Genomic DNA, 72,089 nt, shown 5'->3' with positions numbered 1-72,089 from the left:
GAGGCTGCCCCTGCACTGCTGGGGGGTGGGGGTGATGGGAGACATGAGTGGGGGCCTGGTGGAGGCTGCCCCTGCACTGCTGGGGGGTGGGTGTAGTGGTAGACATGGGTGGGGGCCTGCTGGAGGCTGCCCCTGCACTGCTGGGGGGTGTGGGTGGTGGTAGACATGGGTGGGGGCCTGGTGGAGGCTGCCCCTGCACTGCTGGGGGGTGGGGGTGGTGGGAGACAATAGTGAGGGCCTGGTGGAGGCTGCCCCTGGTGGCTGGGGGGTGGGGGTGCAGGGAGACATGAGTTGGACATGAGTGGGGGCCTGGTGGAGGCTGCCCCTGCACTCCTGGAGGCTGGGGGTGATGGGAGACATGAGTGGGGGCCTGGTGGAGACTGCCCCTGCACTGCTGAGGGGTGGGGGTGGTGGTAGACATGGGTGGGGGCCTGGTGGAGGCTGCCCCTGCACTGCTGGGGGGTGGGGGTGGTTGAGACAGTAGTGGGGGCCTGGTGGAGGCTGCCCCTGGTGGCTGGGGGGTGGGGGTGCAGGGAGACATGAGTTGGACATGAGTGGGGGCCTGGTGGAGGCTGCCCCTGCACTGCTGGGGGGTGGGGGTGATGGGAGACATGAGTGGGGGCCTGGTGGAGGCTGCCCCTGCACTGCTGGGGGGTGGGGGTGGTAGTAGACATGGGTGGGGGCCTGGTGGAGGCTGCCCCTGCACTGCTGGGGGTTGGGGGTGGTGGTAGACATGAGTGGGGGCCTGGTGGAGGCTGCCCCGGCACTGCTGGGGAGTGGGGGTGATGGGAGACATGAGTTGGGGCCTGGTGGAGGCTGCCCCTGGTGGCTGGGGGGTGGGGGTGGTGGTAGACATGAGTGGGGGCCTGGTGGAGGCTGCCCCTGGTGGCTGGGGGGTGGGGGTGGTGGTAGACATGAGTGGGGGCCTGGTGGAGGCTGACCCTGGTGGCTGGGGGGTTGGGGTGATAGGGGACATGAGTGGGGGCCTGGTGGAGGCTGCCCCTGCACTGCTGGGGGGTGGGGGTGGTGGTAGACATGAGTGGGGGCCTGGTGGAGGCTGCCCCTGGTGGCTGGGGGGTGGGGGTGGTGGTAGACATGAGTGGGGGCCTGGTGGAGGCTGCCCCTGGTGGCTGGGGGGTGGGGGTGGTGGTAGACATGAGTGGGGCCTGGTGGAGGCTGCCACTGGTGGCTGGGGGGTGGGGGTGATAGGGGACTTGGGTGGGGGCCTGGTGGTGGCTGCCCCTGCACTGCTGGGGGGTGGGGGTGATGGGAGACATGAGTGGGGCCTGGTGGAGGCTGCCCCTGCACTGCTGGCGGTGGGGGTGGTGGTAGACATGGGTGGGGGCCTGGTGGAAGCTGCCCCTGCACTGCTGGGGGACGGTGGTGGTGGTAGATATGAGTGGGGGCCTGGTGGAGGCTGCCCCTGCACTGCTGGGGGGTGGGGGTGGTGGTAGACATGGGTGGGGGCCTGGTGGAGGCTGCCCCTGGTGGCTGGGGGGTGGGGGTGGTGGTAGACATGGGTGGGGGCCTGGTGGAGGCTGCCCCTGCACTGCTGGGGGGTGGGGGTGGTGGTAGACATGAGTGGGGGCCTGGTGGAGGCTGCCCCTGGTGGCTGGGGGGTGGGGGTGCAGGGAGACATGAGTTGGACATGAGTGGGGGCCTGATGGAGGCTGCCCCTGGTGGCTGGGGGTGCAGGGGGACATGCGTTGGTGGGCAGTAGTGCAAGGTGACATGTGGGTTGGCTGGGGGGCATGGCCATGGTGGATGGGGTGCCTGCAGGACATGTGCAGGGTAGGCCCCTTTGGTGTGGGCCACCTGCAGGGGCCGTGGAGGGTGTAGAGGGAACACCTGGGAGGACCCACACGTGCAATTCACGTGTGGTGCTCCCCGCGCACCCCTGTAATACACGTACCCTGATGGAATCGCATGTGATACTTCCCGCGCACCCCTGAAATACACGTACCCTGCTGATTTTGCATGTGATACTTCCCGCGCACCCCTGAAATACACGTACTCTGCTGCTTTTGCGTGTGATACTTCCTGTGCACCCCTGGAATACACGTACCCTGCTGTTTTTGCATGTGATACTTCCCGCGCACCCCTGGAATACACGTACCCTGATGGAATCGCGTGTGATACTTCCCGCGCACCCCTAAGATACACGTACCCTGCTGCTTTTGCGTGTGATACTTCCCGCGCACCCTGAAATACACGTACCCTGCTGTTTTTGCGTGTGATACTACCCGCGCACCCCTGGAATACACATACCCTGATGGAATCGCATGTGATACTTCCCACGCACCCCTGAGATACACGTACCCTGCTGCTTTCGTGTGTGATACTTCCCGTGCACCCCTGGAATACACGTACCCTGCTGTTTTTGCGTGTGATACTTCCCGCGCACCCCTGGAATACACGTACCCTGATGGAATCACGTGTGATACTTTCCGCGCACCCCTGGAATACACGTACCCTGATGGAATCGTGTGTGGAACTTCCCGCGCACCCCTGAGATACACGTACCCTGCTGCTTTTGCGTGTGACACTTCCCGCGCACCCCTGAAATACACGTACCCTGCTGCTTTTGCGTGTGAGACTTCCCGCGCACCCCTGAAATACACGTACCATGCTGCTTATGCGTGTGTTACTTCCTACGCACCCCTGATGCACATGTACACAGGACAATCGCGTGTGGAACTTCCCGCGAACCACTGAAAAACACGTTCCCTGCTTGGCGTTTGCTGTTTGCCAGCCCTGTGAACTGGTCCAGGGTTAGCAGAGCCCTTTGCGATTATTTGGGGATTTTGGAGGCTTTTCCTTGCGCGAGGGCGTTCTTGGGGGCGTATCTGGCGCTGCTGCAGGGTCGCTGTGCCACGCTGCGCCACGGCTGGTTTTGGATGCGAAAATCCATGAATACGCTGTGCGCGGAAATCGATTTTAGCGCACGCGGCTGGCGCAGCCGCGTGCGCCACTTTTGTGCAAATTTCTATGAATTACCCTCTTGGTCTGATAGAAATCTTTATCTATCCAAGTTCGAACAAATAATTCTTGTTCTGATAATTATTTAGACTAGATCGGGCAACAAGCAAACTTTAGCTTACTGGCCCTTTCTAAATCAAAGTATGGTTTAGTGGATTTAGTTTGTGCAACAAAACTGAGAATGACGTATATGTTTACATCATTCACAAATGTGCACAGTCACATTTTTCAAGATATTCGAATCATATCCACGGTAGCTCAACATAAGGTAGTATTTAGCCAAGGCATTTCGGATCCTTCTACAGGGCAAGAGCTATCAGTTTCTATTTTGGAAGTGTGCTTCATCAGGAGGGTCCTATGGGGTTATAAAAGATAACCATCCAGTATTGATAATTCTCAGGGAAATGCGTATAACCTAATATTTATGGTACTGACCTCCACATTCCTCAGAAGAGTCATATGCGGTAATAAAAAATGACCATTCAGTATTCGAAAGTTTTTTTAGGGAAATGTATGTAATCCAATTATTGTTAAAACAATACAGCACTAACCTGGTAAAGACTGCAAACATAGTTGCTAAACCTAAACGTTCACTGTATAATGAATGAATGGAGGTGGTATATTGAATAATCAGTATTTTTACAAAACATCATCATGAGGAGCCTGGGTGTTCACCAGATGGAGTATTTTGAAAATGCTGCATGTGTTTAATATCTCAGGACTGATAGAATTGCAGCAACCATTTCTTCCATGTCTGGCCCGCAAGAGTAAAATCCAAGTCTGGCCTGTTAGAGCCAAAACCAACTCTGCCCCGCAAGAGCCAAATCCAAGTCTGGCCCGCAAGAGTCAAATCCAAGTCTGGCCCGCAAGAGCCAAATCCAAGTCTGGCCCGCAAGAGCCAAATCCAAACCTGGCCCGAATGAGCCAAATCCAAACCTTGCCCGCAGGAGCCAAATCAATGTCTGCCCCGCAAGAGTCAAATCCAAGTCTGGCCAGCAAGAGTCAAATCCAAGCCTGGCCCACAAGAGTCAAATCCAAGTCTGGCCAGCAAGAGTCAAATCCAAGCCTGTCCCGCAAGAGCCAAATCCAAGTCTGGCCCGCAAGAGCCAAACCCACGTCTGGTCCGCAAGAGCCAATTCCAAGTCTGGCCCGCAAGTGCCAAATCCATGTCTGGCCCGCAAGAGCTAAACCCACGCCTGGCCTGTAAGAGCCAAATCCATGTCTGGCCTGCAAGAGCCAAATCCACGTTTGGCACGCAAGAGCCAAATCCACGTCTGGCCCGCAAAAGCCAAACCCACGTCTGGCCTGCAAGAGCCAAATCCACGTCTGGCCCGCAAGAGCCAAATCCAAGTCTGGCCCGCAAGAGCCAAATCCACGTCTGGTCCGCAAGAGCCAAATCCACTGAAGGCATTTAAATATAGTGAATCTAAGGTAGTTATCCTAAAAACGTGGTGCCGGGACTGTACTATGATGCACTCTGTAGCTTTTGAGATTGTGTTGTTGAATGTGTGACCTAGACATGTGCTGAGGAAACACACAATGCATAGGTTTGTTATTGAAGGAGCGCGTGAACTGTTTGTCCAGCTACCCCCTTCTGTGTTACCCAAAAAAGCCCCGCCTGACTCCCAGGGTGGGCGAATTCTAAAAGAGTGTTCTATTCGTGATTAGCTAATAATAATACATGAAGGGCAAACCATACCAGTTTTGTTGTTGAATAACACTAAGGACCTCAATTTATAGCTGGCAATTAACAGTAAAAACTGTGTATTTTAAAATGTGTCTGTTTGTATGGCACTGTATTTTAGGACAGGGGGTATTTACCTTGTGCAGCGTATTGGGGGTATACCACATAAGGTTTATACTGCATGATTACAAGCAAGGTGGTAAAATAGTGTTGCACAGCTACTGTTATTGATATGTGCTTTTAGAGGTTTGAAATGCTGTTCCCCGGGGTTTCAATGGGCCTCATTACGACCCTGGCGGAGTGGGATTACGCCAGCGGTAATCGTGGCGGACCCGTCCGCCTTACTACGAGTTCCCGTAGCGCCATGGAGCCTTTTTCCACCTGGTTTTTCCGGGCGGAGTAATCCATGGCGCTACGGGACCCTGATGTTAATTACGCCACCGTAATTTACGGTGGCGTAATTAACGCCTTCCCCACTCCCATTATACCCTATGGGGCAAAAATGGGAATGGGGAAGGGTAAAATGGGGATTGGGGATTTACCGCCCCGCCAAGGTCGGAATGGGGCGGTGAATCCGCCAACCCCCATGGCGGTATCGGCAGCTTTCCGCCATGCTCCATGGTGCATATTGCACCATGATCTCCGCCAGGGTCGTAATGAGGGCCAATGTCTTGTCTTGCTAAACATATGATTGGAATGTTGCAGTGCCCCAATACTTACTGTGTATTGACTATTTCCAATAGATTTCTTGTTAACTTGCTTGCGCTGAACCATTGAAAGTAACAACAAGCCATTGGTGTTGCCTCTTTTGTTGGAATGAGAACCGCATTTTCCAGATACTGGGCCTCATTACGAGTATGCGGTAGGGGTTAACGGCACCGGTAAGGATGCCGGTGCCATTAACCCCCTACTGCTGCATTCCTAACTCCCTTAGCGGGTCCCACTAGAGCCGGCTGGTTTTACCAGCCGCCCTTAGCGGGACTCGTCAAGGGACCAGAGAGCTAATAACCGGCCCGCTATTTGCGGGCCTGTTATTAGCTCTTTCCCCATTCCCATTGAGCCCTATGGGGGCTCGAATGGGAATGGGGAATGGTTTTAAGAATGGGGATTTACCGGGTGGGTCCTCCAAGGTTGGAATTACCCGGTAAGTCCCCATTCCGACTATCCGGACACGGGTTTGGAGGCAGCCATGGTGCTAATAGCACCATGGCTACCCCCAAACTCGTAATGAGGCCATAAGGGCACTACCGAGCCATAAAATAGTAAAAGCTGGCAAAGGGGGCTTATACCTTGGCATATTATGGCTGTGACTTGCAAATGTCCAATAGCAGCAAAGAAGTGGGCACCACTTTGTAATCTTTACTCGGATACTGATTTTTTAGAAAATTAGTTTCTTATGTGATTTCTTGTCCAAAAATTGTAAGAGGGAGCCAGCTGAGATAAATGAGGAGACACCCAAATCTAAACTCAACTTGGTTTTTTGCTTTTTTAGTTGCAAATGTCCAATGCCTAATGCTTGTGCAAGAGCCAAAACTGTTGGTTTTGTCAATGCGTGGTCCCCAGTGCAAGTTCCAGATTCAAGGACACACATACTGGGCCTCATTACAACTCAGGCGGTAAGGGGTTTACGGCGCCGTAAACAGCGCCGACCCTTACCGCCTGAGTACGAGGTCCCTTAGCGCCATGGCGGATTTAACACCTGCTTTTAGCAGGTGTTAAAATCCATGGCGCTAAGGGACCATGGAGTTAATTACGCCACCGTAATTTACGGTGGCGTAATTAACGCCTTCCCCACTCCCATTATGCCCTATGGGGCAAAAATGGGAATGGGGAAGGGTAAATGGGGATTGGGGACTTACCGCCCCGCCAAGGTCGGAATGGGGCGGTAAGTCCGCCAACCACCATGGCGTAAACGTAGTTTACGCCATGGTGGTAAAGTCACGGCCCAGGCGGTAACTTACCGCCTGGGTCGTAATGAGGCCCACTGTGTCTATTTTATTTTGCTGACAGCACTCTTTATTTGGCTGACGGCACTCTTTATTTGGCTGACGGAACTCTTTATTTGGTTGATATCACTCTTTATTTGTCAGAAGACACTCTTTCTTAGGCTGATGGCACTCTTAATTTGGCTGACGGCACTCTTTATTTGGCAGACAGCCCTCTTTATTTGTCTGACGGCACTCTTTATTTGGCTGACGGCACTCTTTATTTGGCTGACGGCACTCTTGCTTAAGGCAGCTTTATTACACCCGGAGCTGCTTCAACTGGTTTATATCTGCAATGAAGGCATTGCTTTTCAGAAGGCTGACCACAAAACACAGAGCTAGACTCAAAATGATCCCAGGGGGTTGTGTTCTGGGCGTCGGGAGACTAGTGGTTAGGAATGGGCCCTTCCCATGGGCCACCATTTGGTGGATAAATAATCCAAGAACGGTCAAAGAGTGTGTGGGCCTCATTACGACCCAGGCGCTAATGGGTTAACGGCGCCGTAAAAGGCTACGGCGTTGTTAACCTATTAGCGCCTAATTAAGAGGTCCCTTTGCGGGACCCGACCTTAATGGCTGGTGTAGACCAGCCGTTAAAGTAGGGACCCGCAAAGGGACCTTGGTGCTAATTACGGTGCCGCAATTTGCCGCACCGTACTTAGCGCCTTCCCCATTCCCATTGAGCCCTATGGGGCAAAAATGGGAATGGGGAAGGGCCATGGAGGAAGGGGGAATTACCGCCCTTCCAACCTTGTAATGGGGTTGTAATTCCCCCTTTCTCGTAATGAGGCCCTCACATCCCATCTTCACATCACATCTGTCACTTGCCAAGTCAATACTTTTGCCTTATCGGCAGCACGTTCTGTGCCACATAATTGCCAAAACTAAAAAAAAAAAATATACACTGAAACAGTTGCCAAACTTATTCTAGAGAAGAAAAAAATATATTATTTCAGGTGCCACACAATAATTATTCAAAGAATTCGATATCAGTCTTTTCTGTTATTTCAGCCTAAAATTATATCACACACCCATTGCCTTTCTAATCTAGTGTAAAACTGTGCATCCTCTTTGTGATTCAATCTCATTCCATACACTGAAGGATTTGGGATGGAACAAGAAGGAGCTGTCTTGGTGGAGTGCCACACAATGGAGGCAGCTTTGTGGTGGTGCACTGGTGGGGCTCCCTATGCCATCCATAAGTAGCCTGATCAGTGCATTGGTGCTCAGGTGGTTAGTCTGGAGGCACACTTCGAGAGTCTCAGAGTAAGCAAGGGGAACTGAGTGATGGCATTGGCACTGATGGCTTAGGCTATACAGGCATGTTTATTTTAGGGTGAGTGTTGTGACAAATGAAATGATTAGAGAGTCTTACTTGCATTACCTACTCAGAAGGGTTTCATAATTGAATCAATATCACAGACATATTTCGAATACATAATTCTGTGGCCATTCTATGTCCCAAATGCTCCTTGTTTTTCTGCAAATCACTACATTGATGCTATCCGTCCCCTCCCCTTTCTTATAGGGGAGTGGATGTGCCTATACATAATACACATTGGGCCTCATTACAACCCAGGCGTTAAGGGGTTAATGGCACCGTAAAAGGTGTCAGCGCCGTTAAACCCTTAACGCCTGATTATGAGGTCCCTTGCGGGTTGCACTTTAATGCCTTCTTTTATCAGGTGTTAAAAAACCAACCCGCAAAGGGACCTAGGAACTAATTACGGCACGGTAATTTATGGTGCCGTAATTAGCGCCTTCCCCATTCCCATTGAGCCCTATGGGCCAAAAATGGGAATGGGGAAGGGGCCATGGTGAATGGGGAATTACCGCCCCGCCAACCTTGGAATGGGGCGGTAATTCCGCCATTCACCATGGCGGACCCCGGCATGGACCATGGTGCTAACAGCACCATGGTTTAGCGCCGGGGTCTTAATGAGGCCCATTGTGTATGGGTGTGTTATAATACCCTATACATAACATAAAATAAATAAAAAGGTGGCGCATTTAAAGAATGAGGGTGCTTTATTCATTGTTTGAATTTTTATAAGCTAAGTGAAGGAGGTATTCAATGACCAACCCCAGAGATGTTCATTTAAAAATATGCAGACTGCATGCAAACAATACAATCTAAGACCATGCTGAGCGACCCTCATTGTGACTCCATGACTCAGTCCCTCCTGCAGGTGCCCCATGGCTGCACTTGGTTCGGATCCTTGAAGAGATTGGGTGATGCTTGACTTGGGCTATGGCTCTGTGCCCCAGGCTGCCCACATCTCTTCCACCACTCCCCTTTCCACTGTAAATGTTAATTTTCAGAATTGATACCACTGAGAACTTGTCTAGTAAAAAAATGATTTCCATTGACAATGTCTGATCACAAGGTGCTATCAGTAAACCTCTTGGCTGAGAGAGAGAGAGAGCGTGTGTGTGTGAGTAAAAGAATCCTTACCTTTAACTTAGCTGTAACCTAGCTCCTCTACTCTGGAATGCTCTTCCTCTCCCTCTCTGTACCTCTCCAACTCTACCACTATTTAAATCCAACCTCAAAGCCTCCTTTTTGAGCAAACTGTTTCTTATCAAACTATCATACTCCATCGACCATGCTTTCCTCTCTCCCTATCCACACTAGCCTACCTACAACACTTTCCGTCCCCGTTCATCCTCATAGAAGCACTTCTCCACCATTACATTATTTTTTTAGTTTTAGTCCTTCGTTTATGTTTCCACCTTCCCCTCCATCATCTGGTCTTCAAGTCACAAATATCTCTCTCCATTGTAAAGGACCAGTGTCATCTGTTATGTTAACACATGTTAAATCGTTGATAGCATTTTTGTATTGTTTTTTTCTATGATGCATTCATAAATAAATGAATAAACAATGTCTGTACATATTCCTTGCTAATTGCTAATATTACAAATGTCCATCTAGACATCATCGTGCTCAGTTCTTGCGACTTCGGTTGAACGCCCTTCCGACTAAAGCAATGCAAGCATGTCGTTACATGAGAGAAATGACCGACAACCTCTGTCGATTCTGCAAGCTTGAGATTGAAACTACAGAACATCTACTGTCGGGGTGTACGGCGTTGGTTGACCGGAGGATACAACATTTAAGTGGTTTTATCCCCGGGAACTCAAACAACCACCACTGGTGGCAATATGCAGCATCTGGACATAACGTCAAACTGACATATGGGGTAGTGAACTTTTTAGATTCTTTGAAACTACATGAAAACTAAAGGACTACCTCAAGTTTAGTCTTAACTACCAGGAAGAGTGACTGACTGGTATAGTGCCTTTCCTACTCCAACAGATGAAATGTAATAAAAGCACGGAGACCTGTCTGTTTACACACAGGTTTATCGAGCTGAAATTAAAAAAAAAAAAAAAAAAATATTACAAATTCATATTAGCATAGAAGATACGTCATAATCCTCCCACACGTTTGCGTTCCTAGAGAAAGAAAACAAAGGTTTAGTCTAGCACGAAAATACCAGGTTTTACTCCCTTTAAAATGCTATTCTAGGTGTCTGCCCATATTTGACTTCCTAACAAGAACACATGCTTAGCAATGCGAATCTCCCACAGCTTGCAGAGAGGCACACATACTTTCTCATGGTGGTTAGTAACACAGGGTCTAGCTCACAAATAGCTTACACAGAGTAACTCTGACTTACACCTCACTTACATCTGGAGAGGGCTATTCTATTCACAAAAGACTTTCTGAGTAATTATGACTTACTCCGAGTAAGTATGATGCAAGACAAAGTTACTCAATGCATTTTCCTTAATGAACAGCATAGCCCTCTCCAGTCTTAAGTCATGTGTTGTAACTCCATGCAACTTCTTTATGAATTCGGCCCATTGTAGAACTGCTTTCTAGCAGTACCCTAAAACCATAACATAACTAAACATAGTATATCTCCACCTGTTCTTCTTGTGCTCCAAACTGGGGTTACAAGTAAGTCATTTATCATGATATGACATTTATAAAGTGTTTAATACCAGTGGTTTCTAAGTGCTGATCCGAGGATCAAACCTGTGTTGCCCTGTGTCCTCTTGCTTCCAAGGAGAGCATTTTGCCACTGAGCTATCCTCCTGAGATATTCATTGATTATGTTTCAGGGCAGTGAGTGGTTCAAGATTTTAGCCATCAGCACTATCTCACTAAGCAAACCATTGACCTATAGACATGCACAAGTCTCTTGCATATACCCTTCTGGAACTCCGACTGATTTATTAACTATTCTGAGCTTTTCAAATTAAATGATCATGCTATTTGACAGTTTGGAGTTCTCATTGAATGTGTACTTTCCTCTGGTGAGTGTTTAACTCGTCTTTGCATGTCACTGAAGATTTTGCCAGGCCATCTTGAGGACAGAGAGGTTAGCCTCAAGTCACATTATCCTGAGGTTGCCAAAGCCCTCAGCTGCTTTGAACCCTTGCAGTAGGTCTGAAACCTATGGTCGCTAAAATGTTCGGGACCAAGGCTCCCATGATCCCTTAACGTTCTCTATTCCTGTAAGAGCTTTTGGGAGTTGTGGTCCAAAACATCGGGAAAGCCAACACTGGCAGAGTAGGAGAGGGAGAGGAAGAAGGTTGCAGCTAGCGAGAGAGGTAGGGGAAGAGACAGAGAAAGAGAGGAAGACAGAGGTTAAGAGAGAGAGGGGAGAAGGAAGAAGCAGAGAGAGTGATGGATGGAGTGAAAAATAAATGGTGGGAGAGGGAAATGGACGAAAACATTGAATCTAAAATGTTGGTGCGTTCGGCATAGTAGATTGGATCAAAGCCCATATTACCGAACAGGGGAGTGGGGGTTGTCCCCTGCTCCCCCAGTTCGGTATTATGGCCTGTGGGGTTGCAGGGGTGTCCCCCACATACATTAAAGGCAGTGTGGGGGTCAAACAAGCAAAATCCCGAAAGATCGAATTACAGAATGCTGGCGAATTGAGATCCGTAAATTTGTAATTCGGTCTTTTGGGATCCGTTCTTTAAAAGTACATCCATGGGATAGAGATGGGAAAAAGGGGTGAGAGAACGAAATGAAGAAAAAAACAGAGGAATACGTCAGGAAAAAGGAGAGAGAGTGTGGGGAGACAAAACCTATGCTGCTAGAGACAGAGAAAGAAGCAGCGACAGAACAGGAAAAAAAAACAAAAAAAAAACAATTGCTTCATTAAAACATTTGCTTTTCAATATTTACACAAAGGTGTCACAGCAAATTAATTTTTCAAAAGCAAACGAAGAGACAGATGAGATACAGTGGGGTATCTGGAGGGAGAAACAAAGAATAGGGATATGCGGCAGGGGGAGAAAAAGAGCTCGAGAGCGAGGGGGAAGGGCAGACAGAGAGCAAGATGAAAAACTAAACCAACAGAAGGAACATTACATTTTCCTCTAAGATAAAGAAAATGTCATTTCTGAAAATATAAATGGAAAGCGTTAAAAAAATAAAAAAAGAATGCAAGCGTCAATGTGTGTTAAGGAAGAGCATGCATTATCTGTAACATGCAACTGATGGGAAAGCCCCCCCCCAGCTGGCGCCCTGGTGGGGACTAGGCGTCTAGGCGCCCCGAGGCTGCCCGAAGGCCGGCTCTGAATGGTGCATGGTGTGCACGTGCAGTTTATTTCAGAGCGAGCTATCGAAAGAATATATCAAGTGTTCTGAAGCAAATATTCTCTTTAGGTCTCCCATGACTTTTAAATATGAACTCTCGAAATGACAGCTTCTGTAACCTTTAAACACAAGCTACGTCTTTCTTTCTATAAATAAATGATGGGTGGTGGCATTTCTAGCTGACCACATGGCCATTGTTTCTACTGGATTCTGTTGTTTATGTATTTATTTATTTATTTGCATTTTTAAAGCGCTCACACAGCCCAGGGCATCGGGGTGCTGTTACGGGAATATGTCTTAGTTGCGTATTTATAAGCACTTAATTCCCAGAGGTTTCTAAGCGTGGACCTGGGGATCGAACCTGTGTTGCTTCGTGTGTCACAGAGCTATCCTCCCGGGACAATAGGCATATACAGGGTAATTCATAGAAATTCGCACAAAAGTGGCGCACGCGACTGGCGCACAGCGTACCCGTGCGAATGTCTGCGCCAGCCGCGTGCGCTAAAATCGATTTCCGTGCACAGCGTATTCATGGATTTTCGCATCCAAAACCAGCCGTGGCGCAGCGTGGCGCAGCGACCCTGCAGCAGCGCCAGTTACGCCCCCAAGAACGCCCTTGCGCAAGGAAAAGCCTTCAAAATCCCCAAATAATCGCAAAGGGCTGCACTAACCCTGGACCAGTTCACAGGGCTGGCAATCAGCAAACGCCAAGCGGGGAACGTGTATTTCAGTGGTTTGCGGGAAGTTCCACACGCGATTGTCCTGTGTACGTGTGCATCAGGGGTGCATGGGAAGTATCACACGCAAAATCAGCAGGGTACGTGTATTTCAGGGGTGCGCGGGAAGTATCACACGCGATTCCAGCGGGGTACGTGTATTTCAGGGGTGCGTGGGAAGTATCACACGCGATTCCAGCAGGGTACGCGTATTACAGGGGTGTGCGGGACATTCCACACACGATTTCAGCAGGGTACGTGTATTTCAGGGGTGCGTGGGAAGTTCCACACACGATTGGCCCCGTGCGAGCAGGGTAAGTGTATTTCAGGGGTGCGCGGGAAGTTCCACACGCGATTTCAGCAGGGTACGTGTATTTCAGGGGTGCGCGGGAAGTTCCACACGCGATTGGCCCGGTGCGAGCAGGGTACGTGTATTTCAGGGGTGCGCGGGAAGATACACACGCGATTGGCCCCGTGCGAGCAGGATACGTTAATTCCAGGGGTGCGCAGGAAGTTCCACACGCGATTTCAGCAGGGTATGTGTATTTCAGGGGTGCGCTGGAAGTTCCACACGCGATTTCAGCAGGGTGCGTGTATTTCAGGGGTTCTGGGGAGTACCTCCACGGCCCCTGCAGGCAGCCCACACCACGGGGGACTACCCTGCACCCCTGCTCATGTCCCGCAGGCAGCCCATCCACCATGGGCAAGCCCCCCAGCCAACCCACATGTCACCTTGCACTACTGATCAACAATGCATGTCTCCCAGCACCCCCACCCCCCAGCAGTCAGGGGCACCCTCCACCACGCCCGCACCCATGTCTACCACCACTCCCACCCCCCAGCAGTGCAGGGGCAGCCTCCACCAGGCCCCCACTCATGTCTCCCATCACCCCCACCCCCCAGCCACCAGGGGCAGCCTCAACCAGGCCCCCACTCATGTCCCCTATTGCCCCCACCCCCCAGCAGTGCGGGGGCAGCCTCCACCAGGCCCCCACACATGTCCAACTCATGTCTCCCACCACCCCCAACCCCCAGCCACCAGGGGCAGCCTCCACCAGGCCCTCACTCATGTCCCCTATTACCCCCACCCCCCAGCAGTGCAGGGGCAGCCTCCAACAGGCCCCCACTCATGTCCCCTATTACCAAAACCCCCCACCCACCAGGGGCAGCCTCCACCAGGCCCCCACTCATGTCTCCCATCACCCCCACCCCCCAGCCACCAGGGGCAGCCTCCACCAGGCCCCCACTCATGTCCCCTATTGCCCCCACCCCCTAGCAGTGCAGGGGCAGCCTCCACCAGGCCCCCACACATGTCCAACTCATGTCTTCCACCACCCCCAACCCCCAGCCACCAGGGGCAGCCTCCACCAGGCCCCCACTCATGTCCCCTATTACCCCCACCCCCCAGCAGTGCAGGGGCAGCCTCCACCAGGCCCCCACTCATGTCCCCTATTACCCCCACCCCCCAGCAGTGCAGGGGCAGCCTCCACCAGGCCCCCACTCATGTCCCCATGCACCCCCACCCCCCAGCAGTGCAGGGGCAGCCTCCACCAGGCCCCCACTCATGTCTCCCACCACCCCCACCCCCCAGCAGTGCAGGGGCAGCCTCCACCAGGCCCCCACCCATGTCTACCACCCCCCCACCCCCCAGCAGTGCAGGGGCAGCCTCCACCAGGCCTCCACTCACGTCTCCCATCACCCCCACCCCCCAGCCACCAAGGGCAGCCTCCACCAGGCCCCCACTCATGTCCCCTATTACCACCACCCCCCAGCAGTGCAGGGGCAGCCTCCACCAGGCCCCCACTCATGTCCAACTCATGTCTCCCACCACCCCCACCCCCCACCCACCAGGGGCAGCCTCCACCAGGCCCCCACTCATGTCCCCATGCACCTCCACCCCCCAGCAGTGCAGGGGCAGCCTCCACCAGGCCCCCACTCATGTCTCCCACCACCCCCACCCCCCAGCAGTGCAGGGGAACCCTCCACCAGGCCCCACCCATGTCTACCACCACCCCCACCCCCCAGCAGTGCAGGGGCAGCCTCCACCAGGCCCCCACTCATGTCTCCCATCACCCCCACCCCCCAGCCACCAGGAGCAGCCTCCACCAGGCCCCCACTCATGTCCCCGATTACCCCCACCCCCCAGCAGTGCAGGGGCAGCCTCCACCAGGCCCCCACTCATGTCCAACTCATGTCTCCCACCACCCCCACCCCCCAGCCACCAGGGGCAGCCTCCACCAGGCCCCCACTCATGTCCCCTATTACCCCCACCCCCCAGCAGTGCAGGGGCAGCCTCCACCAGGCCCCCACTCATGTCCCCTATTACCCCCACCCCCAGCAGTGCAGGGGCAGCCTCCACCAGGCCCCCACTCATGTCCCCATGCACCCCCACCCCCCAGCAGTGCAGCGGCAGCCTCCACCAGGCCCCCACTCATGTCTCCCACCACCCCCACCCCCCAGCAGTGCAGGGGCAGCCTCCACCAGGCTCCCACCCATGTCTACCACCACCCCATCCCCCAGCAGTGCAGGGGCAGCCTCCACCAGGCCCCCACTTATGCCTCCCATCACCCCCACCCCCTAGCCACCAGTGGCAGCCTCCACCAGGAACCCACTCATGACCCTTATTACCCCCACCCCCCAGCAGTGCAGGGGCAGCCTCCACCAGGCCCCCACCCATGTCCAACTCATGTCTCCCACCACCCCCAACCCCCAGCCACCAGGGGCAGCCTCCACCAGGCCCCCACTCATGTCTCCCACAACCCAGCAGTGCAGGGGAAGCCTCCACCAGGCCCCACCCATGTCTACCACCACCCCCACCCCCCAGCAGTGCAGGGGCAGCCTCCAACAGGCCCCCACTCATGTCTCCCATCACCCCCACCCCTCAGCCACCAGGGCAGCCGCCACCAGTCCCCCACTCATGTCCCCGATTACCCCCACCCCCCAGCAGTGCAGAGGCAGCCTCCACCAGGCCCCCACTCATGTCCAACTCATGTCTCCCACCACCCCCACCCCTCAGCCACCAGGGGCAGCCTCCACCAGGCCCCCACTCATGTCCCCTAATACCCCCACCCCCAACAGTGCAGGGGCAGCCACCACCAGACCCCCACTCATGTCCCCTATTACCCCCACCCCCCAGCAGTGCAGGGGAAGCCTCCACCAGGCCCCCACTCATGTCCCCATGCACCCCCACCCCTCAGCAGTGCAGGGGCAGCCTCCACCAGGCCCCCACTCATGTCGACCACCACCCCCACCCACCAGCAGTGCAGGGGCAGCCTCCACCAGGCCCCCACCCATGTCTACCACCACCCCCAGCAGTGCAGGGGCAGCCTCCACCAGGCCCCCACTCATGTCTCCCATCACCCCCACCCCGCAGCCACCAGGGGCAGCCTCCACTAGGCCCCCACTCATGTCCCCTATTACCCCCAAACCCCAGCAGTGCAGGGGCAGCCTCCACCAAGCCCACACTCATGTCCAACTCATGTCCTCCACCACCCCCACCCCCCTAGCCACCAGGGGCAGCCTCCACCAGGCCCCCACTCCGGTCTCCCAGCACCCCCACCCCCCAGCAGTCAGGGGCACCCTCCACCAGGCCCCCACACATGTCTCCCAGCACCCCCACCCGCCAGCAGTGCAGGGGCAGCCTCCAACAGGCCCCCACCCATGTCTACCACCACCCCCACCCCCCAGCCACCAGGGACAGCCTCCACCAGGCCCCCACTCATGTCCCCTATTACCCCCAACCCCCAGCAGTGCAGGGGCAGCCTCCACCAGGCCCCCACTCATGTCTCCCATCACCCCCACCTCCCAGCCACCAGGGGCAGCCTCCACCAGGCCCCCACTCATGTCCCCTATTACCCCCACCCCCAAGCAGTGCAGGGGCAGCCTCCACCAGGCCCCCACTCATGTCTCTCATTACCCCCACCCCCCAGCCACCAGGGGCAGCCTCCACCAGGCCCCCACTCATATCCCCTATTACCCCCACCCCCCAGCAGTGCAGGGGCAGCCTCCACCAGGCCCCCACTCATGTCCCCCTCCACCCCCACCCCCCAGCCGTGCGATTTGCCTGGGTACGTGTACTTTGGGGTGCGCGGGAAGTTCCACACGCGATTGGCCTGGGTACGTGTACCTCGGGGTGCGCGGGAAGTTCCACATGCGATTAGCCTGGGTACGTGTACTTCGGGGTGCGTGGGAAGTCCCACACGCGATTAGCCTGGCTACCTGTGCTTCGGGGTGCACGGGAAGTCCCACACGCGATTGGCCTGGGTATGTGTAATTCGGGGTGTGCGTGAACTTCCACACGCGATTGGCCTGGGTACGTGTACTACGGGGTGTGCGTGAACTTCCACACGCGATTGGCCTGGGTACGTGTACTTCGGGGTGTGCGTGAACTTCCACACGCGATTGGCCTGGGTACGTGTACTACGGGGTGCGCGTGAACTTCCACACGCGACTGGGCCTGTGAGAGTGGGGTACGTGTATTCCTGGGGTGGGCGGGAAGATTCACACGTTCGCCTACGACGTGCCGAAAAATAAATGGTCCAATCCTGAAAGACGTACGCCAGCATGAAGCAGCATAAACGTGCGCGCAAACAACAAACAAGCTCATACGCCAGGATGAATATACCATTCCTAGCAGCAGTGGCCGTGGGTTACCAAAGGAGGAGGAGGAGGATAGTGAGGGCCCAAATTTTCACTCCCAGAACCAGCCTTTTTGGGATGCCTGATGACCAGGTGTATGGGAGGTACAGGTTTCCCCCACACATAATACTGGACCTGGTCAGTGAGTGGGAGGATGACCTCACATCACCCACCCTGTGCTCCCAAGCACTCAGCCCCCTGGAGAAGGTCCTCAATGTACTGCACTTCTTGGCCACAGGATCATTTCAGCGGACAAGTGCCATCGTGTGTGGGGTGTCACAGGCCACGCAGTCACGCTGCCTACACCAGGTCTTGAACATCATCACTGCACGCCCATCAGTCCGTAGGCACATATACCTGCCAGGACACCTGCAGAAAGGCAGGCTGCCACCCTCGATTTCTACGGTGTGGCACAATTCCCAAAAGTGCTAGGTGCCATTGACTACACCCATGTGGCACTACGTCCCCCCAAGGCATCTGAGCACATCTATAGGAACCGCAAGCACTGGCATTCCATCAACGTGCAGGTACTATGTAATGCTAAGGGAATCATCACCTCAGTATATGCCAACTATCCAGGGTCCACCCACGACAGCTTCATTTACCGTATGTCTACCCTAAACCGGGACCTAGAAGCTGGGTGGCATGGCGATACATGGCTGCTTGGTGAGTATGAATGCCAATGCACATGCATGCATGTCAGATGCAGAGTTATGGCACTACCCCACTAATGATACCCATCACCTCCTCACCAGGGGACAGTGCCTACCCTCTGAGCACCCACATGATGACGCCAATTCGGAACCCCATCACACCTCCAGAGGTAAGATACAACACAGCCCATATTGCAACCAGGGCATAGTGGAGCGCACATTCGGAGTGCTCAAGTCACGCTTTCGCTCCCTTGACCGTTTTGGCGGGCAGCTGTTATATGCGCCCCAGTAGTCTGCAGGATCATAGTGGCAGCATGTGTCCTGCACAATGTTGCAACACGCCGGGGCGTGGCTGTGGACAGGGTGGTGCCCCCACATCCCCAACCACATGCACGCCTGCTGCGCATGGGAGGGGAGAGGGCATGGGGTGAGGCAGCCAGTACACAGCTGGTGGCTAATTACTTTACATAGAAATCACACCCCAGTGGAATGCACACAGGCCTGGCACATACCATCTGATAAACAATGATGACTCGACTTGACAATTAAGACGAACAAAGGGACAGTCAACTGTCAGAACCATAGCAGCCTGAGATTGTTCATGTGGAAGTGTCACAATGTGTGCATCCCTACCTACACATACACCACCAATGCAGTGTCATGAAAAGACACTTCCATGCTGCAGAAATGAATACCCACTTGCAAAATACTACATGAAAACAGTGCCATGTCACCCACCCCCTCCCCGGCACGGCCACACAACACACCATGGCATGTCATGCAATGTGAGAGGAAAGAAATTAATCCCCACAACATGCCCCAAGTGTCAGCAGCTACAGTGTCCCTAATGGAAACATGTCCACACATGAAATGCTCACAGTAATGCAGGACCTACAACCCACATTACCAAATACTTACCAAGAATACCAATCACCTACACAACCTCCAACCTACCCTAAACATGACATTACAGACTTAAAAATTAGCTAGCCTCACCACCTGATGATGACAGCCTTCCGAACACTTGCAAGTATACAGTGTTAGCGCCACGCAAGAGCGTAGGTGCACTGCTTACAACATGGACTCCAGTTCCAAGGTGGACCGCATTGTGAAGACATGAGGAATGGACCTGCAAATTTTGAGGATGAGATGGATGCAGAGGCACATATCAATACACCACGCAGTGTACAATACAACAACAATATGCACTATGAATGTATACACAGTATTGACTACAGACTACCCACACAGCTCATGGGAGTCCAATGTCACCATGTACGTCAATGTCACTTGGGCACACCCTTTGCAAGCCCATGGAAACGGGAAGCAGGAGGGGTGTGTGTGACAAAAACCCAAGCATCTGAACCAAATCCATGACAAGCCTGCATGTGCCCAACCACAATGCAGCGTATGCCCACGGGAGCCACACAAGGCAACACACTGCACCAAAAAAAAAAATATTAAAAAAAAATGGCCATTAATGGGCCCGGGGGGGTGGGGGAGGCCACCCAGGAGGTCTGAGGACAGGGTGCACACCAAAACCCACCTGTGTGGATCTTGGGGAAAAAAAACACCTCCATGGGCTCATGGCCTACACGGCTACCCTGTTGTGGGAGTATCACTGCTGTTGCTATCCTCACCTCTGCAGCTGCATCAGGAGGTGGTGGCAGGCACTATGGGAGGCAGCCCACGCAAAGCCCTAGTCTGTTCCTCCATGGCTGCAAGCATGCGGGTGTGGTAGGTCTCATTCTGGAGGATAAGTGTGCGGAGGTCCCCATGCAACAACTCACAGGATGCCCGTACCTCCGCCCTAGTTGCCTGCATCTCAGCTGAGAGTATACGGGTGAGACGCTCCAGCTGCTGTTCTGTCCTTCAGTTTGTTGAAGCCTCAAGCTCAACAAGAGTCGTCCTGAGGTGAAGGAGTTCCAGCCTCAGGGCTTCCCTGTGGCCCTGGGACTCTATGGAGATGGCTTCCTGCAGAGTCGCCAGTGCCGCCCGCCTGTCCCTGTCGGATGCCAACATGTCCTCCCTGTGTGACTGGCAGATGGAGTCGGTTGCCTGCTGTAGTCGCTCCATCAGCCTTTCGGGGGGGGAAAATGGAAGTGGCCACCCTATCCATGGCCTGAGCCATCATCTCTGATGATGCTGCCTGTTGGGTTGCCATACCGTAAATGGATTGCTCCCATGCAGTATTGCCAGGTGGCGTATGGCCACCACATCGGCGGGCACCACACCTGTCTGGGGCAAGGCGAACTGCACCTTGCTGTGCCAGCACTGCCTGAGGTTGCAGGACTGTATCCCCCCTCTGATCTGCTGGCCCAGGAACAGGATCAGATGTCGCGGAGTGTGACCCTGCATCCGTAACCACCAAAGGCGTACCTGCCAACACTGACATCCCCATTGAGGGTTCTAACCCTGGTGCAGGTGGGTCGGACAGAACAGAATCCCTCCCAGGAACACTCACCTGCGACGGCACGTAGGTCTCATCATCCGAATCGACACCTGAATACAGCTCGGGGCAGGTGCAGCCAGAGACACCCCTCGAGAGCATGACCTGCAGTAGTTGTGGGTTCTCACCCACCACCACACTACGTCCCTCACTGGTGGTCGGTCGGCCCTCAGACCGCTCCTGGTCTGCACCATCTCCACAACCCCAGCAGTATCAAGTGCGTCTTCCCCTGCAAAGACATAAAAGAAAACAAATGGAAACAGGCATTAGCACTATGGCACACAATTAGGGCTGAGAGGCTACAGAAACAGTACTTGATTGACACATGTCCCACATGACTAAAACACTCCCATGCATGCACCGTCACTGCGTTTGATGGGGAGGCAGATGGCACACATTGATGACACCAAGATGGAAGATGAACACATTTGCTGCATGCTGCCTAGCAGTGGCATCACACATTGGCCAGTGATTGGCAGGTCAAATACACATGCCATAACACAGATGGCATGTACCCTAGCCATGAAGTGACAAGGGAGAGGAGGTCACCAATTGTTCATTCAGTCCAGTTTGCTCATATAATTGATTATTTTCATTGTAATGGTTCAAATGTTTAACCTGCAGCTGCCAGTCAAAAATGGTCCTATAGCAAAGGGACATGTCCAAACTAATCATGTCCACGAAACTGAGCCAGTCCACTGTACCATAGCCATGTCGGACATGTGACAATAGGACTGAGAAATCCCGAGTAAAAGTGGTGGTATGCAAACAATCTGCCTGAATAAACAGAGGTAAATAAGCAACAGTGTTGTGGCAAGATGACACTCCAAGGGCAACTGGCGTGGTTTTGGGCTGGATGTCTAATGTTGGCCGAAGGGATGCTGCTATACCCAAATGCTGGTGCCAAGAATGTATAGGAAGAGGCACATGGGTGAGCCGAACCACTCAGGCACACACACCCTCCCCTGGCACCCAAACAGAAGCCCTCCCACACACACCATGCACATGGATGACACACACATGCATCTGCACTCACCGGACAATGCCTCGTAATCTGCCAGTTCTCCCACGCCTTGGATCTGTTCCTCCGTGACGTAGGTCCCAGCAACCTGCTCATGTGGAGTGAGTTCTATGTCGTCTGCTGGAGTCCCACCTCCTGTCAATAGAGTTGCGGCATGACTTGAGGCCAGCTTATTCTTTGCCCTGCGCTTCAGGTCATTCCAGCGCTTGTAGCATTCATTAGCTGTGTGCCTCACGATTCCAAGGGCACTTATGATGTCCGCAATGGTCTGCCAGTGTGCCTGACGTTGTGCAGGCGTGGTCTTGGATCCTGCAACAATCACCATTTTGCGGTCATGTGCGGACACATACTCTACAAGTGCATTCAGTTTGGCATCATTGAAGCTGGGTTTCCTTGACGGGCCGGACTGTGTAGCTGTTTCTGGGGCATCAGCCTCTACTGGACGAGCACTCTTCCTCTTCGGCTTGGAAGGTGGTGGCGATCCTGTGTGTCCTGCGCCGCTCCGGACACTAGGGGCAGGAGCGTAGGATTGCACACTCAGCATGGGAGTTGGTGCAGGCATTAGCTCAAGTGTGATGGTGTCAGGGGGAATGTCAGCATGATGGACTTGGACCGACACTGTCCTGGATGGGTGTGTGAGAGGTGGGGTGGATGAGGCCGCAGCTGCCCCTGCAGCCACCCCAGCCTGCCTACGCGGGGCAGCAGATGACCTAGCTGCCCCTGATCCACGTGGCCTGATGACACCAATGTTCACCGGCGCACGTGGCCTAGACCTGCTGACCTGGAAGTCAACCATGGAGTCACCCTGTGCCAGGTCTGGTTCCAGAGTCGGCTGGTCCAACAAGGGCTGAGCATGGATGGTGTCAGCCACGGTAACCTCAACCAGGGGGGGGGGGCATGGGTGTCCTTGACTGCTCCTCCACACATGGGGGGCTAGGGGCACCCTGCAAGTCATGGCCACGTCCCCTACTGGATCCACCATGGCCAGCACTTGGGGCTCGGCCACCTTTGCCACCCTTACGGCGTGGTCGCCTCCCAGCCATGCCACTGATGTTATTGTGCGTATGGGAGTCGATGTGAACTATTTTTCTGGGCAATTGGGGGTCAAAGGGGTTGGGTACCAGATGGTAATCGTACCCTAGTGCTCTAGCAAGGCTGTATGTCACCCCTGGGGAAAGATGACGGGTCACGCAACGCACAGGCACCCCAAAAAAGCAAAGTAAGGTGCACGCAACCCCTCCTAGACCACGTGCATGGAAAAATAAACCTGCACTACGCTATGGCACCCAGGAACACAAGAATGAACATATGCGTGTCACACGCAGCGTAGAATGGCCTCTGAAGGGGTACGTGACACACGGGGCAAGCACAGATGTTAAATATGTGCGCGACTCACCATATGCCAGGAACAAAAGCGTTAAAAATATGCGTGTGTGCGTGTTGGCAACACCCCCGCCAAAAGAAGTATTGTACGCTGTCTGAGGAGACAGGACAACAGTAGAAGGGAACGCTGTTTGAGGAAACAGGCCCAGGAAAAAGAGGAAAAGAGAAAAAGCTGTCAGAGGTAACAGGGAGTACGAACTGGAAACAACGTGAAGTAAATCGCGTGTGAACCGACAAGAAGTACAGATTTCACCCACTCGCTCTCCACGAAAAGCACGTACAAGGAAATGGCGTTCTACAGGTACCTTTTATACACACGTCACAGACGCGCATACGCGATGAGGCCATTTCCACCAATTACGCGCTTTGACACTCGGACGTGTATCTCTTCATTTTTACATGCGCCATTCTCTACGGCCATGCGCATGACGTCACAGCTGCGCATGGTGGCCTTTGACCCAATGAAATCGCATATGCGAGCACACGTGGTAAAACTGCACGTCCGAGTGTCATCGCGTGTAATCGGAGGGAAGTGAGCGTACACGTGATTGGTCTCGGTACGTGTATTTCTGGGGTGCGCAGGAAGTTCCACACACGATTGATGGAAATCCATGTGTGCTCTGTCATCACATGTAATGAGGGAAACACCCGGGTGCCTCACGTAACAGACGCGCTCCCGCGCTAAGGGCCTTTGGTCCAATGAAATCGCATATGTGTGCTGACGTGCATACGCGCTAAGGGCCTTTCCTTGATTTACACGCAGACGTGCAGGATTTTCACATGCCAAATCACTACGTATCAAGCTGGCCACGCGTAAGCACACGAAAGACCACGCTCCTGCCCAAAAGGCCGAATTACTGCCCCCCAGAGCCCCGAGCAGCCTCCCACGAGCCATCTGCTGCTGCCTGCCCACCTGCCTGCCTGCTCCCACCGTGCCCTGCCATTTGGTGCCTGCACATCAGCCATCTGCAGGGGTCCATTTGCTGTGTCCACCCCTGCTGGAACAGAAGACTCCCGACTGGGATACCATCGCTCCACAGCCCAGCCCCAGGACCCAGTTGCCCACCCACTCCTGCCTCTGGGGTTGCCATGTCGGGCACTGCAACATCTGGCACCACTGGCAACCCCCGGCCAGAGAGGCAGAGGGGCACCAGCTTCACTGCCACCAAAGTTGGTGTCCTGGTGGAGCAAGTCCTGGGGCAGTATGATGCCCTCTTCGGAAGTAAGCACGACAACAAGGAAGGACGGACTCGGATCTGGACGGACATCGTGACTGCCATCAACGCGGAGGGGGTGGCAGTCCGCGACTACCAACATGTCAAGAAGCGCTGGGATGACTGCAGGTCCAGGACCCTCTTGAAGGCCCGGCGCCTCGTGGAGGCGGGCCGGGGCCGCATGAGTACCATCCAGATGAGGGTCCTGGAACGCGTAGGCCCAGCGCTCCACGCCCAGATCCTTGAGAGGCAGACCCGTCTGGAGTTGAGCAGTAAGTGGCCAAGCATTGCTGTGTGAGACAGGGCATGTTGCAGTCTGCTGGTTGTCTGATACTTGCCTGTATGTGTGCCATAGGCCATGTATGCATGTGTGTGTGCAGGGACGTCATGCATGTGAGACCAGTAATGTGTGAACCACACGGTTGGTGCATGTGTTCAAATGCAACATGGGTTGCCCTATGCGGAATGGCCACATGAAAGCATGCCAGTCTCTGTTCCTGGACATGGGTGGGGGTGAGGGATGGGTGCTGATGCCATGTACATGTATGCTGTCCATGTCTGTGTGTCTGACCTGCGTGTCTGTGACTTGTGAATGCCAGGGATGCATGACACATGTCTGTAGCAATGTTTTCACTGATGCAGCCTAGGCATCCTTGTATCCACTGTGTCTGTGGTGTACGAGGCCAGATGGATGAAACTAGGGTGAAGTGTGTGCATGTGATAGGCATGGCCCATGATGCATGTGAGTTCCAAAACAACAGTGTATGTTTCAAGAATCCCTTGGACATATATGCTAATGTCCATAGCATGCGCCATGCCTGTTACCGCATGTGTTTTACCTGCACTGAGCCATGTGTTGTGGAGGGACATGATGGAAGTGATCTTTGACAGTGCCACTCATCTGCTATTGATTCCTGTCTAGGGGACCATTGTACAGTACCCTGATGCTTGTGTTCTATGTCTCCCTCTACACAGCACCACATGAAGAAGAGGGCGGAGACGGCTCTGTGGAGCAAAGCAGCGGGGATGCCCCTACGGCTGCAGCGGAAGGGGTGGGTGAGCCCCCACAGGGGCTTGCAACGGTGGAAGACGGGATGGAGCCATCCAGGTTGGTGGTTTCCACAGAGGAGGAGGAGGCCGCTACTGAGGAGCACATGGGGCCTGGTGGGGGCATCCCTGCTGGTGCAAGTATTGCAGTCCAGGGGCAGGGGCAGGAGGCAGCACAGGTCACCGTGGAGGGGCCTGTGCATGTCACTGTCCCTGACACTGTGACTGCACGACCATGCACTAGCAGGGATGCCCCATCCCAGGCCCGTCCGCAGGTAGGGGGGATGTCCATGTCATCTGACTCCCCTCCACCTGCGGACGAGGGGACCCCTGGCCGTATGGAGAAGGTCCTGATTGGTGTCGCTTTGCGCACAGGTGCAATTCGTGATGAGGTGCGTGCTTCCCGGGAGGAGCATGGACGTCATCACAGAGAGCATCGTGCCGACGTGGCCCAGTTGGGATCGGACATGGTCGGGGGTTTCCTACATGTGACGGCCAATCTGGCGACCCTCTCCTCCTCTGTGGAGACTATGCACCAGTCATTCTCCATGTCGTCTTCCGGCCCAGATGCCACCAGGGCCCCCTGTGGACCTGCCCCGAACAATGCAGCCGGCTCGGATGGGACCCATCCCTGCCACAGTCGGGAGTCGAAGGTCCAGCAGGGGTGGATACACCAGCAACTGGACCCCAGCAGATGGAGGATGTGACGGCATCATCGGGCAGGGCACGTGCACGACAGCGTCGGTGGATTCCATCAGCCTGGATGCCGTCGTGCTGGCACAGGCAGTTGCGTCGGAGGCAGCGGCAGGCTCGACGTGGGAGGCATCATGGCTCAGGGCCATCAACATCAGGGGTGCAGGCATCGGCCGGAGGGCAGGAGAACCCTGGAATGGGAGTGGCTTCCGTGTGGGAGCGGTTGGGCCAGCAGATAGGTGCGGAGCGGCAGCGGGCAGAGGAGGAACGGCTCATAATGGTCAGGACGGAGAACTCCATGCGGAGGGCGCTGAGGCGGGCTGAGTGCCTCGAGGGTCTTCGCAGGGAGTTGGAGCTGGACACTGCATTATCCCTGCGGGACCTCGGGGCCAGGGAACATGCCCGCCTCCAAGCCATTGAATAGGAGTTCGATGATGCCCTGGCCCATGACAACATCCAGTGAGCCGTTGTACTAGCCCGCTGCCCATGTAAATAGTTATGTAGTTAGTGTTAGGTTTCCTTTGTTTTTGCATTTTCTTTGGACCTTTTGGACAATGGGCCACATTTTTGTATATAGTTATTTTTTATTAGGTACTGTTGTTAGATAGGTTTCCTTTCTTTTGTTGGGATCATGGACCCTGGCTTGTTCACCTGTACATAGTTCACTGTTGGATTTTCTTTTCTTTTTACAATTTACCCATGGAGCAATGGCTTTCAATTATAATTTCATGCATATCATGATATGGGTTTTGAGATTCACTGACACCCATTGGGTGTATGTGAGGGGCATGTGTTCGTTTCCAAACTTGCAATTGCTGTTCTATCATGTTATTGCCATTTCTAAGTGGGTGGATGCAATACTCGGGTGGGTGTTTTGCATTTGGAGGCTGACCGTAGGGACCAGGGATCTAGATTGTGATGACGTGTTGGCTGGGGAACATGAGTTGGACATGAGTGGGGGCCTGCTGGCAGGTGCCCCACAGTGCTGGGGGCGGGGGTGGTGGTAGACATGGGTGGGGGCCTGGTGGAGGCTGCCCCTGCACTGCTGGGGGGTGGGGGTGGTGGTAGACATGGGTGGGGGCCTGGTGGAGGCTGCCCCTGCACTGCTGGGGGGTGGGGGTGGTGGGAGACATGAGTGGGGGCTTGGTGGAGGCTGCCCCTGGTGGCAGGGGGCAGTGGGAGACATGAGTGGGGGCCTGGTGGAGGCTGCCCCTGCACTGCTGGGGGGTGGGGGTGCATGGGGACATGAGTGGGGGCCTGGTGGAGGCTGCCCCTGCACTGCCGGGGGGTGGGGGTAATAGGGGACAAGAGTGGGGGCCTGGTGGAGGCTGCCCCTGCACTGCTGGGGGGGGTGGTGGGAGACATGAGTGGGGGCCTGGTGGAGGGTGCCCCTGGTGGCAGGGGGTGGGGGTGGTGGGAGAGATGAGTGGGGGCCTGGTGGAGGCTGCCCCTGCACTGCTGGGGGGTGGGGGTAATAGGGGACATGAATGGGGGCCTGGTGGAGGCTGCCCCTAGTGGCTGGGGGTGGGGGTTGATGGGAGACATGAGTGGGGGCCTGGTGGAGGCTGCCCCTGGTGGCTGGGAGTGGGGGTGATGGGAGACATGAGTGGGGGCCTGGTGGAGGCTGCCCCTGCACTGCTGGGGGGTGGGGGTGTTGGGAGACATGAGTCGGGGCCAGGTGGAGGCTGCCCCTGGTGGCTGGGGGGTGGGGGTGGTGGGAGACATGAGTTGGACATGAGTGGGGACATGGTGGAGGCTGCCCTGCACTGCTGGGGTGTGGGGGTAATAGGGGACATGAGTGGGGGCCTGGTGGAGGCTGCCCCTGGTGGCTGGGGGGTGGGGGTGATGGGAGACATGAGTGGGGGCCTGGTGGAGGCTGCCCCTGCTCTCCTGGGGGGTGGGGGTGGTGGTAGACATGGGTGGGGGCATGGTGGAGGCTGCCCCTGCACTGCTGGGGGGTGGGGGTGCAGGGAGACATGAGTGGGGGCCTGTTGGAGGCTGCCCCTGGTGGCTGGGGGGTGGGGGTGGTGGGAGATATGAGTGGTGGCCTGGTGGAGGTTGCCCCTGCACTGCTGGGGGGTCGGAGTAATAGGGGACATGAGTGGTGGTCTGGTGGAGGCTGCCCCTGGTGCTGGGGGGTGGGGTGATGGGAGACATGAGTGGGGGCCTGGTGGAGGCTGCCCCTGGTGGCTGGGGGGTGGGGGTGATGGGAGACATGAGTGGGGGCCTGGTGGAGGCTGCCCCTGGTGGCTGGGGGGTGGGGTGATGGGAGACATGAGTGGGGGCCTGGTGGAGGCTGCCCATGCACTGCTGGGAGGTGGGGGTGGTGGGAGACATGAGTGGGGGCTTGGTGGAGGCTGCCCCTGGTGGCTGGGGGGTGGGGGTGGTGGTAGACATGAGTTGGACATAAGTGGGGGCCTGGTGGAGGCTGCCCCTGCACTGCTGGGGGGTGGGGGTAATAGGGGACATGAGTAGGGGCCTGGTGGAGGCTGCCCATGCTGGCTGGGGTGTGGGGGTGGTGGGATACATGAGTTGGACATGACTGGGGGCCTGGTGGAGGCTGCCCCTGCACTGCTGGGGGTGGGGGTGGTGGTAGACAAGGGTGGGGGCCTGGTAGAGGCTGCCCCTGCACTGCTGGGGGGGTGGGTGGTGGGAGACATGAGTGGGGGCCTGGTGGAGGCTGCCCCTGGATGCTGGGGGGTGGGGGTGCAGGGGGACATGTGTGGGGGCCTGGTGGAGGCTGCCCCGGGTGGCTGGGTGGTGGGGGTGATGGGAGACATGAGTGGGGGCCTGGTGGAGGCTGCCCCTGGTGGCTGAGGGGTGGGGGTGATGGGAGACATGAGTGGGGGCCTGGTGGAGGCTGCCCCTGGTGGCTGGGGGGTGGGGGTGATGGGAGACATGAATGGGGGCCTGGTGGAGGCTTCCCCTGCACTTTTGGGGGGTGGGGGTGGTGGGAGACATGAGTGGGGGCTTGGTGGAGGCTGCCCCTGGTGGCTGGGGGGTGGGGGTGGTGGTAGACATGAGTTGGACATAAGTGGGGGCCTGGTGGAGGCTGCCCCTGCACTGCTGGGGGGTGGGGGTAATAGGGGACATGAGTAGGGGCCTGGTGGAGGCTGCCCATGCTGGCTGGGGGGTGGGGGTGGTGGGATACATGAGTTGGACATGACTGGGGGCCTGGTGGAGGCTGCCCCTGCACTGCTGGGGGTGGGGGTGGTGGTAGACAAGGGTGGGGGCATGGTGGAGGCTGCCCCTGCACTGCTGGGTGGTGGGGGTGCAGGGAGACATGAGTGGGGGCCTGTTGGAGGCTGCCCCTGGTGGCTGGGGGGTGGGGGTGGTGGGAGATATGAGTGGGGGCCTGGTGGAGGTTGCCCCTGCACTGCTGGGGGGTCGGAGTAATAGGGGACATGAGTGGTGGTCTGGTGGAGGCTGCCCCTGGTGCTGGGGGGTGGGGTGATGGGAGACATGAGTGGGGGCCTGGTGGAGGCTGCCCCTGGTGGCTGGGGGGTGGGGGTGATGGGAGACATGAGTGGGGGCCTGGTGGAGGCTGCCCCTGGTGGCTGGGGGGTGGGGTGATGGGAGACATGAGTGGGGGCCTGGTGGAGGCTGCCCATGCACTGCTGGGAGGTGGGGGTGGTGGGAGACATGAGTGGGGGCTTGGTGGAGGCTGCCCCTGGTGGCTGGGGGGTGGGGGTGGTGGTAGACATGAGTTGGACATAAGTGGGGGCCTGGTGGAGGCTGCCCCTGCACTGCTGGGGGTGGGGGTAATAGGGGACATGAGTAGGGGCCTGGTGGAGGCTGCCCATGCTGGCTGGGGGGTGGGGGTGGTGGGATACATGAGTTGGACATGACTGGGGGCCTGGTGGAGGCTGCCCCTGCACTGCTGGGGGTGGGGGTGGTGGTAGACAAGGGTGGGGGCCTGGTAGAGGCTGCCCCTGCACTGCTGGGGGGGGTGGGTGGTGGGAGACATGAGTGGGGGCCTGGTGGAGGCTGCCCCTGGATGCTGGGGGGTGGGGGTGCAGGGGGACATGTGTGGGGGCCTGGTGGAGGCTGCCCCGGGTGGCTGGGTGGTGGGGGTGATGGGAGACATGAGTGGGGGCCTGGTGGAGGCTGCCCCTAGTGGCTGAGGGGTGGGGGTGATGGGAGACATGAGTGGGGGCCTGGTGGAGGCTGCCCCTGGTGGCTGGGGGGTGGGGGCGATGGAGACATGAGTGGGGGCCTGGTGGAGTCTGCCCCTGGTGGCTGGGGGGTGGGGGTGATGGGAGACATGAATGGGGGCCTGGTGGAGGCTGCCCCTGCACTGCTGGGGGGTGGGGGTGGTGGGAGACATGGGATTAGGGCCTGGTAGAGACTGCCCCTGGTGGCTGGGGGTGGGGGTGCATGGGGACATGAGTGGGGGCCTGTTGGAGGCTGCCCCTGCACTGCTGGGGGGTGGGGGTAATAGGGGACATGAGTGGGGGCCTGGTGGAGGCTGCCCCTGCACTGCTGGGGGTTGGGGGTGGTGGTAGACATGGGTGGCGGCCTGGTAGAGGGTGCCCCTGCTCTGCTGGGGGGTGGGAGTGGTGGGAGACATGAGTGGGGGCCTGGTGGATGCTGCCCTTGGATGCTGGGGGGTGGGGGTGCAGGGGGACATGTGTGGGGGCCTGGTGGAGGCTGCCCCTGGTGGCTGGGGGGTGGGGTTGATGGGAGACATGAGTGGGGGCCTGGTGGAGGCTGCCCCTGGTGGCTGGGGGGTGGGGGTGATGGGAGACATGAGTGGGGGCCTGGTGAAGGCTGCCCCGGGTGGCTGGGGGTGGGGGTGATGGAGACATGAGTGGGGGCCTGGTGGAGGCTGCCCCGGGTGGCTGGGGGGTGGGGGTGATGGGAGACATGAATGGGGGCCTGGTGGAGGCTGCCCCTGCACTGCTGGGGGTGTGGGTGGTGGGAGACCTGAGTGGGGGCCTGGTGGAGGCTGCCCCTGGTGGCTGGGGGTGGGGGTGCATGGGGACATGAGTGGGGGCCTGGTGGAGGCTGCCCCTGCACTGCTGGGGGGTGGGGGTAATAGGGGACATGAGTAGGGGCCTGGTGGAGGCTGCCCATGCTGGCTGGGGGGTGGGGGTGGTGGGATACATGAGTTGGACATGACTGGGGGCCTGGTGGAGGCTGCCCCTGCACTGCTGGGGGTGGGGGTGGTGGTAGACAAGGGTGGGGGCATGGTGGAGGCTGCCCCTGCACTGCTGGGTGGTGGGGGTGCAGGGAGACATGAGTGGGGGCCTGTTGGAGGCTGCCCCTGGTGGCTGGGGGGTGGGGGTGGTGGGAGATATGAGTGGGGGCCTGGTGGAGGTTGCCCCTGCACTGCTGGGGGGTCGGAGTAATAGGGGACATGAGTGGTGGTCTGGTGGAGGCTGCCCCTGGTGCTGGGGGGTGGGGTGATGGGAGACATGAGTGGGGGCCTGGTGGAGGCTGCCCCTGGTGGCTGGGGGGTGGGGGTGATGGGAGACATGAGTGGGGGCCTGGTGGAGGCTGCCCCTGGTGGCTGGGGGGTGGGGTGATGGGAGACATGAGTGGGGGCCTGGTGGAGGCTGCCCATGCACTGCTGGGAGGTGGGGGTGGTGGGAGACATGAGTGGGGGCTTGGTGGAGGCTGCCCCTGGTGGCTGGGGGGTGGGGGTGGTGGTAGACATGAGTTGGACATAAGTGGGGGCCTGGTGGAGGCTGCCCCTGCACTGCTGGGGGTGGGGGTAATAGGGGACATGAGTAGGGGCCTGGTGGAGGCTGCCCATGCTGGCTGGGGGGTGGGGGTGGTGGGATACATGAGTTGGACATGACTGGGGGCCTGGTGGAGGCTGCCCCTGCACTGCTGGGGGTGGGGGTGGTGGTAGACAAGGGTGGGGGCCTGGTAGAGGCTGCCCCTGCACTGCTGGGGGGGGTGGGTGGTGGGAGACATGAGTGGGGGCCTGGTGGAGGCTGCCCCTGGATGCTGGGGGGTGGGGGTGCAGGGGGACATGTGTGGGGGCCTGGTGGAGGCTGCCCCGGGTGGCTGGGTGGTGGGGGTGATGGGAGACATGAGTGGGGGCCTGGTGGAGGCTGCCCCTAGTGGCTGAGGGGTGGGGGTGATGGGAGACATGAGTGGGGGCCTGGTGGAGGCTGCCCCTGGTGGCTGGGGGGTGGGGGCGATGGAGACATGAGTGGGGGCCTGGTGGAGTCTGCCCCTGGTGGCTGGGGGGTGGGGGTGATGGGAGACATGAATGGGGGCCTGGTGGAGGCTGCCCCTGCACTGCTGGGGGGTGGGGGTGGTGGGAGACATGGGATTAGGGCCTGGTAGAGACTGCCCCTGGTGGCTGGGGGTGGGGGTGCATGGGGACATGAGTGGGGGCCTGTTGGAGGCTGCCCCTGCACTGCTGGGGGGTGGGGGTAATAGGGGACATGAGTGGGGGCCTGGTGGAGGCTGCCCCTGCACTGCTGGGGGTTGGGGGTGGTGGTAGACATGGGTGGCGGCCTGGTAGAGGGTGCCCCTGCTCTGCTGGGGGGTGGGAGTGGTGGGAGACATGAGTGGGGGCCTGGTGGATGCTGCCCTTGGATGCTGGGGGGTGGGGGTGCAGGGGGACATGTGTGGGGGCCTGGTGGAGGCTGCCCCTGGTGGCTGGGGGGTGGGGTTGATGGGAGACATGAGTGGGGGCCTGGTGGAGGCTGCCCCTGGTGGCTGGGGGGTGGGGGTGATGGGAGACATGAGTGGGGGCCTGGTGAAGGCTGCCCCGGGTGGCTGGGGGTGGGGGTGATGGAGACATGAGTGGGGGCCTGGTGGAGGCTGCCCCGGGTGGCTGGGGGGTGGGGGTGATGGGAGACATGAATGGGGGCCTGGTGGAGGCTGCCCCTGCACTGCTGGGGGTGTGGGTGGTGGGAGACCTGAGTGGGGGCCTGGTGGAGGCTGCCCCTGGTGGCTGGGGGTGGGGGTGCATGGGGACATGAGTGGGGGCCTGGTGGAGGCTGCCCCTGCACTGCTGGGGGGTGGGGGTAATAGGGGACATGAGTGGGGGCTTGGTGGAGGCTGCCCTGCACTGCTGGGGGTTGGGGGTGGTGGTAGACATGGGTGGGGGCCTGGTGGAGGCTGCCCCTGCACTGCTGGCGGTGTGGGTGGTGGCAGACATGAGTGGGGCCTGGTGGAGGCTGCCCCTGCACTGCTGGGGGGTGGGGGTGCATGTGGACATGAGTGGGGGCCTGGTGGCGGCTGCCCCTGCACTGCTGGGGGGTGGGGGTAATAGGGGACATGAGTGGGGGCCTGGTGGAGGCTGCCCCTGCACTGCTGGGGGGTGGGGGTAGTGGGAGACATGAGTGGGGGCCTGGTGGAGGCTGCCCCTGCACTGCTAGGGGGTGGGGGTAATAGGGGACATGAGTGGGGGCCTGGTGGAAGCTGCCCCTGGTGGCTGGGGGGTGGGGGTGATGGGGGACATGAGTGGGGGCCTGGTGGAGGCCGCCCCCGGTGGCTGGGGGGTGGGGGTGATGGGAGACATGAGTGGGGGCATAGTGGAGGCTGCCCCTGCACTGCTGGGGGTGGGGGTAATAGGGGACATGAGTGGGGGCCTGGTGGAGGCTGCCCCTGCACTGCTGGGGGGTGGGGATGGTGGGAGACATGAGTTGGACATGAGTGGGGGCCTGGTGGAGGCTGCCCCTGCACTGCTGGGGGGTGGGGGTAATAGGGGACATGAGTGGGGGCCTGGTGGAGGCTGTGCCTGCACTGCTGGGGGGTAGGGGTGGTGTTCGACATGGGTGGGGGCCTGGTGGAGGCTGCCCCTGCACTGCTGGGGGGTGGGGGTACAGGGAGACATGAGTGGGGGCCTGGTGTAGGCTGCCCCTGGTGGCTGGGGGGTGGGGGTGGTGGGAGACATGTGTTGGTGATCAGTCGTGCAAGGTGACATGTGGGTTGGCTGGTGGGCATGGCCATGGTGGATGGGTTGCCTGTGGGACATGAGCAGGGGTGCAGGGTAGTACCCTGTGGTGTGGGCTGCCTGCAGGGGCCGTGGAGGGTGTAGAGGGAACACCTGAGGGGACCCACATGGCCAAATCACGTGTAGCATTCCCGGCACCACCGAAATACACGTACCCTGCAGAAATCGTGCGTGAATCTTCTGCGCACCTCGGAATACACATACCCAAGCCAATCGCGTGTGGAACTTCCTGCGCACCCCGAAGTACACGTACCCAGGCCAATCGCGTGTGGAACTTCCCACGCACCCCCACCTACACAGGCCAATCGCCAGTGGAACTTCCCACGCACCCCGTAGTACACGTACCCAGGCCAACCGCGTGTGGAACTTCCCACGCACCCCCACCTACCCAGGCCAATCGCGTGTGGAATTTCCCGTGCACCCCGTAGTACACGTACCCAGGCTAATCGCGTGTGGAACTTCCCGCGCACCCCGAAGTACACATACCCAGGCTAATCGCGTGTGGAACTTCCCGCGCACCCAGGAACACGCGCATACGCTATTTTTCACACAGCGGCTGTCCGTGTTTGTCGGTGCCCCTTTGCACCTCATTTGTCCTAGAGGGCCACTGTATGGCCCATTCATCATGGCTGTATATGGGTGCTTTTTGTTAGCGCACATTTTGGCGCACATTTTTTTCAGTCGCAGGGGCGCTACCGCCTGCTTTCTTGTGGCGTACTTGTTTGGCCCTGTGCGCGTCTTTGACAGTGCGCTGGTTTGCCCTATTCGATTCCATGAATACGGGTTGTAGGCGAGCGTGTGGGCGTTCCATGCACTTGCCGCCTGTACTTCCCCGTGACGCCCATATTTTCACGTGTTGTTCCCCATTGCGAGTGTTACGCCCTGTGTTCCGCCTACTTTTGTGATGTGCGCCGCGCTATGTGCGATTTCGCAGTGGCCGTGGCGTACGCTGTTGGATGACCTGTGCGCCGGCGTGCACGGCACACATTTTTAGCGCACATCCAATGTTTTTCTCGCGCACTGACTTCCATGAATCGCTGTGAGCTGGTTTTCCTGCGATTTTCGCACTTGCACTGCGATTTTTGCACTTTTCCTGCGATTCGCATGTTTTGGCACCTCTGCGCAGGAATTTTCGGCGCACATTAATTCCGTGAATCGACCCCATAGGCTTTTGGGATATTTGCACCTGAATTCCCAGTGGGCCGTTCCAGTTGTTGAAGTTGTATACGTTTGCTAGGCGATCAGTGAAAATTGAAAAGGAATTTGGGGTAAATTCGCTATGGCGCTTCCTGCACAAAGTACTTGCGGTTTTGCAATTTGGTGGTAGTTTAACTTTGCAGATGAAACTACAACAATATTTCTAAATCATGAATACTTTTCAGGAGAAAAGAAAATGTCTTTCTGTGTCAAGCACTTCAGTATTGACACACAGAATCCCTTTGCATTTGCTAACAAGGCCAATTGCACTTCATGTACGGTAATTTCATGCACACCTATCCTTTCCACACCTATAGTATATTTCTCAAAAGGATATAACAACTTGTTGTTCTACCAGGGAAAGTAAAAGTTATATCAATTAAAAAAGCGAATGTATTACAGTACGAGAATTTCACCACACTAGTACAAGAGGGTACTTTTCTCGCCATGTTAAATTTTCACAGGTGGCCCGCCCCCATTTCAAGTCTTACCCCCGCTCCTTTTCCTTAGTCCTGCCCCTTTTTCATCAATTTAATATAAAGTTGTTATCGATTTTATACACATTTGATAAGAACCCAATTTTTTTAAATATGCATTTGTCTAAACCCCAATCATTTTTATATACATTTTATTTGTTTGTTTGTTTGTTTTAATCATTTGTAATGCTCACCAGACCTGGAGGTTACCGGGCGCAGCAGTACAGAAAATGTGAAGCTTAGGTTACAGGTTACAAATAATATACAATGAAGAACATAAATATACAGTAATGTACAGGTTACAAATAGTGTGTAGTGATATGCATATATGTACAATTATATACAGGTTACATTTAAGTGAATACCAGATTTTACATGTAGCATGCTGACAAGTAAAAATTAGACTTTTGAACAATGTAGTGCAGAATAAGGGTGAAATAGTAGCAGGCTACAGCCAGGTTCAATATACATAGACCAGAGAGGTTGATTAGTGGTAGGACGAGACTAGCTTAAATAGGCACTATCAGGCTAATTAGCACAGATCAAGGAGGTGCAAGTGGGATAGAGTGGTAACCGGGAGGTGTCTAGCATGACTTCTCAGAAATGTAGCCAGTCTACTCTAGGGAGTAAGGGAGCTGGGTGGGTACTGATCAGCTAGATGACAGAGGCTTTCAGGAGATTGCTATATTTAGATCTGAATTTCAGAAATGGCTGGTCTTCACATACGGTAGGTGGCAGTGAGTTCCAGAGTTGGGCTGCTTGGACCTGGAAGCTCGTTCCTCCGGCCTTGGACAATTTAAATCTAGGTGTGATGAGGCTGTTGACATTGGAAGTTCTTGCAGGTCTAGTAGAGCATCTTTTAGAGAATTTATCGTTGAGATAGCTAGGAGCGGCATTGTTTAGGGCTTTGTGAACCAGAGATGCCGATTTTAGTTGTATTTTGTTCAGGGTGGAAAACCAGTCATTTTGGCGCCTGATGTGCGATATGTGTGATCTATTGGGCATGCCGAGAGCAGCTCTCAAGGCGTTGTTTTGAAGGGTTTGTAGTCTATTGATGATGGATTTGTTAGCACCAATGTAAAGGGCATTACAATAATCAAGCCGAGATAAGATTAAGGCTCTGGCTAGGATCATGCAGTTGCTGTTAGATAGGAAGTGTTTGCCAGCTCTAATGAGTTTGCAGGTGTAAGCAGTGGCTGAAGCCAAGAACTTCACCTGTTTGTCGAATGAGAGGGTGGAGTCCAGGTAGAAGCCGAGCGTCTTCACTTCCTTGGATACCTTGATGTCAATCAATCGCGAATGAGGCATAGTCAATGGCTAGTTTTTTTAGGTTGGCATGGGTCCCCAGGATGATAGGTTCTGTTTTATCATCATTCAGGCATAGACCGTGTGAAGCCATCCATGCCTGGATGATGATATACACCCTATTCACCAAGGCCAAATCCTTGTTGAAATCCCCAGAAAGAGGGAGGAGAATCTGGGTATCGTCTGCATAGTTCGTGTAGGTGATACCAAGATGGTCCAAATCATCAAAAGGGGCTTAGTGAATATGTTGTATAGAATAGGGGAGACACAGGAGCCCTGAGGGACTCCACATAGTATGGGGATCGGATCGGCTGCTGCTGAGGGGGAGAACACTCTCATCGTCCTGTCACTGAGGAAGGACTCTATCCAGGTCATGGCCTCTTTAGAGAAGTGAGTAGCCGAGTCTAGGTGGCTGCAAAGTACTCCATGGTCCACGAGGTCAAATGCAGCCGAGAGGTCCAGCAACAGGCGGAGAGCCATTTTACCTTTATCTCGCAGGACATCAATCTGTGCCTTAAGGTCGATGAGGGCTGTCTCTGTGCCATGTTGTGGCCGGAATCCAGACTGGCGTGCTCCGAAGAGCTTGTGTAATTCCAAAAATGTTTGAATCTGGTTGTAGGCAATCTTGTGCAAGAATTTGCGCAGGATCAGAACTGTCCTGATGGGGCGATAGTTTGTCGGAATGAGTGGGTCTGAGGTTTGAGCAAAGGGAGTACCCAGGATTGTTTTAAATTGGTCAGAACAATACCTGTCGCGAAAGAGGAATTGACAAGTTTTGAAATGAATGGGGAGAGATCTCTGGCGGCATCCTTTATAAGCTGGGCAGGGCAAGGGTCGCCCTGGCAATTAGATGGCTTAAGGGAGAGGATGACTTTCTCAACCTCAAGGGTAGTAGTTCTGGAGAACGTGAAACGAACAGTGGGATCCAGTTTGTTGGGAGATAGCACAGTATTTCCGTTGCTAGGCTGGGATAGTTGGCTCAGGGTGTCCTTTTTCTTAGATATTTTGTTTTGGAGCATTATTATTTTGTTGGAGAGTGCTTGTTGGATATTCGAGCACCAAGTTTTGTCTTTGGAACATATGTCTAGGATCGGGATGGGAGACTCTAGTTCCTTGAGGATGGTGAACAGTTCATTCATGTTTGATTTGGCATTTGCTATGCGTGTGTTATACGAATTTTGTTTCGCCAGATACATTTCTTTTTTGTACCGGGTGGAGATTTCCATAAGTTTGTTTTTATGGTCTCTAGAGGGGGAGGACCTCCATGCTGTTTCACAGCTCCTTTTGAGGAATCGTAAATCTTTTAGTTCCGTGGTAAACCATTTATTTAGGTGGGCTTTGGGTTTACTTGGTCTAAGTTTTAAAGGCGCAATGAGAGGTTAACATGATTTTATTGTATTCATCGACCAGCGTTTTGGGATCTGATTGGTTCATTAGTTGGTTGAGAGTGGGTAAGATGGCAGGGATCACTTTCTCATTCGTGATGTTCTTTTTGTTTCTTGGGGGACAGGGCAAGGCCATGATAGGTGCTGGCGGGATAGGTTTGGAAGTGGCTAATTCAAAGGGTACAAGGAAGTGGTCTGTCCAAGGTTGTTGTAGGATGGATTTGATGTTTGCGGTGCAGTTTTAGTCTGCTAGCCAGTCAAGGCTTCTACCTTTGATGTGGGTGGGTTCGAGCGTTCTTTGAGTTAGACCCAGGTTGGTTAAAGAGTTAGCAAGGGGTCGTTGTAGCCCAGGTTGAAGTCGCCCAGGACAAGTATTTGTGATGTAGTTTTCAGGTTGTTGGCGAGAAGAATATGGATATCCTCCTCAAATGTCCCTAAGGGTCCAGGAGGTCTGTAGATGAGGTGGATAGACAATGTCTGAGAGTTCACTAGAGGAAGTTTAATTGAGAGCGCTTCACAGGAGTCAGATCCTATGGAAGGTGTAGTTCTTATATCTAAACTAGACTTAGCAATGAAGGCAATGCCACCGCCCGCATGTTGGTTCTGTCCTGTCTCAGTATGGTGTAACCAACTGGGATTGCTAGGGATAGGAGGGGTCCTGCAGCGTCGTGCAACCAGGACTCTGTAATGGCGAGAAAGTCCAGGTTCTCAGCTAAGATCAGGTCATGAATATCCGAGGCATGTGCGGTTATCGATCTGGCGTTGATTAGTCCACCTGTAATAGGGGATATACATTGTTATGTTAATTGTATATATAATTTATATAAATGTTGATATCAACAAAATCACTTCACTAGGCATACACACTGCACACCTAAACTCATGGTACACCCCCCACGTTAAAGCCCTATGCCTTGAAAAGAGAACTGCAGAAAACACATGGAAAAGAACCACCTCGCTTGCAAACAAGCAACAATTTGACACCTCGGCCATAGCTTACAAAACATCCATCCTCCAAGCGAAAGGAAATTCATACAACCAACGAATTCAAGAAGCCAAATCAGAGAGCAGAGAACTCTTTCAAATCCTACGGGAGTTAGAATCCCCAGCACCTTCTACCACCCATCGCACCAAAGACTCACACTGGTGCAAGAATATTCATGAAGCCCTCCTCGGCAAAGTAGCCACACTCCAAGACAAAATGAACTCCAAGCAATCCATGCTAGCGCCTCCCCCTAACCAAAGCAAAGATGCCCAATCCACCCCACTCATACCTACACCAAAATTCAAATTCAGCCCCGTAACCGTCAGTGAAACTATCAAAACCATCCGTGGCCTAAAACTGTCCAAATGTCAAGGTGATATCTGTCCTGCCTCCATCATAAAAGACTCAGCAGAAGAATTGGCCCCCTTCATCACAGCCCTAGTCAACAATTAATTTGCCTCAAAAACTCCACTTTAGACCCGGACATCCCTATAAACTACCTCCCAATCACCACCGTACGCTTCCTCCTTAAAGTCTTGGACAGAACTGCTTACACGCAAATACAAAAATTCCTAGAAATACATCAGCTCCTAGGCCTCAGACAATCCGGCATCCGCTCAGGTCATGGCCCGGAAACCGCCATCTTGGACTTAAAAATCCAAATGGACACGACGAAAGACAATGGAAACATAGCTGCACTTCTACTATTAGATCTATTGGCCGCCTTCGACCTGGTCAACCATAAAATTATCTGCAAACACCTAGCCTCAGATGCCCACTTCTCGGACCAGGCAAGAAAATGGGTGGACTCCTTCTTATCTCACTGCACCATGAGGGTATTCTCCTCCACAGCGGGTGCACCCCCGCCCCAGTCACCGGCAGAGTCCCCCAAGGATCTTGTATTTCCCCCATCCTCTACAATATCTTTACCAAGCCTCTGTTTGACCTTTTAGACAAATTGGGCATTATATACACCACCTAAACAGATGATACGCAGATACTCGTGCCTATCACAGGCAATCACATCCATGACTCCAACATCCTAAATGAAATCTAGCTAACCATGCAAGTCTGGATGGCACACAATGATGATAAAACTGAGCTACTTATCATTGGCAACCACGTTCAGATTAACAACCTCTCCAGTGACTACAAAGCCTTCATTATTGTCGGCAACACCATCTCTATCTCCAAAGAAGTTAAGACACTAGGGGCCTCATTACAAGTGAGGCGGTAAGCGGTTAACGGCGCCAGCGCCAATAACCCCGTACCGCCTCATTACAAGGTTCCCTCACGGGACCCGCTCTGGACACCTCGGCCATAGCTTACAAAACATCCATCCTCCAAGCGAAAGGAAATTCATACAACCAACGAATTCAAGAAGCCAAATCAGAGAGCAGAGAACTCTTTCAAATCCTACGGGAGTTAGAATCCCCAGCACCTTCTACCACCCATCGCACCAAAGACTCACACTGGTGCAAGAATATTCATGAAGCCCTCCTCGGCAAAGTAGCCACACTCCAAGACAAAATGAACTCCAAGCAATCCATGCTAGCGCCTCCCCCTAACCAAAGCAAAGATGCCCAATCCACCCCACTCATACCTACACCAAAATTCAAATTCAGCCCCGTAACCGTCAGTGAAACTATCAAAACCATCCGTGGCCTAAAACTGTCCAAATGTCAAGGTGATATCTGTCCTGCCTCCATCATAAAAGACTCAGCAGAAGAATTGGCCCCCTTCATCACAGCCCTAGTCAACAATTAATTTGCCTCAAAAACCCCACTTTAGACCCGGACATCCCTATAAACTACCTCCCAATCACCACCGTACGCTTCCTCCTTAAAGTCTTGGACAGAACTGCTTACACGCAAATACAAAAATTCCTAGAAATACATCAGCTCCTAGGCCTCAGACAATCCGGCATCCGCTCAGGTCATGGCCCGGAAACCGATCCTAGGCCTCAGACAATCCGGCATCCGCCCAGGTCATGGCACGGAAACCGCCATCTTGGACTTAAAAATCCAAATGGACACGACGAAAGACAATGGAAACATAGCTGCACTTCTACTATTAGATCTATTGGCCGCCTTCGACCTGGTCAACCATAAAATTATCTGCAAACACCTAGCCTCAGATGCCCACTTCTCGGACCAGGCAAGAAAATGGGTGGACTCCTTCTTATCTCACTGCACCATGAGGGTATTCTCCTCCACAGCGGGTGCACCCCCGCCCCAGTCACCGGCAGAGTCCCCCAAGGATCTTGTATTTCCCCCATCCTCTACAATATCTTTACCAAGCCTCTGTTTGACCTTTTAGACAAATTGGGCATTATATACACCACCTAAACAGATGATACGCAGATACTCGTGCCTATCACAGGCAATCACATCCATGACTCCAACATCCTAAATGAAATCTAGCTAACCATGCAAGTCTGGATGGCACACAATGATGATAAAACTGAGCTACTTATCATTGGCAACCACGTTCAGATTAACATCCTCTCCAGTGACTACAAAGCCTTCATTATTGACGGCAACACCATCTCTATCTCCAAAGAAGTTAAGACACTAGGGGCCTCATTACAAGTGAGGCGGTAAGCGGTTAACGGCGCCAGCGCCAATAACCCCGTACCGCCTCATTACAAGGTTCCCTCACGGGACCCGCTCTGGACACCTCGGCCATAGCTTACAAAACATCCATCCTCCAAGCGAAAGGAAATTCATACAACCAACGAATTCAAGAAGCCAAATCAGAGAGCAGAGAACTCTTTCAAATCCTACGGGAGTTAGAATCCCCAGCACCTTCTACCACCCATCGCACCAAAGACTCACACTGGTGCAAGAATATTCATGAAGCCCTCCTCGGCAAAGTAGCCACACTCCAAGACAAAATGAACTCCAAGCAATCCATGCTAGCGCCTCCCCCTAACCAAAGCAAAGATGCCCAATCCACCCCACTCATACCTACACCAAAATTCAAATTCAGCCCCGTAACCCGTCAGTGAAACTATCAAAACCATCCGTGGCCTAAAACTGTCCAAATGTCAAGGTGATATCTGTCCTGCCTCCATCATAAAAGACTCAGCAGAAGAATTGGCCCCCTTCATCACAGCCCTAGTCAACAATTAATTTGCCTCAAAAACCCCACTTTAGACCCGGACATCCCTATAAACTACCTCCCAATCACCACCGTACGCTTCCTCCTTAAAGTCTTGGACAGAACTGCTTACACGCAAATACAAAAATTCCTAGAAATACATCAGCTCCTAGGCCTCAGACAATCCGGCATCCGCTCAGGTCATGGCCCGGAAACCGATCCTAGGCCTCAGACAATCCGGCATCCGCCCAGGTCATGGCACGGAAACCGCCATCTTGGACTTAAAAATCCAAATGGACACGACGAAAGACAATGGAAACATAGCTGCACTTCTACTATTAGATCTATTGGCCGCCTTCGACCTGGTCAACCATAAAATTATCTGCAAACACCTAGCCTCAGATGCCCACTTCTCGGACCAGGCAAGAAAATGGGTGGACTCCTTCTTATCTCACTGCACCATGAGGGTATTCTCCTCCACAGCGGGTGCACCCCCGCCCCAGTCACCGGCAGAGTCCCCCAAGGATCTTGTATTTCCCCCATCCTCTACAATATCTTTACCAAGCCTCTGTTTGACCTTTTAGACAAATTGGGCATTATATACACCACCTAAACAGATGATACGCAGATACTCGTGCCTATCACAGGCAATCACATCCATGACTCCAACATCCTAAATGAAATCTAGCTAACCATGCAAGTCTGGATGGCACACAATGATGATAAAACTGAGCTACTTATCATTGGCAACCACGTTCAGATTAACAACCTCTCCAGTGACTACAAAGCCTTCATTATTGACGGCAACACCATCTCTATCTCCAAAGAAGTTAAGACACTAGGGGCCTCATTACAAGTGAGGCGGTAAGCGGTTAACGGCGCCAGCGCCAATAACCCCGTACCGCCTCATTACAAGGTTCCCTCACGGGACCCGCTCTGGACGTCTGGTCAGAGCAGACGTCCTTTGCGGGTCCCGCGAGAGGACCAGCATTCTAACAACAGGCCCGTCATTAACGGGCCCATTGTTAGCATGCTCTCCATTCCCATTGTGCTCTATAGGGTTCAAATGGGAAAGGGGATGGTCCGGCTCCGGGTTCCCTGAATGGGGAAATACCGGGCCCTCCAAAGTCGGATTGGACTGGTATTTCCCCAGAGGGAAAAACAATGAGGAGATCCCAAACGTCCACAAGTGTGGAATCCTACCTTAAATTTGGGAGAGTTAAAGGATTAGCAATATAAGGAAGGTAGGAAAAGGGAATTGTCAACAGTCACTTATTCTCTAAGTGATAAATTCACATTTAGAAAAGATATAAAAAAACTTTAATAGTAATTATTTTAAGTTAAACATTGTACATATATAGATACACAAAAAATTTCATTTTCAAACACTCTAAAATGCATGCATGGACAAAACCTTTACAAAGACTAATTAAGACTCATAGTTCTAAAAAAATTAGGAGCATATGGTGGTCTAGCTGTTAGTATTTAACCTAAGCTTTGGGTCCTGTAGTTTATCGTAGGGTATTAGATCTTGTTAGATCTCTAGCTATTTCTGTGCAATCTAGTTAGACTCATAGATTGCCAACTCAACATGTTTCAGTCCTCTATATCGGGTGTAGGGACTTTCTTCAGGAGTAGTCTTAAACATCCATATTGAGTGATCAGTCAGATTGTCTGGAATCTTCTTTAGATGAAGAGTCTTTAGTTAAAAAGAGAGGTGACTTTCCGTTCTTGTGTAGGGGCTCCCTTTGTTGGTAGAGATAAATCCACATATGTTGGACACGTTCTCTTGGGGGAATATGTATTATTCCTTAGGTACCTTTTCAGGCGTGGGTAGGGTATTTCTTTCTAGTCTCTAACGGACGCTTGGAAAGTCGTCGCTGCGGGGCGGGCCATTTGATTTTCAAAACTCGTGTGCGGCGTCTTTGTTTCGCGGCAAAATTGCGTGTTTGTGCCCTTTCCTGGTCAATCCCTTGTTCCTAACTTTCGAAGGGTGTTCTCCTGGGCGGTCTGGTTGATGAGCCGCCGAACGTCTGTTGGTGCCGTTGGGAAATCCCACCCTTCGAAAGTTAGGAACAAGGGATTGACCAGGAAAGGGCACAAACACGCAATTTTGCCGCGAAACAAAGACGCCGCACACGAGTTTTGAAAATCAAATGGCCCGCCCCGCAGCGACGACTTTCCAAGCGTCCGTTAGAGACTAGAAAGAAATACCCTACCCACGCCTGAAAAGGTACCTAAGGAATAATACATATTCCCCCAAGAGAACGTGTCCAACATATGTGGATTTATCTCTACCAACAAAGGGAGCCCCTACACAAGAACGGAAAGTCACCTCTCTTTTTAACTAAAGACTCTTCATCTAAAGAAGATTCCAGACAATCTGACTGATCACTCAATATGGATGTTTAAGACTACTCCTGAAGAAAGTCCCTACACCCGATATAGAGGACTGAAACATGTTGAGTTGGCAATCTATGAGTCTAACTAGATTGCACAGAAATAGCTAGAGATCTAACAAGATCTAATACCCTACGATAAACTACAGGACCCAAAGCTTAGGTTAAATACTAACAGCAAGACCACCATATGCTCCTAATTTTTTTAGAACTATGAGTCTTAATTAGTCTTTGTAAAGGTTTTGTCCATGCATGCATTTTAGAGTGTTTGAAAATGAAATTTTTTGTGTATCTATATATGTACAATGTTTAACTTAAAATAATTACTATTAAAGTTTTTTTATATCTTTTCTAAATGTGAATTTATCACTTAGAGAATAAGTGACTGTTGACAATTCCCTTTTCCTACCTTCCTTATATTGCTAATCCTGGTATTTCCCCATTCAGGGACCACGGACCTGGACCCGAGTTTGAAGGCAGCCAGGCCTTCCTTATTAAGGGCATGGCTACCTCCAAACTCGTAATGATGCCCTAGAAGTCTAGCTAGACTCCTCTCTCACCATGACCAAGCATGTCAACGCCATTACCTCGGCGGCATCCTCCACCGCCAAACTGATCACAGCCAGCAGACCATTTTTGACTACTGATAACTGTGTTACACTTGCCGGGGCATTAATACATATCCAATAATGACTACTGAAACTCCCTTTTTGCAGGCTCCAATACTAAAAATATTGAAAAACTCCAAACAATTCAAAACAATGCAATATGGGCAGCGCTCAACATTCCAACAAGGGAACATATTTCGGCAGCTAGACGCAAAATCAACTGGCTCCCGATTCGGGAGCGTATCACATTTAAAATCTTATCCCTTACACACAAATGCCTTGCTAAGAGCACCCCCAGTAATCTATCAAGCCAAGTCACCATGACCCAAGCCATTAGGCCCACCAGAGCTGCCTACTCCTTCTGCCTGGACATCCCCCGCTTCAAGCGCCAAAATTCGGGTGGCTGCAGTTTCCCAGTGATCAAAGCTAACCACTGTAACACCATGCCCCTAGTGTTGAGATCAGACCCCTCTAAACACCCTTGCACAGCGGCAAACCCTCACCCTGAATCTCCATTACATTGTGTTCTCATATATCCCATTACTATTGGCACAACTAATGTAACTGCTAATGTAATAATGTATCCAAAATCTCCATTGTATAGCATTGTTTGACTGTAACTACAAGTAACTTAAGTAACCCGTTGGAAGACTGATGTATCAATATACCGCTGATATCCATTGCCTTGTAACAATGTATCCTTAAACAACATAAGAAAATGTATGTAACCAACCTGCTTCTGTAACCAGCGCCTAGATGCCCCCGGGCTAAGTGTGCTTAACAAATGGCAAAATATATAAATAAATATTAATTTTGATATTAATGTCGATATATATCTTGTATAAAAGTTGACATGAATTGTAATATACCTTTTATATACATTTTTATATACATATATTTTGATACAAATGTATATAAATGTTGATATTAATTACAGGGTCTGCGTTAGCGGTCTTCTAGTTATGGTCTGGTGTTATGGTTAAGTTGCTCAACTCATAGGAAGAGCACTTTTTGAGTGGCCTATAACTTTGCTCTTCCTGGATGAATCCTCACCAAACCTTGCAAAGAAGGTTTATGGCCCGGCTGAATTATTCTGGCAAGTTTGGTGAGGTTTCATCAACGGGGTCAAAGTTACAGGGGTGTCCGAACATTTCTTTTTTTTCCATAGACGTAATGGAAATTTCCTTTTGCTCATGCCTACAGCCCAAACCACTGGACGGGTTTTCACCAGATTTGTGGCAGGAGCAGAGGCTTTGTTCCAAAAGCGGGCTTTTAGCAATTTGGTGTAAATTAATCCAGCAGTTATTTTAAAATGGCCCAAAAGTAGGTAAAAACAATTTAGTGATATCTGGGTTCAGCCCGCAGACTCACTGCCCTGTTCGGTCCGCCAACTGATTGCATGGTGAAAAGCGTGAAGTGCATCAGATTTTTGGAAACGCCTGCCATGTTAGATTCATGGACAGCCGCCGGTGTCCGCAAACATCGCAGTAAAACATATTTAAAAACACAACATTGCACTTGTCAAACTCATCAAACAATCTCTGGGGAGTTGAGGGGTAATGAGGATGAGATGAGATATGGCCATAAGAAGCCGAAAAATGTGCCTTCTTCAGCCATAAAGTCCTCAAACCGTCCGGTTGTTCAGCTACAGTCCTGTGATGTTCGCAAACACTTCAGATGTTCAAAGGCATCTATGCCTCTTTCTGCATTACAGGGTTGGTGAAATGCAGTTTATGGACGGCTTATAACGTTGGTGCCACTCAATGAAATTGCATGTAATCTTGGATTTTTGTTCCAGACCTGATTCCGAAGAGGGAACAAGATTAGAGAGGGGGGTTCCAAAATATTGTAAAGGCTTATGAATGTGGTGCTATTTGACAAATCTACACAAAAGTTTGCAAAAAGATTTTAAGTCTAGATATAAAAAACATTTCAGTTTGGTGGGAGTCTGTCAAGAGGGGACTAAATTAGAGGGTGGTCTCAACTTTTTTTGATGGCTTATAACTTTGTTGCCGTTTGACGAATGTGGACAAAAGTTTCAGAAAGATTATAGACCCAACCTTGAATGTATGTGTAAAGTCGGAATGGATTTTGTCAAGTGGGGGCTAAGTTATATGACAATTGTATGTAGATACATTTTGACACGTTTGTAAAAAATTTAACATGGAGGGATTTCCAGCAAAATCGTGTAAGGAGCATTGGCAAGGGCCTTAAAGCATGGTTTTGCAAATGTGCCTGTTTTTTTTGTATTTGAGAAGTGTCATAATGTAGGTACAAAAAATAGTGATATACTTTTGGTGACTTAGTTATAGACTGTGGCAATCTGGCTACTAGCCATGACCAACAAGGATGACAAATGGGGTTAAAGTTGCCATGTCCACATGGTAAAGTTATTCAAAAGTGGGATATGTTTGAAAGGGAAAAACATGTGCTTGTGGTAATATGGTGTAAATGAGCCGGCGAGAGACAGATGGCAGTTTACCTTAAAATACTTTATTAAGTGCTGGAATAACCATGCCTCGTATAACTCAACTATTGCAACCAGAACGTTACTTTGACGGCCACTGGTCAGGCCCCGCTCACCTCTCGTCAGTCCGGCGCTTGGTTGTGCAAGCAGTTCGCAGAGAATGCCTCACTGCCTTCTGCATCGAAGGCTCTCAAGGGTCCAGTTCATTCAGGGAAAAGGTCTGCTGACCTGTTGTGCTTCGGGAGGAATGGGCGCCTTGCTCCCGATTGTTTGAAAAGAAAAAGTTTTGCCGTGCTGCTGTTGCAATGCTTGTATCCTTCAGCTTGGTGTAAACCTCAACACTTGTGTCACAAGTATGGCCCTCCCCGTTCTCTTCGATTCCGCTCCTTCATATGCCCAGTGGAAGCCTTCCGCTGCTTCCCTCCATTCCACGTAGTCTCCATGCAGAATTTGCTGGGGAAAACTGAGAGAGCCCATGAGTCTCTGTATGCAGCATTTAAACAACTTTCCGTCATGTAAGTGATTTCAACCCGGCACTTCACCTAAGTCAATGCCTAGCGTGTGATGCACAGATGAAACCCTTAATTAATTATTTGTGTCTGTAAATTCTTTTATTTCTGAACGATGTACCACTGATATCACTTATATCACGCCCCTCTCTTTGACCCCCCCCCAGTCACAGTGAACCAGGAAGCAGGCTGGTTTGCAAAGTTAAAATATTTATTTTATGTATTGCACCATATATATATATCACACTATTTTTAATGGTTATACAATGATCACCAATGGGGTGATGTCACGCTACACAATCTCTCTAATCAGAAGGATGAATAATGATGGGAAAAATAATGCAGCACATAAATAATACTTTTGTGTGTGTTCAATGAAATGGCACTGTAGTTACTCTTTCCCCCTGCACACTCTTCAATCCCCCAATATGCAATATAAAGAGATATCATGAGAGAGAACAGGTTTCAGGAATGCAGAATTCAAGCACATGTATCAATCCCATTTTCCCCCAGCAAACACAGAGAGAGAAACAGGAATGATTGCAATCTTGTCAAAAATGGTTTTAAAGTTGGCTTGAATGAATGAGTAAAAACACTGAAAACGGTCTAAATTCACTGAAATTATTGGAATTCTAATGGGAGCCGCTTTGTATGGTATCAGAGAAACACTAGCAATTATTTGAGAGTAATGGGCAAGCTGTAAACTGAATTTTGATGTTGGGTGCAATGAAAAGCTATTTTACACGTTATAGATTTTAGCCAAATGAAAAATCTGCAGCAAACTTCTCTGCGATTGCGGAAAAACTATAAGGAATTGAGATGCTGTTTTGGGTTCATTGGAAAGCTTAGGATGTTAGCTTCAAGCTTCTAGCTTAAATTATGAAGAAGTTATGAACGTTGTCCTGGAGGTCATTCTTTTATCAGGAGGCAAAATTATAAAACAAGAATGTGCTTTTTAAAATGCAAACAAGGTTTCTTTACAGTAGGGATAGACTATGAAGATTCAAACTACACGACAGCACAGCCACCAGATCAGGACGTCACCGATCAGGTTTTTGCCCGCCGAGATGCTTGCCTTTCTTCAGATAAAAAATATATCAGCGCAAAGATCATTTTTAACAATATTATTACAGAAGGACTATAGGATAAGAGGGAGAGTTCAGGCAAGACGAGAAGGATTTTTAGCAATACAGTTCTGGATATGAGATAGATTTGATTTTGATATGGATGACTATAGATAGTACATAGGCTAGTGACAATCCTATGCTATGGATACTCACTACCAATGTTTGAATGGAACCGTCAGGGATTCTGGTCAAAGATTTCTGGGACAGACTGCTGGTCAAACCCGACTGGACGGGTCAGCGATCAGCAAGACCCCCTGAACACCGCACGGCAGGACTGGGCTGGATCTGCAATGGCTCTCTGGTCTGCACAGCACAGCACAGCATGAGACAGGGTTTAATCTGCCGTTCTGGTTATGAAAATGATTCTTTGGCAGGCAAGCAGTTACAGCACAGCCTGACTGCTTCTTGGTTTCCCCTTCAAGTTTAGGGATGGGTTCTGGAAATTAGGCCCAGCTGAAATTGGTTCAGCTATGCTCTGGAAATGGGCCTTTCTGCTTGCAAAGTTTTTGGAGTCTGGAACAAGGAGTATGGATGGATCTCCTTCAGAGTGCTTCGCCAATCTCGAGGTGGTGGGTGGATCAGTGTGTTTTTCTAGGTCCTCAGCTGTCTCTATTTATGGGTTTGATAAAGGGGTGGGTAAGCTGAATTATCCTAGGCGCACCCCCTAGGTAGTCCATTGGCTAAAGTCTGCTCTCTCCCTTGATTGGAGGGGAAAACAGAGTGTCATCATGATGATGCTGTTTATGTGACAGGGAATACCTCCCCTTTGCCTTTTGCACATAAAATCTATTTTTGATATAATACATCTTTACATGTGTACAATCTTTATACCAATGACATACATAGATCACAAATTTGTTGGAGCCCATATTCTTCCACACCCCATAGCTGTGACGTCTTGGTCTGGATTTGACAATTTTTCATATGTGCGCATGATATCAGGGCATAATCATATGATGTTTTGTGCTTCTGACATGAATACAATTGCTACAAAACCAGAATTACCACTGTGCCTTCTCAGAACATCACACAGAGTTCTGGGTACTTTAAAATGTGCCCAAAAAAATCACATTAGCAATACTGTGATTTTACAATTTTTACAAATTCGCACAGTCCTTTGTCCGTCTTTTTAGAAATATGCTTTTGGTCCATTGAGAATCAACAAAAATGCCTATCCCCGCCTCCAAAGGTTTCTTGTAGCTCAAGAGCAATCCCCGCCTTCTTCCTCTGGCAGAGGCCACTGTTGACACTTTCAATCTGAATATTCTTTCAGCCAAGGAAGGTTCATTGTCTCCTCCAGGAGCAGCAGCCAAAATCTCCTCCCCTCTTAATCAACAGCTGAATGTGAATTCCTGGCCTTTGATGGGAAGCAGGAGAGATGCCTTTTGTTGGGGAAAGCTGGAGGGAGCTGATTTGATGACTCTGAGTTTCAGCTAAATTCACTGTCAAATTATAACATTTTCTTGATTTAAAATAATTTTAATCATGCAGCTACAACTCTGATTCCAGTCTCTAAATCATGGGGATTAAATAGTTACAACCTATGTTCCTCTTAATGACAGGTCACTTAGATTTAAGACATTAGCAGGCCGATTCATGGAATAAATGTGCGCCGCGGCGCAGAGGGGCCAATACGTGCGCTGCGCCGAAAATTAGCGAAAAGCGCAGGGAAACCAGCGCACGTCGATTCATGGAAGTCCGTGCGCAAGAAAAGCAGAGGACGTGCGCTGAAAAAGCGCGCGGTGCAGGCCGGCGCACAGGTCAACCAACGTCGTGCGCCACGGCCACTGCGCTATCACTCCGAGCGCAGCGCACAGCTCTAAAGTAGGCAGAACACAGGGCGGGACACTCGGAATGGGGAATAAAATGGGGCACAACACTCGGAATGGGGAAGAATGTGGGCGGCACGGGGAAAGTTTAGGAGGCAAGTGCGCGGAACGCCCACACGCTCGCATACAACACGTATTCATGGAATAGAATAGGGCAAAAAAGCGCACGCTCAAAGCAGCGCACAGGCACAAACAGGCACAAACACGACCGCCACAAGAAAGCAGGCGGTAGCGTCTCTGCGCCTGCAAGAAATGTGCGCTAAAAGGTGCGCGAACAAATAGCACCTATATACAGACATGATCAATGTCCAATACTGTGGCCCTCCAGGACAAATGACGTACAAAGGGGTACCCACAAACACAGACACGCGCTGAGAGAAAAAATAAACGTGTGCGTGTATACCGGGGTGCGCGGGAAGTTGCACACGCGATATGGCCGGGTACGTGGATTTCAGGGGTGCGCGGGAAGTTCCACACGCGATTAGTCAGGGTACGTGGATTGCAGGGGTGCGCGGGAAGTTGCACACGCGATATGGCCGGGTACGTGGATTTCAGGGGTGCGCGGGAAGTTCCACACGCGATTAGTCAGGGTACGTGGATTGCAGGGGTGCGCGGGAAGTTCCACACGCGATATGGCCGGGTACGTGGATTTCAGGGGTGCGCGGGAAGTTCCACACGCGATTAGTCAGGGTACGTGGATTGCAGGGGTGCGCGGGAAGTTCCACCCGCGATATGGCCGGGTACGTGGATTTCAGGGGTGCGCGGGAAGTTCCACACGCGATTAGTCAGGGTACATGGATTGCAGGGGTGCGCGGGAAGTTGCACACGCGATATGGCCGGGTACGTGGATTCCAGGGGTGCGCGGGAAGTTCCACACGCGATTAGTCAGGGTACGTGGATTGCAGGGGTGCGCGGGAAGTTGCACACGCGATATGGCCGGGTACGTGGATTTCAGGGGTGCGCGGGAAGTTCCACACGCGATATGGCAGGGTACGTGGATTGCAGGGGTGCGCGGGAAGTTCCACACGCGATATGGCCGGGTACGTGGATTTCAGGGGTGCGCGGGAAGTTCCACACGCGATTAGTCAGGGTACGTGGATTTCATGGGTGCGCGGGAAGTTCCACACGCGATATGGCCGGGTACGTGGATTTCAGGGGTGCGCGGGAAGTTCCACACGCGAATTGGCTGTGTGCTCCCAGGCATTACCTGTACACCCTCCACGGCCCCTGCAGGCAGCACACACCACAGGGAACTACCCTGCACACCTGCTCATGTCTCCCACCACCCCCACCCCCCATCCACCAGGGACACCCTCCACCAGGCCCCCACCCATGTCTCCCACCACCCCCACCCCCATCCACCAGGGACACCCTCCACCAGGCCCCCACCCATGTCTCCCACCACCCCCAGCACTGTGGGGAACCTGCCAGCAGGCCCCCACCCATGTCCAACCCATGTCTCCCACCACCCCCACCCCCATCCACCAGGGGCACCCTCCACCATGCCCCCACCCATGTCTCCCACCACCCCCACCCCCCATCCACCAGGGACACCCTCCACCAGGCCCCCACCCATGTCTCCCACCACCCCCAGCACTGTGGGGAACCTGCCAGCAGGCCCCCACCCATGTCCCCCTGGCCCCAGGTCCTGACGATACACAATCATGGCAGTAATGGCCAGCATACCCAGCACAAACACCCAGGCAAGGATTGCATGCACCCACATAGTGAATGCAATCACATGACACAACCCCAAAGGCAAGTATGCAAAAGAACACATGTCCGTCACACACACATACACAATGGGTGCAAGTGAATGTCAAAACCCATATCATGACATGTAAGAAACCAAAGAGAAAATAACACAAGTGTAAGAAAATATAAAAATGTATTAAAAACAAAAAATAAGTAAACTAATAAAACATACAACTATGTGGCAAAGTAAATAAAAGGTCCATGTCCGAGAACAAAAATGATAAACCAAAAAACAAAGGATTAAAAAATAAATAGAATTTGTCCAAAGCAAAACCATGTAGTAGGAAATCAAAGAAAAACCATTACGTCATGGTGTAAACAATAAGAAAATAAAAAAATGTATCTCCCAAAAAATAACAATATATACAGGAATGTTCCAGGGTCCATGAGCCCAACAGCACAAATGAAACCTAATACTAACTAATAAAAAAAATATGTACAAAAAAGTGGCCATTGTCCGAGCGGTCCAAAATAATAAAAATAAATAAAGGAAACCTAGCACTAACTAACTAAAAAACTATATACAAAGGCAGCGGGCAAGTCCTGCGGCTCACTTGGTGATGCTGGCCAGGGCATCCTCGAACTCCATGTCAATGTCCTGGAGGCGGGACTCTGTCCTGGCCCCGAGGTCTCGCAGGGACAACCCCATGTGCTCACCAAAATCCCTGCGAGCCTCCTCGAGGCACTCAGCCCGCCTCAATGCCCGACGCATGGAGATCTCCGCCCTGGCCATGGCAAGCCGCTCCTCTTCCGCCCGCTGCCGCTCCGCACCTATCCGCTGGCCAAACTCCTCCCACACGGAACACACCGCCATGCCAGGGTTGCCCTGCCCTCCGGCCGATGCCTGCCCCTCTGATCTTGATGGCCCTGAGCCATGATGCCTCCCACGTCGAGCCCGCTGCTGCCTCCGACGCCACTGCCTCTGCCAGCACGACGGCATCCAGGCTGATGGTAACCACCGACGCCGTCGTGCACGTGCCCTGCCCGATGATGCCGGCACATCTTCCATCTGCTGGGGTCCACTTGCTGTGTTGTCCACCCCTGCTGGACCTCCGACTCCCAACTGTGGCAGGGATGGGATCCCCACCGAGCTGGCTGCATTGGTCGGGGCAGGTCCACAGGGGGCCATGGTGGCATCTAGGCCGGAAGACGGCAAGGAGAACGACCGGTGGATAGCCTGCACAGAGGAGGAGAGGGCCGTCAGATTGGCCAACACATGCAGGAACCCCCCGAACATGGCCGATCCCAATTGGGCCACGTCGGCACGGTGCACTTCGTGATGACGTGCGTGCTCCTCCCGGGAAGCACGCACGGCATCACGAATCACAGCCGTGCGCATCGCGACCCCAATCAGGACCTGCTCCACGCGGCCAGGGGTTCCCACGTCCGCAGGTGGAGGGGAGTCAGTTGACATGGACATCCCCTCTACCTGCAGACGGGCCTGGGACGGGGCATCCCTGCTGGTGCATGGTGGTGCACTCACAGGGTCAGGGACAGCGACATGCACAGGCACCTCCACGGTGACCTGTGCTGCCTCCTGCCCCTGGCCCTGGACTGCACCACTTGCACCAGCAGGGATGCTCCCACCAGGCCCCATGTGTGCACCAGTGTCGGCCTCCTCCTCCTCTGTGCAAACCACCAACCTGGATGGCTCCTCACCGTCTCCCGCCGTAGCAGACCCCTGTGGGGGCTCACCCACCCCTTCCGCTGCAGCCGTGGGGGCATCCCCGCCGCCTTGCTCCACAGCGCCGTCTCCGCCCTCTTCTTCACTAGCCGCTGCGTAGAGGGAGACAAAGGACACAAGCATCAGGCTACTGTACAATGGTCCCCTAGACAGGAAGCAATAGCAGATGAGCACCACTGTCAAAGTACACTTCCATCATGTCCCTCCACAACACATGGGTCAGTCCAGGCAAAACACACACAGTAACAGGCATGGTGCATGCCATGCACATTTCCATGCATGTCCAATTGACTCTTGAAACATTCAATGATATGTAACTCACATGCATCATGGCTCATGCATATCACATGCACACACTTCACCTCAGTCACATCCATCTGGCCCCAAACACACCGAACACATGCGAAACAAGGGTAAGTTGGGTGCGTCACTGAATCTGTGCATTGTCACACACATGTGTCATGCATCCATGGCATGCACAAGTCACAGACACGCAGGTCAGGCACACAGACATGGCTACCATATATGTACCTGGCATCAGCACCCATCCTTCACCCCATCCATGTCCAGGTACAGAGACTGGCATGCTCTCATGTCCTAAATCTGCATAGGGCTCCCCATGCCGCATTTCAACACATGCAACAACCATGTGGGTCACACATCACTGGTCGCACATGCATTACCATGATGTCCCTGCACACATACATGCATACATGGCCCATGGCACACATACAGGCAAGTATCATAGAACCAGCACACCGCAACATGCCCTGTCTCACACAGTAATGCTTGCACACTTACCGCTCAACTCCAGACGGGCCTCCCTCTCAAGGACCTGGGCGTGGAGCGCTGGGCGTACGCGTTCCAGGACCCTCTTCTGGATGGAACTCATGCGGCCCCGGCCCCCCTCCACAAGGCGCCGGGCCTTCACAAGGGTCCTGGACCTCAAGTCCTCCCAGCGCTTCTTGATCTTCTGGACGTTGCGGGTTGCCACCCCCTCCGCGTTGATGGCAACCACACAGTCGGCCCAGATCCTCTCCCGTCCTTCCTTGCTGGCGCGGGACGATCCAAAGAGGGCATCATACTGCCCCAGGACATGCTCCACCAGGACACCAACTTCGGTGGCAGTGAAGCTGGTGCCCCTCTGCCCCTCTGGCCTGGGGTTGCCACTGGTGCCAGATGTGGAAGTGCCCGACATGGCAACCCCAGAGGCAGGTGTGGGTGGGCAACTGGGTCCTGGGGCTGGGCTGTGGAGCGATGTAATCCCAGTTGGGAGTCTTCAGTTCCAGCAGGGGTGGACACAGCAACTGGACCCCTGCAGATGGCTGATGTGCAGGCACCAAATGGCAGGGCACGGTGGCAGCAGGCAGGCAGGCAGGCAGGCAGCAGCAGATAGCACGTGGGAGGCTGCTCAGGGCACTGGGGGGGCAGTAACTCGGCCTTCTGGGCAGGAGCGTGGTGTTCCGTGTGTTTTCGGGTGGCCAGCTTGATACGGAGTGATTTGGCACGTGAAATTCCTGCACGTCAGCGTGAAATCCGAGGAAAGGCCCTTAGCGCGTAAGTGCGTCAGCACGCATACGCGATTCTATTGGACCAGAGTCCCTCAGCGCGTAAGCGCGTCTGACGTGATCCGCACGGGCGTTCCCCACTCAGCACGTGATGACGGAGCACACGTGGAAATACTGCACGTCAGAGTGTCATCGCGTGTAATTGGCCAAAAGTGCGCGTACACGCCATTGGCCTATGTACGTGTATTTCATAGCGTGTAATTGGCCAAAAGTGCGCGTACACGCCATTGGCCTATGTACGTGTATTTCAGGGGTGCGTGGGCACTTACACACGCAAGTACGTCAGCGCACCTGTATGCCTGCTGCGTGGGAATTTCCACACGCTATTGGAGTGGGAACTAGATTCCAGGGGTGTGAGGGTCACACGCTCGCCTAGAACACGCGCAAAGCATTAATTTGCGCACTTTTCAATAAACAAGCCAGATGCCAGGATGAACATACCGTTCCTAGCAGCAGTGGCAGTGGGCTACCAAAGGAGGAGGAGGAGGAGAGTCAGGGCCAGAATATTCACACCCAGAACCAGCCTATTCGGGATGCCTGATGACCAGGTGTATGGGAGGTACAGGTTTCCAGCACACATCATACTGGACCTGGTCAGTGAGTGGGAGGATGACCTCACATCACCCACCCTGTGCTCCCAAGCACTCAGCCCCCTGCAGAAGGTCCTGAATGTACTGCACTTCTTGGCCACTGGATCCTTTCAGCGGACAAGTGCCATAGTGGGTGGTGTGTCACAGGCCACGCAGTCACGCTGCCTACACCAGGTCTTGAACATCATCACTGCACGGCCATCAGTCCGCAGGCACATATATCTCCCCAGGACTCATGCAGAAAGGCGGACGTGCATCCAGGAATTCTATGGTGTGGCTCAATTCCCCAAAGTGCTTGGTGCAATTGACTGCACACATGTGGCTCTACGTCCACCCAGGGCAACAGAGCACATCTATAGAAACCGCAAGCACTGGCATTCCATCAACGTGCAAGTTGTATGCAATGCCAAGGGAATAATCACATCGGTATATGCCAACCATCCCGGGTCCACCCACAACAGCTTCATCTACAGAATGTCTACCCTATGCCGGGACCTAGAGGCTGGCCAGCATGGAGATACATGGCTGCTTGGTGAGCATGAATGCCACTGCACATGCATGCATGTCAGATACTGGGTCATGACACAACACCACTAATGATACCCATCACCACCTCCGCAGGGGACAGTGCCTACCCTATCAGCCCCCACATGATGACCCCAATCCGGAACCCCACCATGCCACCCGAGGTAAGGTACAACACAGCCCACATTGCAACACGGGGCATAGTGGAGCGCACATTCGGAGTGCTGAAGTCACGCTTTCGCTCCCTTGACCGTTCTGGCGGGCAGCTGTTATATGCTCCCCGAATAGTGTGCAGGATCATAGTGGCAGCATGTGTCCTGCACAACGTTGCAACACGCCGGGGCCTGCCCGTGGACATGGTGGTGCCCCCACATCCACAACCACATGCACGCCCGCTGCGCATGGGAGGGGAAAGGGCACGGGGGGAGGCAGCCAGTACGCAACTGGTGGCCAACTTCTTCACCTAGGAATCACAGTGCTGGCTAGTGCACACTGCTCTGGCACATACCATCTGACAATCAATGATGACACTACCTGACAATGTCACAAAATTACTTGACAATAAACTGTCAGATACACATCAGCCTGAGATTGTTAACATGGAAGTGTCACTATGTGTGCACCCCTACCTACACATACACCAGCAATGCATCACAACGAAAAGACACAACTCCATCAATCAAATATGCATTGCCACAGGCGATTCACTACATGACAACATTGCCATGTCACCCATTCCCTTCACAGTCCCGCCACTGAGGACACCATGTCATGGTATGTGAGAGCAAACAAACTGGCCATCACAACATGACACCGGTGTCACAAATAGCAGTGCCCCAAATGGTACATAGCCGCACTTGAACAGCTAACCGCGCTGGAGCCACTACTACACACCTGTGTAAGAGTAATTTCAATCAAATTACACACCAACCCACCCTGAAGCCCACCCAAACAAGACACAATGCATGTAATCAATGGTAGTCTCAATACCTGATTCTGCTGGTATGTCCTCACCGTCCAGATGTACAGTGATGGCGCCACGCAAAAGTGTCAGTGCACATCTACCGACATGTAGTCTGACTCCAGAGAGTATGCCCGTGTGAAGAACTGTGTGAAATACCTGCAAAACATGAGCAACATATGTAAGTAGAGGCACATATCAAACCATCATGCATAGTTAGGTGCAACAACAATGTACACTATGAATGTCTACACAGTATTGTCTATGGACTGGCCAACAGCTCATGGGAGTCCAATGTCACCGTGTAATTTGCTGTCACTTGGGCACACCCTTTGCAAGCCCATGGAAACGGAAGCAGGAGGGGTGTGGATGTCTGGTACCCAAGCATCGAAACCAAACTCAGGACAAGCCTGCATGTGCCCAGCCACAATACAGTGTATGCCCAGGTACCCACACAAGGCAACACTCTTGAAAAAGGAAAAAAAAATGAGAAAAAATGGCCATGAAAGGGCCGGCGGGGGGGGGGGGCACCTATGAGGTCCGAGGACAGGATGCACGCCACAATCCACCTGTGTGGATCATGGGAAAATAAAACACCCCATAGGCTCGTGGCCGACACGGCTACTCTGTTGTGGGAGATGAGTCGCTATCGCTCTGGCCAGACCCTGCAGCTGACTCAGGAGGTGGGGGAGCTGCCTCAGAAGATGGTGTGACAATGGGAGGCAGCCCACGCAAAGCACGAGTTTGCTCCTCCATGGCTGCAAGCAGGCGGGTCTGGTAGTTCTGGTTCTGGGTTATAATCATGCGGAGGTCCCCATGCAGTAACTTCCGGGATGACCTGACCTCCGCACGAGTTGCCTGCATCTCGGCCGAGAGCGTCCGTGTCAGACGCTCCAGCTGCTCCTCTGTCCTTCTATGGGATGAAGCCTCAAGCTCTAACAGGGTCGACCTGAGGTGATGGAATTCTTCCCTCAGGCCTTCCCTGTGGCGCTGGGACTCCATGGAAAGTGATTCCCGCAGAGTCGCCAGTGCCGCCCGCCTGTCCATGTTGGACGCCAACATGTCCTCCCTGTGTGCCTGGCAGATGGACTCTGTAGCCTGCTCCAGTCGCTCCATCAGCCTTTCTGGGGGGACAATGGAAGTGGCCACCCTATCCATGGCCTGTGCAATCATCTCGGATGATGCTGCCTGTTGGGTGGCCATACCGTAGATGGATTGCTCCCAAGCGGTATTGCCAGGTGGCATACGGCCACCACGTTGACGGGCACCACACCTGCCTGGGGCAAGGCGGACTGCGCCTTGCTGTGCCGGCAAGGCCTCAGGCTGCAGGACTGCATTCCCTCTCTGATCTGCAGCCCCAGGAACAGGATCAGAGATTGTGTGGTGTGGCCCTGCATCCGTAACCACCGGAGGCTGAGCTGCCGACACTGACATCCCCATTGAGGGCAATGGCCCGGCTGCAGGTGGGTCGGACAGAGGAGATTCTCTCCCAAGAACACTCACCTGCGACTGCACATAGGTGTCATCCTCTGAGTCTACACCTGAATACTGCTCGGGGGAGGAACCCCCAGAGACACCCCTCGACAGCACGACCTGCAGCACTTGTGGGTTTTCACCCACAAACACACCACGTCCCTCACTTGTGGAAGGTCGGCCCGGGTTGCCCTCCTGGGACGGCTCAACCACCACATCCCCAGCATCAACAAGTGCTTCGTCCCCTGCAAAGACATGAAAGAGAAAAATGGAAACAGGCATTAGCACCATGGCATACAACAAGGGCTGATGAACAACAGAGGCAGTAGTTCTACGACACATGTCCCACATGACTGGGAGACCTCCTATGCATTCACCATCACTGGGTCTGTAGGGGAGGCTCAGGGCATACAATGTACAGATTGGAGAGCAACGCCTGCTCACCATGCTGCCTAGCACTGCCATCACACATTGGCCGGTGATTGCCATGTCAAAGGCACATGCCATCACACACATGGCATGTGACATAGCCACCAAGTGAAGAGGGAGAGGAGGGCAACTTTTTTGGATTTCAACCACTCTGGTCCTGACATAGCATCATCACATCAATAGGTTAACATGTTGTACATGGATCTGCTAGTCCCAATTGGCCACGATGCACAGTGCCTTGTCTACATCAACAAAATGCAGTAAACAATGAGATTCCACCTCCCCATCACCTGTAAAGGAATCATATAGCATTCGTGAAGCACCGGTCCAGAAATGTATGAAGGTACAGCGGAGCACTGAGGGGTGGTGGGGCAGAAGGGGATGCCAGTCAACAATCCTACTGGTGCTGGTGTCATTCATGTCACGCAAGTGCAGGGGTGGGTGGCACAATGAAGTGCAAGGGGAAGTGGCGGCTGGAAGTGCTGTACAAGGTAAGTAGGACTTAACGTCAAGGGCAGATGGTGTTAGGCGCAGACAAGTGCTGGGGGGGGTGGCCTATAGGGGTACAGAGACAATCATGCAGTGCTGTGGGCTCGGAGGGGACAGGGGAGGTACACACTGCATCTGGCTCGGCAAGGTCCTTGCAGATTTCTATGTGTCCTGCAGAGTTGTCACATGCCGCAGATATGTGCCCTTGGATTGGGGATCTCATCTTGGTGAAAAGGGTGAGGCGCTATTGCCTTTGGAGCATGTGGCAGGCCAGTTTGCCAGAGGATGAGCATGATGCAGGACATTCCCTCTCTGCCACCCGGCACCTGTGGTTTGGGTTCACAAGATCCGAGTCATGCCAGGACTCTGCATTGGCATGGGGCTTCAGACAGGTGGTCATGACCGTGGCAAAGACATCCAGTGTACCTGACATAGAGTGGAGCATGGAGTGGGCCCTGTCAGGATGGGAGTGAGCCTAAGGGGGAGCTGGATGGGGGGGAGATTTTGGCAGCATAAGCCTCGACTGACACACACTTCATGGGTTGGAATACCAAGAAGGTGTGTGACAGTGGTGAGGGTGGCTTTGCCTGTGGGGTGGTGAGGGTGAGCTGGGAGGAGAGGAGAATGTGATCACTCCAGGAGAGAGGAGTGCAGAGATGGACGGAGAGGGGAAAGTCAGATGAGATCAGAGCATCAAGAGTGTGCCCTGCAGAATGAGTAGGGACAGACGGGAGTCTAGAGGGTGAGAGGGAGTTGCTGAGGTCACAGAAAGGTCACGTGGGGGGGTCAACAAGCATGCAGGTGGATGCGTACAGCACCAAGGAAGAGGATTTCTGTGTCTGGGGACATGAGTGAGGAGGAGAGGTGAGGACACTCAGAAAGGAAGTAGTACATTTGACCAGTTTTCCCAGACACAGTACGCACAGTTTGTGAATGTCAAGGTGTGGTAGAGAGAGACGTCACACAAGCCATTCCAGAGTGGAGTAGGTCTAAGTAGGAGTGACAGTGGCAGGAATACCCTCAGGGAAGCCAAGGGCACACCCCCCCTGCACAGTAGTGGCGGGCCAAGGAGAGGATCTCCTGAACATCAGGTAGGAGTGTGTGAAGGATGCAGACAGAGCTGGCCGTCAGACATGTTTCCATGAGACCAAGGATGTCAAGGTGCATAACCTCATGTAAGTGACAGATATCGGAGGAATGCCTGATGCAGCCGCAGTGAAAGGAGTGTAATTGTGGAGGAGGTTGACAGCCTTGTAGGACTTACGGGGAGTGCTAGAGATCAGAGGTGCAGCATGTGTAGGAGTTGGAGTGGGAGGCGGAGAAGGATCATGGGAGGGTGCAGGGAGGCAGTGCAGGATTGATGAGGAGAGAGGAGGGGGGACAGCAGGAGAGGAAAGGAAGTTGATGAGATGTGGGTAGCATTTCTCAAGGAGAATGAGGTTGGCCTAAGGGCCTTGGACTGAGATGCTCCCATTACCATGCACATCAATTGTGGCCTCTGAGGATTGGAAGGAGGCCAGGAGTACACCCCAACGGGTCCCACCATTGATGGTGGAAGAGGAGCAAGGAGAGAGGACAGGGACCATGTGAAGGGTCTATGGGACAGGCAAAGGCATGTATGAGCAGATGTCAGTGAGAGTTGGCTTTGAGTAGGCTCAGATGCACTTGTCAGCAATAGGGTGGGTCGCATTGGAGGGCAGGGTGCCCTCATTTGACTGTTAGCAAGCAGGTGTCGTGAGTAGGGCACGATGGTCTGAACTGTAGAAGTCAGGGAAGATAGACCATGAAGAGCAGCATGGAGTGTGAGGGAATGGGGCTCGAAACCAGACGGTACCAAAGCACACAGGTAGGAGGTGGATGTCAAGGCAACATCCACAGTATGACAGCATGTTGGTTGGCATTTATATACAGAGGACGCATTAGCATGTGGTATCATTGCATGTCAGGCATGTGAAGATGAAACTTGAATGGCTGGGGGAAAGTATAGGAATGGTATGTAAGACATCAGATGAATAGACAGGGGAGTATGAGCAACAATGTAGTGACAAAATGACAATTCAAGGGCAACTTCCATGGTGTAGGGCCATATGTGCACTGTTGCCAGTAGGGATAGTGCTGTGGGCAGATGGTGTTGCACTGAACATACTGGATGAGGCACATGGGTGCCACTATCAACTCTGCCACACACCCCCTTGACAGGCACCCAACATGAATGCTTCACACACACACCATGCACATGGATAATACACACATGCATGTGCACTCACCGGATGATGCCTCGTAATCAGGGAGATCTCCCACACCTTGGAGTTGTCCCTCGGTGACGTAGGATCCAGCTACGGACTCGTGTGGTGTGAGTTCTATTTCCTGTGCTGGGGACCCACCTCCAGTCACCAAGGTTGCGGCATGACTTGAGGCCAGCTTATCCTTTGCCCTGCGCTTAAGGTCATTCCAGCGCTTCTGGCAATCACTAGCTGTGCGCCTCACTACTCCAAGGGCACTTATTCTGTCAGCAATGGTCTGCCAGTGTGCCTGGCGTCTGGCATGTGTGGTCTTGGACCCTGCAACGATGACCATTTCCCTATCATGATCTGACACATACTGAACAAGTGCATTCAGTTCGGCGTCTGTGAAGCTTGGCTTCCTTGATGGGCCGGACTGTGCAGCCGTGCCTGGGGCATCAGCCTGTGCCGGACGTGCACTCTTCCTCTTGCGCTTGGAAGGGGGTGGGGATCCAGAGTGTCCTACGCCGCTGTGGACACTAGGGGCAGGAGCCGTGGTGGACTCAGTACTGGGTGTGTGGGATTGCACACTCAGCATGGGAGTAGGTGCAGGCATTGGGGGTAGAGGGATGGGGTCAGGCCTGATCTGAGGTGCATGAACTAGGACCGACACAGTCTTGGCAGGGTGTATGAGAGGTGGGGTGGATGGAGCCACACCCTGGCTACGGGGGCCAGCAGATGACCTATCTGGCATAGATGCGCGTGCCCTGATGACACCAATGTGCACCGGTGCACGTGCAGTGGACCTGCTGACATGGATGTCAGCGATGGGATCACCCTCGGACAGGTCTGGTGCCACAATGGGCTGGTCCGACAAGGGCTGATCAGGGTTGGTATCAGCCACATGACCCTCAACTGGGGGGGGGGGGCATGGGTGTCCCTGACTGGTCCTCCAGACTGGGGGGGACAGGGGCACCCTGCAAGTCACAACCACGTCCCCTAGTGGATCCTCCACGGCCACCACGTGTGGCTCGGCCACCTTTGCCACCCTTACGGCTTGCACGCCTCCCAACCATGGCACTGATGTTATTGTGCGTATGGGAGTCGGTGTGCACAATTGTCCTGGGCAATTGGGTGTCAAAGGGGTTGGGTACCAGATGGTATTCGTACCCTAGTGCAGTGGCAAGGCTATATGACACCCCTGGGGAAAGATGACGGGTCACGCAACGCACAGGCACCCCAAAAAAGTTAAGGAACGTGCACAATACCCCTCCTAGACCACGTGTGCTGATGGAAAACCCTGCACTACGCTGTGGCATCCAGTAACACAAAAATGAACGTATGCGTGTCACACGCAGCCTAGAATGACCTCTGAAGGGGTAGGCTACACACGGGGCAAGCACAGAAGTTAGATACGTGCGTGACTCACCGTCTGCCAGGTAAAAGAGCGTGAAAAATGAGCGCGTTTGGTTGGCAACACCCCCGCCAAAAGAAGATGTGTACGCTGTCTGAGGAGACAGGACAACAGTAGAAGGGGACACTGTTTGAGGGAACAGGCCCAGGTAAACCAGTACAAGAGGAAAAAGAGAAAAAGCTGTCAGAGGTAACAGGGAGTACGAACTGGAAACGCCGTGAAGTAAATCGCGTGTGAAATGACAAGAAGTACAGAATTCACCCACTCGCTCTCCACGAAAAGCACGTACAAGGAAATGGTGTTCTACACTACCTTATATACAGGCCCACACGTACAGCGTCACTTACGGCATGTACGTGCTTGGCCCATGTTCACCAATCACACGCTTTGTCACTTCTGCGTGTGGATCCTTTTTCACCAATCACACGCTTTGACACTCCTGCGTGTAGCTCACTTTTCACCAATCACACGCTTTGTCACTCCTGCGTGTAGATCCATTTTCACCAATCACACGCTTTGTCACTCCTGCGTGTAGATCCATTTTCACCAATCACACGCTTTGACACTGCACGTGCAGGTAACTATAGACGCACATATGCTGGTGACGGGTTTTCGCGCGATTCGCTGAGTGTGGGATTTTCACGTGCAAAATCACTCCCTATCAGGCTATCCACGCGTTCAAACACGAAAGACCACGCTCCTGGCCAGGAGGCCAAATTACACTCCCCCAGAGCCCTGAGCACGCTCCAACCTGCCATCTGCTGCTGCCTGACTGCCTGCTGGCCGCGTGCCCCACAGTGCTGGTGGGTGGGGGTGGTGGGAGACATGGGTGGGGGCCTGCTGGCAGGTGCCCCTGCACTGCTGGGGGTTGGGGGTGGTGGGAGACATGGGTGGGGGCCTGGTGGAGGGTGCCCCTGGTGGATGGGGGGTGGGGGTGGTGGGAGACATGGGTGGGGGCCTGCTGGCAGGTGCCCCTGCACTGCTGGGGGGTGGGGGTGGTGGGAGACATGGGTGGGGGCCTGGTGGAGGGTGCCCCTGGTGGATGGGGGGTGGGGGTGGTGGGAGACATGGGTGGGGGCCTGCTGGCAGGTGCCCCTGCACTGCTGGGGGGTGGGGGTGGTGGGAGACATGGGTGGGGGCCTGGTGGAGGGTGCCCCTGGTGGATGGGGGTGCAGGGGGACATGATCAGGTGTGCAGGGTAGTCCCCTGTTTTGTGGGCTGCCTGCAGGGGCCGTGGAGGGTGTACAGGGTACACCTGTGAGGGCCCACCCAGCCTATTCGCGTGTGATAATTCCCACGCACCCCTGTAATACACGTACCCTGGCCAATCGCGTGTTGAACTTCCCGCTACCCCTGTAATACACGCACCCTGGCTGTTCGCGTGTGATAATTCCCGCGTACCCCTGTAATACACGTTCCCTGGCCTATCGCGTGTTCTACTTCACGCGTACCCCTGTAATACACGTTCCCTGGCTGTTCGCGTGTGATAATTCCCGCGTACCCCTGTAATTCACGTTCCCTGGCCTATCGCGTGTTCTACTTCACGCGTACCCCTGTAATACACGTTCCCTGGGCAATCGCGTGTTGTACTTCACGCGTACCCCTGTAATACACGTACCCTGCCTAGTCGCGTGTAGAACTTCCCGCGTACTCCTGATTTGAAGATTGCCCGCTTTGCTTTCCTTGTTTGCCTGCCCTGTGAAGTGGTCCAGGGTTAGCGCAGCCCTTAGCGATGATTTAGCGATTTTGATGGCTTTTCCTTGCGCGAGGGCGTTCTTGGGGGCGTTACTGGCGCTGCTGCAGGCTCGCTGCGATTCTCTGCGCCACGGCTGGTTTGGGAGCATGAAATCCATGAATACGCTGTGCGCGGAAATCAGTTTTAGCGCACGTGCCTGGCGCAGACTATCGCAGGCGCACGCTGTGCGCCAGCCGCGTGCGCTACTTGTGCGCTGGATTGTATGAATTACCCTGTAGATCTTAATGGTGCAACTTTGCAGTTTGAATGCAGGCTTTTGAAATAGTCACAGGCGGCTGCCGGTACTGCGCCCATATGTTGACAGATTTTCACAGGCAAGCACACTTTTTACTTTGGTTATTTTGATGATAGTTCCACGTTTCCTGACATTGTGGGTTCATATTGATTCCTTAAATGAAGTGGTAGGTAACATCCAGCAAAGATATAGGATGTTTTGTGATGTTTTGGACCATTAGTTTTATTTTCAGCAAACCAAGAAAAAAAGGATTTAAAAGATATTTCTGGGTTTCTTGCAATAAAGCACTGCCTTTCATGCAGTTTCCATTTTTACTTGGTAGGCAGCCCAGTGATAGGTGTCAGCAGTGAGGTCTCCTTCCCACTACTGACAACAGGTAAAGTAGACACACGGATGTTGCAGGGCAGAGCAGAGTGGGTTAAAACATCCCAAAAAGCCCCCCCTTGCCATTTGACTGTTGACCGCCCGTCAAGGGGAAGTCACGAGATTGGGATGTTCAGTTTTTTTTCTTTCTGGTCCAAATGGCAAAATTCATCTGCTTCTCCTATCAGTGGTGGATCGAGAGGTTCCCCTCGCCGGTTCCGGATGAGAGTATGAGGCGATACCCCGGTCCCCTTTGGTTTTTTCTTCTGGTCCGTGAGTGGTCCTCCTTGATGCTCAGGATCCATGGTTTCAACTTCTAGGATGACAAAACAGAGCATATTTGTAGACATTTTCCCCACCACTATTCATGTAGTGGGGCAGACACATACATTCGACATATAAGAACACTCTTTTCTGTTTGCAATTATTCCTAATTATAACAGATGGAATAGTTTTATAGTTGGAATTCTAGGGGTCTGGAGTATCCCCCTCTGGGTTTCCAGATGAATCCTCTAGTTGCTGCAGAGTGTGCCTAGGATGGCAACACTTCAGTTGGTTTATATGGAGCCACTTATCTTCCCCTTCTGCCAAACTGCCTTTGGGGATACGGATTTTGTAAGCGACTGCTGAGATTCTGTCTACAATTTCAAAAGGACCCCTCCAGCTAGGCCGAAATTTGCGCTGTTTGGCCTGGTTCCTTTGACAATTGTATAAGTAGACCCGGTCTCCTACTTGGTATTCTTTTCTAGTAGTCTTTAGTTCATAGTGGGTCTTCATACTGTCTGCAGATGTTTCTAGATTTCGCTGAGCATAGGTAAAAGCATGTTGAAGGTGTTTTCTGAGATTCTCAGCATACTCATGAGTTGTGGAGGCATTGATCAAAGTCTGCTCTTGGGTTCTGTAGAGCAGATGCTGGGGAAGCACCATCCTTCGTGCAGTCATCAGCTCAAATGGTGACATTTTTGTTGCAGAAGAAGGGGTAGATCTGATGGCAATAAGGACAAGAGGTAGTCGGATGTCCCAATTTTTTTTTTTTTAAGTATTTTTATTGGCATTTCTTTAAACATAAACATGGGGACTCACAGTGTCCCGTATCAACCCCCATACCTCCCCCATCCCCCCGCACCGGCCTCATCGTTCTTCGGTGTCCCACTGAGTCTCTTTTCCCGCTTCAGAGTTATCCTGTGAACAAGTCCAGTGTTCAGAGTTTGTGCGGACACCATTGGAGCATGTAGTCGCTTTGTAAATACTCTATCGCATCCCCCCAGTCTGTTGCAAATCTCTGTCTGTCTCCTTGTATATTGTATGTGATTCTTTCCATTGCCACACATGTCCATATCCTTTGTAGCCATTCTTGACTGGTTGGAGGTGATGTTCGTTTCCAGTTTTGGGCTATCGCTAGCCATGCTGCTATGAGAAATCCCATAAAGTTCCTTTTTTGTGTCTTTGTGAGAGACCTGTCTCGAGGGTCCCACATGCCACGCATCCAGACTTCCTCTCCTAGGTTTGCTGTCCCTTTGAAGAGATTCTGCATTTGTGATTTCACCTCTGACCAGAATGGTTGCAGTTCAGTGCAGTCCCACCATATGTGTCCCCATGACCCTACTGTGTCGCATCCCCTCCAGCATTTTGGTTGCGTGGTGGGATACATTCTGTGGAGTTTTTCCGGGGTATGGTGCCATTGTATCATTATTTTTGTCCCGGCTTCTCTCGTCTGGATCGACCTAGTCCATTTGGGGATTATTTGCCAGATGTAAATCCATTGTTCCCTCATTAGTTGTTTCCCTAGGGTCTTTTCCCATTTCTTCATGTATTGCCACGTCATGGCTTCCGTCTGGGCATTCAGGAACTTATACAGGGTGGAGACAAATTTCCTTTCGCCGGTTTGGGACATTATATACGTTTCGAACTGTGTCAGTGTTCTTGTCAATGCCTGTGTTATTCTTGGAGTTGTGAGCCAGTGGTTCAGTTGTTCGTACTGATATCTGTCCTTCTCCGTGAGGCCCAGTAAGTCTTGACATTCTTTGAATGTTCTGATTTGTTGTCCGTTCAGCATGTCTCCTACTTTTGTGCAGTCGAGGTCTCGCCATTTCTGAAATGCTCCCTTTCCCATTCCTGGGGGGAAGTCTGGATTGTCTAGGATTGGAATGAAAGGGGCTGGATCTATTGTGAGTATTCCTTTCTTGGTCGATCTGTCCCAGGCGTTCATTACGGAGCTCATGATCTCACTTATCTTGATGTTCTGGTGTCTGTGCTCGGGTTTGCTCCATAGTAGGTGACGTAGATTAGATCTCGCTACAGCTCTATCCTGCACTTCCCACCACTTGTCCGACGTGTTGGTGATCCATTCGTTCATCACCCATAGTTGGGCGGCCTCATAATATTTCTTGAAGTGAGGGAGTGCCATGCCCCCGTCTAGTTTCTGTGCCGTGAGCGCCTGTTGTGACAGTCTAGGTGTTTTGTTTTGCCAGATATATTTCGTGACTATTTTGGCTAGGGTCTTGAAGAATGTCGGCGGTATCCGAATAGGGAGTGCTTGAGTAGAGAAGTATTGGGAGTATTGTCATTTTGATGACTGTTATTCTGCCCCACCAAGAGACTGCTAAGGGGTTCCATCTGTTTAGGTCTCTTTTCACTTTTTCTATGAGCTCCGTGTAGTTTCCTGCGTAGAAGTTCTTTACTGTGTCCGTTAGGGTGATTCCCAAGTATTTCACCCGTCTTCCGCTGTCTGAAAGTGGAGATCCTTCGTCTTTTTGTAGATTGCTCATTTGTCTCTTGCCAGAGCCATCACTGATGATTTCTGCCTGTTTATTTTTATGCCTGAGATTGTACCCTATTCCTCGATTTGTTGGATGAGGAGAGGGAGTGTCTTAATTGGATCTGTTATGGTCATCATCATATCATCCGCGTATGCCGCTGTCTTGTGGGTCTGTCCGCCCATTACCATGCCCTTTATCGTGGGTGTCTCTCTGATCTTTGCCAGTAGTGGTTCGAGGACGACTGCGTAGAGCAGGGGTGATAGAGGACAGCCCTGTTTGGTACCTCTTCCAATTCGGATCGGGTCCGAAAGTTCTCCATTCACTGCTCTCCTAGCCAATGGTGAATTGTAATTGGCCCGAACCATGTTTATGTATGAGTTGCCCATGCCCATTTTCTTCAGTGTCGCGAAGAGCATTGTCCATTCTACCCGGTCAAAGGCATTTTCCACATCAACTGATAGTATTGCTGAGGGGATATTTGTGATTCCGGCTTTCTCTATAAGATGAATTATTCGTCTAATGTTATCATGGGTTTTCCTATTTGGGATGAATCCTGCTTGTTCTTGATGAATTAACTTCGGGAGTAATGGTGAAAGTCTATTGGCGAGCACTTTGTTATAGAGTTTCGCATCGATATTGATCAGGGCTATTGGGCGATAGGAGCTCGGGTTTTCTGGGTCTTTCACTTTCTTGTGGAAGACTAGGATCTTTGCTTCGTTCATGGAGGGAGCAATGTTGGCCGTGTCTTTAAAGGTGTTGAAGAGAGCCGTCAAGATAGGTGTCAGTGTTCCCGCATATGTTTTGTAGAAGGCTGAGGAAAACCTTCCGGTCCTGGAGATTTATTCCTGGGAAGGTCTCTGATTGCCTTTGCGACCTCTTCTGGTATTATTGGTTCGTCCAGTGCTGTTTTTTCGTCTGCTGTTATGGTTGGGAGTGTTACTTCCTTTAGAAAGGCTGCCTGTTCCTGTTCATTCGGGTTCTGTGATGTGTAGAGTTCCTGGTAATAGTCTCTAAATATTTCTTTGATATCTTTTGATTGCGTTCTTATTGACCCCTGCCGGTTTTTAGTGGTTTTGCTGTTTGCCTTTTAGTCGTCTCGCCAGTAGTTTGTCTGCTTTATTTGATTTTATCGCATACCAGTGCTTTGTGTTGAGAAGTTGTGCATTCCGCTCTTTTAGTTCTGAGCGTGCAATCTGGCTCTGAACGTGTCGGTATGCTCTCTTTATTTTCAGGGATGTGTCCTTGGTCATCTCTTCTCTTATCTCTTCCAGTTTATTTTCTAATTCGCTTTCCCATTTGTAGAGTTGTTTGTCTTTTTGTGCTTTTAGTGCTATGATTTGACGTCTTATCACCGCTTTAAAAGCTTCCCAAATTGTACTTGGTGATAGATCTGGAGTGTCGTTGTGTTCGAAGTAGTCCACTATCTTTGCCCTTATTGTTTCCTTCAGGACCGGTTCTTGTAGAGTATCTCTGGGGAGTGTCCAGCACCAGAGACCTGACCGTTTACGTATTTTGGGGAGTGTGATCCATAATGGGGCGTGGTCTGACAGTGATATATGTCCTTTCTCTATATCTTGGATCTCGCCCATTAAGCTTCCGAGGCCCATATGTAGTCTATTCTTGAGCTTGTGTTATGTACATGCGAGTGGTACGTGTAGCCACTGGTCGTTCCTCTGAGTCTCCGCCAAATGTCTTCTAGTGCCATCCTGTTCATGATCTGTTTCAGTGCTGAGGAAGGGGTCCCTTGATGGGTGTGTTTGGGGTCTGATCGGTCTGCCAGCTGATTCCATATGATGTTAAAGTCCCCTGTTAGTATCACTTCACCTTTTGTGAAATTTTCTAATTTGTTAATCGTTTCTTTGTTGAATCCATCCTGGCCTGTGTTTGGGGCGTATATGATTGCTATGGTTAGTAGTCTATTTTCCAACTGGGCCACTGTGAACAGGTATCTACCATTTTTGTCCGCCATTGTCTCTTTGATTTGTGTGTTGAGGTGGTTGGCAAATGCTATCAAGACTCCTTTTTTTTTTTCTCCGTGCCGTTGGATTGGAGTATTTGATTGAAGCCTCTTATGCGGGTTAGGGTCTTTCTGTTTTTTGGTATGTGTGTTTCTTGGAACGTTATTATATCAAACATTTCTCTGTGCAGGAAGTTTTCGATTTTTTTCCTTTTTACTGGCGTGTTTAAGCCTCTGATGTTATATGTCAGGATTTTTAGCCCCATCCTTTCTTTTGGGGTCGGTTCTGCAGGCGGGGCTCTTCTCGCGGGTCGCGGTGTTGCGCTTTAGGTCCGGTGATTGTGTCTATCCCCCTCTGAACTTCCCCAACAACTCCCCCCTCCCTCCCTCACTCCCCCCCAACTTTTTCCCTGAGGAGGGCTCTGGGCCCTATGGTTGCTCGGGTCTTCCGCCTTTGCCCCATGCCCTCTAACATCTCAGGTGTACAGTTCCGCAGGGGGTCCTAAACCCTGCT

Source organism: Ambystoma mexicanum, chromosome 5p (genome assembly GCF_040938575.1).
Source record: "Ambystoma mexicanum isolate Mex_15411 chromosome 5p, UKY_AmexF1_1, whole genome shotgun sequence".
Taxonomy (NCBI): domain Eukaryota; kingdom Metazoa; phylum Chordata; class Amphibia; order Caudata; family Ambystomatidae; genus Ambystoma; species Ambystoma mexicanum.
Note: the sequence above shows the minus strand (reverse complement) of the source record.